Below are 72,089 nucleotides of genomic sequence, written 5' to 3' on the forward strand. Positions count from 1 at the left end.
CAGCAACTTCCGAAAACCATGCCCGTCGAAAAAGCCACCCCAAATTAAGAAAACTTCATCTTCTTCACAGTCTGAGAGCACATGTCGCAAATCCTCACGCACACAAACAAAGCAAAACACACAAGTACAGACCACAACAAATTACCCCAACAAAATAAACAAATTTTGATTACCATTTTGTTACCCACAGTGTAACACCAATACCATGGTTAAACTATCCCATGGGTAATTTGAGCATGGGTTACCCTGGTTTTTTTCAATATTAACCATTTTTTTTTTGTTTTTTTATTTACTTTTTTATATAATAAATGTATAAATATAATACATTTTTAAGGCTCTGGCTTAATTCTTTATAAGGCGAAATTGTTTTAAAAGTAAGTTTAGCCATCGTCAATAATGTTAAAACTAACTCTTCTCAGGCCTCAGAGCACACATTGACTTCAGCATGTCCCAAGCGCGCTGTTCATCCACTTGGCGTGTTCCCTCAAACATTTTCTGATGTCCTGTGCCTATTTGTAGCCTGTTTCTCTGTTTTTGACAGCAACGTTTTTTTATTGTTTGTGTTACACGTATGTGAGTATTCTGCATGCATGGTTGTGTTGTCAAAATTGGATGAAGCATGTTTTCTTAAGTTGCCGTCGTGTTTTTTCATTTTGCAGCGTGTTGTGCTCTCGCTCACCGTATGTAGTTAGAAGTGTACTTAATAGAGTTACATAACAGCAGACGATGAGCAAGTAATCTTTTCTTATTAAGTAATGAGATATTCATAACTTTTTTTTTTACTGATTCATTTGATCTCTTGCTTTACCAACAGGATTGTAAACTCATTGAGATTGGGTAAAGTCTAGGCTATGACAAGAGTGAGCCTGGCCGAAAAAAAATAAAACGCCAGAAACAAATAACCAGAAACTACTACTATTTACCTCCCAAAAACCACAAACAACACAATCAAAGATACACAACAATAATTTTATATGAGCAGCGGGAGGAGGACAAATAGCACTTGTTTGTTCACCCTTTATAGTGCTTGCAGTGCCTGTGGTTTCTGATTGTCAACAAATTTTTGTTTTGTATACTTTTTTTTTAAAGCAAAATAAACAAACCAATGTACAGCAAACCATAGGCCACTGAAACAAAAAACTATTAACAATTAACAATTCCTCCGAGGCAGACATAGTTGCAATTACAATATGTACAGTGAAGTTTTACATTAATTACCAATCTGAAGGGGAATGAAGAAAAAAAATAAAGAAATTAAACTTTCAAAAAGTTTGTTAGTTGTTAACACAAGTTGTTAACCAGTCTGTTGTGAACAATCTTTTCTAAGCACAAAAGCCAACTTACTATTGTTTGGTATTCAAGGGATTTACAGAACGAAATTACATGACTTGTACTGAGCGAATTAGGAGTCCAAACCACTTTGAGTAATTACCATAAAAAACTGTTGTATGTTGTATGTTATGATCCATTGTTTCAAATCACAGAAATGAGACGGTTTCTCTCCACTATCAAATTTTGATATGAGAAGTTCTTTAGATGGGTAAATATCAATTTATTATTTCTGATTGTCAGAAACACACGACATGAATACTTGCTCTAGTATTGCTCTAGTATTCTCACACATTAGGAAATCGTGCAATAAGAAAAGAAATTAGATAACATCACCTAAATTTTGATATCTGAAGTCTCACATACATTCTTACAATGCAGATGTCCTAAACCTGTAAATGGTTGTTTAATGTTGGTAATTTCTCCTGCTTATTAAAAAATGACATTCATATTCATTACAGTAGCGAATATTTGAATGTATCACAAATGTCAAAGTGTTCATTCTGAAATCTGAATAAATATATATGCTTTTTAATGTATGCACCCGTGTAGTTATTCACTGTACTTATATAATTATGTTGTTGTAATATTGTTTTTATTAGTACAGTGGTAGGGTAACTGCAAAACGTTTCAAAAATTATTTTGTTAACATTATGAAATTAGAAGCACTTAATGATTTAAACATTGCTTAAATTAATAATAACATACAAAACATTTTACTCCTGCTGAGTGAAGGTTCATCATGATGGTCAGTGAGGAACAGTGTGTGATGATGCAGCTCTATTATATAATCTACTATTATATATATATATATATATATATATATATATATATATATACCATACTGTTCCTTTAAGGGCTACTGTACAGATAAAAATGTCCCTTTATCAGTTTAATGTTACATTTCATTTCAGAACTTTCACAGAACTGCATTAAATATTCTTATTTTATGTGTATTAGTTTAACGGTATCTGTATCTCTCCCAAACGACCAGATGAAATAGAGACAAAGTTTCTCAGGAACTAAAAAACACTAGCATAAACATAAAACATCATAACATCAACACAAGACCAAAAACTAAAGAAATTGAGGGCTGATTTATACTTGCAGGAAGTAATCAAGAGAACAGAAATGGAAGCTAATCACGACAGACACTAAAGCAGGTATTTGTAAGTTTATATCCCTTCTACCCTTGAAGGTAGAAAGAAGTGTGCTTAATGTGCACTTATAATATACATCAAATTAAAGGCCACTTAAGTAGATCTAAACTGAGTACTCACTTTGTTTCTTAACGCACTCTAAGTGCACTTAAAAATGTGCTTGTAATATTGTGCATTTAAGTTGTACTTACATTTTAAATCACTGTTTTTGTCATTCTTTGAAGAGGTAGTTATGTTGATGTATTGATTAATATACTAAACTAAAGCACATGCAAAATAATTTACTTTCATTTCAACTGAAGTGTGCTGTCCAAAATTACATTTGTTAATGTATTTTAAAAATGTTTATAATATATACTGTGTATATATTATATCTGTCACACTACTGTACTGGAAGGAATAAGGAGTCGAGAGAAATCGAGAGAGTCTTTAATAATCCAACATGGAACACAGCGGAGAAGACACACGTTCCCTGACTTGTAGACTCAACAAAACTGAACTAAAAGGACAAGGTTTATAAAAGACAGGATAACGAGGAGCAGACAGGTGCATGGAATTACTAAATTAATGGGGACATGGAACACATGGGAAAGAAACTAGACCATACCTACAATTAAATTAACAAAACCACTGGAGACAGAAACTGGGTCCCAGGGGCCAAAAACACACACGTCCAGGGGTCGTTGTGACATTACTCCCCGTTCCGGAAGGTGCGACTTTCTTCGACCATATGAAACATGAGGGTTGGCGTTCGGGGTGGGAACTTGGGAGGAGGTTCCGGTGGAGGAGGAGAGGACTCCCGGAGGGGGCCAGCAGGCAGAGACCACGGAGAAGGAGCAGGGAGGGATGAGGAAACAGGAGGCGGACATCCAGCAGGAGGTGAAACCAGCAGGACCAGGCCCACAGCCATGACAGCCCCAAGGGGAGCCGACGGTGGGAGGGTCATGAAGGAGGAATGGCCGGCCGACTCCAGGGGGCTGGTAACAGCAGCGAACCAGGGGTGCCTGAGTGGGAGGACTGAGAGCCAGGGTGACGTGGGAGGCTCGGGGGCCTACGTGGAATCTCTGATGGCGCTCGGCAACCGACTTGGAGATGTGGATCCGGATAGAGGCCATGATGGAGCCAGGAAACAGAGCAAGGGCCGTGTGGTACTGTGGTGGCCAGGGGTGGTACCGGCCCCCCTGAAATTGTGTCTGGCCACCCCCCCCCACCCCCCCCAACACACCACCCACAGATGTCTGTCTGCGATAAGCTTGTTTTAAGTAAATTTTCTAACTGCATCTGGCAGTGACAGGATCCTGGCATGTTGTAGCTGCCTAGGGGCCCGCTTTCTTCTCTCCTTTTATACTTTGGGCACTCCTGTACAGGTGCTGGGAGCAACTGCTTTTGACCAAGGAAACACTCAGATGTTTACACCAAGAGATTCAGTGCAGAGGAAATGAATCTCATATTTCATTTCTGTTCAATATCATCACCAAACACAACTGTAACCCATGAGAATGAATGAATTGGACTGTTATGTTCTGGTAGGATTTTTCAAACATATTTCTTTTGCATATTTCATAGTGTTAAACCTAAAATCTCTGTTCTTTATCCAGGTTACACTGATCTCAGGCTGGTAAATGGTTCAGACTCTTGTTCTGGTCGAGTTGAACGTCAGTACTTCAGTAAATGGGGCACAGTTTGTGATGCATGCTGGGATATGAGAGCTGCCAGTGTCCTCTGTAGACAGCTGAATTGTGGGATTTAGCTGTGTCTGTTGTGTGGGATCAGACTGGTTTGGAGAGGGAAGTGGGTGAAGTCTGGGCTGATGTGTTTGATTGTGACGGGAATGAAACAAACCAAAAAAAAACTCTCAGAATGTTCCATCTCTTCATAGAGTCGAGCTGAATGTTCCTCACACAGACGAGATGTTGGAGTCATCTGCTCTGGTGAGGGATTTTATTGAAAAAGTCAAATGCATGAATTAGCTTGCAATCAGTTTTGCCCCTTTGCGGTTTTATTGCTAGTTTAAGCAACTTTTTTCTTCAACAAACACCTAACTATTAGCTATTTTTTAAATATATTTGGCAACTTTTGAAAAGTGACTCAGACTATTAAAAATGGCATGCATTTTTCCTCTAAAAAAAGGATAAAATAAAAGAGGAAACCCTTGAACAGCTAGCAATCCATGCAGCACATCAGTCTGGAGAGAGCTGTCTAGCAGTGCACACATCATATAGGAATTAAGTTGCTAGTTCCAACTGTTCAATAATAATTGTTTATTTATGATGTGCCTTGTTATTAGCTTGCTCCTATAATTGTTAATCAGTTTGGTCAACAACAACATCAAAATCTCTAGAGAAGTGAAAATGGTACTGGTCATTTTGTACCAGGACATTATCTTTAATGGTAACATGCGTAACCTGTAGCCCTAAAATTTAATAAAATTCTGCATTTCAATTAATCAGCCTGCTATAACAACTTCCCATAAAAATTAATTTGAAACACTGCTTCCTTAATAAAATTCAGCATTTTTCACTCAGATTCCTCTCTGGCTCTTCATGATGGTCTGGTGCGGTTGTCTGGAGAGAGACAGTGTGAGGGGGAGCTGGAAGTTTTCATCCATCAGGTCTGGAGGAGAGTTCTGCGGGGTTTGAGTGTCCTGGAGTCTCACTGAATCCTCTGTGGTCTGCAGACAGCTGGGGCTGTGGCTCTGTGTGCTGAACTTCTACGGCTCCTCTTCATCCAGTCCTGAACACAGTCCTGAGTGTGTGACGGGCTTCCAGTGCTCTGGGAGTGAAGCTCATCTGGGGAACTGCAGCTCTACCACAAACTCTCAACTGCAGCTCCACACACAACATCTGTACATCACCTGCCTTGGTGAGAACAACAACATCTGGACAGATTTTTTCAGTTTTTCTTTTCCGTGATCAATAATGTGTTTTTCTTTATCTGAATATCAGGTCGTGGGTCCATCAGGCTGGTGGGTTCTGGGGGAGACTGTGCAGGGAGGCTGGAGGTTTTTCACAGTGGCTCATGGGGGACAGTGTGTGATGACTCCTGGGATATTAAAGATGCCCATGTGGTGTGCAGACAGCTGCAGTGTGGAGTGGCCCTCAGTAACCACAGCAGGTACCAGCGCTGGTTTGGGCCTGGTTCTGGACCCATATGGCTGGATGAGGTGGAGTGTGAGGGGAATGAGACGTCCCTGTGGAGCTGCTCTTCTCCAGGCTGGGGAAAACATGACTGTAATCACAAGGAGGATGTAGGAGTCGTGTGCTCAGGTAAACATCCTGCTATATTTTTTCTTTAAAATTAAAGTTGATATAAAGATTCTATAAATATCCTTTCAACATATTTTAAAATGACTTTTCGATTCTATCTAGAGTTTAAAGAGATCAGGTTAACTGAGGGCTGTGAAGGGAATGTAGAGGTTTTCTACAATGGATCCTGGGGTAATGTGTGCTGGAACCAGATGGACAGAGACACAGCGAGTCTGATCTGTCAAGAGCTGAACTGTGGAAGATCTGGTGATTTGTCTGATTCTACATCAAGAGTGAAATCAGCTCCTAACTGGCTGGATAAAGTTACATGTCGACCACATGATTCCACTTTATGGCAGTGTCCATCTTCACTCTGGGGACAGAATAACTGTGATGAAGATGAGGTGGCCAAAATCATCTGCTTGAGTAAGATTTCAATGGTTTTTGGGTTTAATATGGTCAGGTTTATGTGGTAAGTAAACAATTTTTTCTGCAAAACTAAACAGAGCAGGTGAGAAGAGTCTTGATTGTATAATGTTTTATTTCAGTGGAGGAGAGTGATGAGTCTCCTCGGAGTCGTCTGACATGTTCAGCATCTCCTCACCAGAGATAGTGTTCAATTAATTTTCCAAATAAAACAACTGTTAATGTTTCTTAGTTTAAGCATGTATTTTTCTCATATATTATTATCTGTGCATTGTAATATTAGCATGTAAAATCAGCGCATTTAAATGTCTATCTTCAGGTTTAAAGTTAATTTTGTTGTCAGTGTTGTGCTGAAGCTGGTCAGTGCAGGTTGATGTGTGTGTTTTAGAGCATCTTTCTCTCAGACTGAGTGGAGGTAAGGGCCGGTGCTCTGGGAGGCTGGAGGTGTATCATAACGCTGTGTGGGGCTCAGTCTGTGATGATCAGTGGGATATCAGCGATGCTCAGGTGGTCTGCAGGCAGCTGGGTTGTGGAGCAGCGCTGAGGGCTGATGGGAATTCAGTCTTTGGTGCTGGTGAAGGTGTTGTGTGGATGAACAGAGTCGAGTGCAGAGGAAATGAGATTCACCTGTGGGACTGTCCTCTCTCCCTGAAAAACCGCACTGACTGCTCCCAAAAAGAGCATGCTGGACTCACCTGTGCAGGTCACAGCAACATACTGAGGAGTATTATTCATTTAAGCGTTTAGAGCTAATAATATTTAAATCAATGTTTTGCATGATTTTGAATATGTTTGTTTGACAGATTTGTCAGTGTCCACTACTCCTGCCACAACAACATCAGTTTCTCCTCCAGTTTCTCCTTCAGTGCGCTCAACATCAGTCTCTCCTCCACAAACTCCTCCAGCAGTGTCTCTCTCCGTCCCCCCAGTGCTTGTGATTGTTCTGGGAGTTGTGCTCTTACTGCTCTTAGTGCCACTGCTTTTACTGATTCAGCAGAACAGAGTGATGAGGAGAGGTAGGAGAGATCCAGAGACTGTCATATTGTGTCTTATTCAGTGTGTGATCAGTCATGTGTTGTGAACTGACAGCAGGTTTGTCTGTCTACACTCACAGCTCTCTCTAAGAGGAGACATAGGACGATGTCTGAGGCCGTTTATGAGGACATTCAGCACAGACACAATCACTTCACTCAGAGGGGTGAGACATGGGCCATCTATCTCATTTAATAGCATTAATAAGAGTCTGTCAGACAGTTGATGTTCATCTATTATTAGTCCTGTTAAACCTCCTGCTTCAAACCACAGAATTCCTGACAGAAAACCACAGAGCTGCAGGTGCATGTTTGTGTGTGTGTGTGTGTGTGTGTGTGTGTGTGTGTGTGTGTGTGTGTGTGTGTGTGTGTGTGTGTGTGTGTGTGTGTGTGTCAGTGAGTATCTCTTCCTGTGAGTATTTTTAGATTGTCATAAGGTGGTGCTCATATATTTGTAAATGTAGGTGCAGGTGTGTGTCTATTTCTGGAATCAGTGAGGAATGGGTTCATGTGAGGATACATTTGTGTGTTTGTTAATAGGCCTAAAAAAGGGATTTCTGCCTATAATACTTTTAAATTCTAATAAATAATATTTGTGCTGTTTTGTCTAATTTATGATGTGAAGGAAATGAGGATTCAGTCTGTTTGTAATGATGAACATGTTTCTGACTGCTCTGCTCTTCTTTCACAGGGAGTGTCATTTCTGAAGAACTGCATTCTGGGTATGAAGATGCTGATGAGCTTCTCTCAGGTTCGAGAGATGAAGCACATGTTCACTCCACATTCAACTCAAATCCTTTTTTAAAAATTTGCCTAAATAAATAAACAAGTGAAGTAAACAAATGTTATTACATATTTGATTAATGACCCAAAATTATCTAAATACTGCTGAGTACTTATATATTAACAGTCTGCTCTCCTTTTGTTTAGCAAAAGAGTTTAAGACTGCATATTATGATGATGTTACTAATGAAAGTGGCCTAAAAGGTCAGTGACCTTTTTAATTGTTCACAATTCATTACCAAATGTTTAATGAAGTCTTTTGATCTGCAGCAAGAACATATTTTGGTTTTGTATCCAAACATATTGTGTGTTGATGCAGAAGAGATGGTGAAGGAAATCACACCGGGATACTATGATGATGTCATCACTGATGGACTGAAACCAGATCATGAGACAGGTGTCACTCTCTTACTCTACAACAGCATATATACGCTTTAAAATTTAAATACTACAGTACATTTAAGACAGATATTTCAAATCTGTTTTCAATGTAATGAATATTTTTCTGTGATGAATGTGTGAATTTGTAGAAGACACACCTGAAAGCTATGATGATGTCATGAAGAGCGGACAGAACTCTGATATCAAAAAGGGTGTTTTACTTTTTATCAATTTAAAATAATAATAATGATAATAATAATAATCCTTTAAAATGAAGATCATTACAGGTAATATTTTAATTACTGCCTTAATGGGTTTTTTGGTTTACATTTAAATTTTTTATGTGTAGTGGACGCACCAGAGAATTATGATGATGTCATCGTTAATAGACTGAGCTCTCAAGGGGTAACAGGTGAGATGCACAGAACTACATTTTTCATGTTTACATGAGTATCAGACATGTGTTCTGTGTAATCAAGTCACTGAAGGGAAAAGGGATCCTTCAAATGTGATAGTGTTTTATAAACTGATATGAGATATTTTTATGTCATTCTTGATCAGAGAGAGTTCAGGAGGAGTATGATGATGTCATGAGTGTGAGTGAAGATGTGACAAACCTGTCGGGTAAGTTACTATAACCCTTTTGTTGTCATTATATTAACATCTTTATATATATTTTATTTTTTTCCCAGTTCTTAGACTTAAATCATGTCAAATACTGTCGTTGGATAAATATTTGCAAATTTTGTATTTCATAACAGATTATGATGATGTGGAGGAGGAGTCAGACAAAGAATGGGGCCATTTGGCTCAATGATCTCATCCACTGCTTCGGAACAAAGTTTGAGTTATCAATATTGTTATATATATATAAATATATATATATATATATATATATATATATATATAGATATCATATATATATATATATATATATATATATATAATATATATATTGGCCTTATTAATAGCAATAAAAATATTTCAGACAAGTTTTTGTGTCAATAAGAAATTACATGATGCCTGAAGTCAAATGTATGATCTTACATTATAAAGCACAAACACAGTGACAATCAAAACATCCTAAATATAAACCCAAATGAGCATCAGTGATGTAACAGTCCTCAGCTCACTGCAGAAAGTACTGAGTTTCTGAGTGGATAATGCTGCAAAAAATGCTTGCATTTATTTTGGATACAATAAGTAACTTTCACAATAGAAAGAAAAGAAACAACAATCAACTAAAATCAACTTTTTCAACAATTATTATCTTATGAGATCAGGCATGTTATAAACCAATAAATAAATTATGCATATTGCTTGTCTGCTGGGCTTTTATATTTTACTTATAAACTACTTTTATATTCTACATTTTACTGTAGTACTGTGTTATATATGTGTAATTCAATTACCTGTAAATATTTCTTCTCTATACACCATATCTACTAATATAATAATATAACAATATAATATATTTTATGACTTAACAATGCTTAAAAACAGAATATTAAAATCCCAGTGCAGCTCATGTCATATCTATCAACATAAAACAAGCACAGATGCCTGTTGTGTGACGTAATACAGCTTCATCAATACACAAGTTAATGTCCTTCTACTTTTGATATTCTTTTGTTTGTAAATTATCCTTACCTGCAGTACTGAGTTTAAGATATTTTCATTGATGACAAACAACATTATGGAGGTGCAGGTTTCTTTTTCCCATTTAATTATCTCTATGTTAATACAGTATACAGTCACTGGCCACTTAAATTGCTCGTTAACACAAATATCTAATCAGCCACTCATGCCTTAATGATTTTAGATAAGTAAGTCTACAGTGCGCAAGAAGTGCTATTAACAGATGCCCAGGCTTTGTTCTTCAAGGCTAAAGAAGCAGCGTGTAACCAAGTAATAAATGTAGCTTGCAGCTCACTCTCAGTGAAAATAATCACATGATTCCTCTAGTAACCAGCAGCAGTAGGATTTTTAACCATCATCCAAACCATACAAGTGTGTGGGGCCCCTGTGGGACCCCCCTCCCCTGGAACGTGATTTGTACAGAAGGAGCCTGGGGTCTTGACGTTGCTTGGGGCCCACAAAGTGGTAAAGCCACCCCTGACCAGTCAGCTCTGGTGGTCAGACTTTGCAGCTGTTTTGAATGTGCTGAAAAATCTGGAACATTGTACAGGAACAGCTCCATTTAGGGTCAGAACACCAAAAACCCAGACTGTTCCTGGAGAACGGGGAGGTCTGGTAATCCTACTTTAAATGCCATTATCATACAACTGAATAAAAATACCAGAAATATCACTCTCACTGCTACAATGTATTTACATTATTCTGTCTCTGAGTTGTAGAATATTTTATAGCAGCAGACAAAAATTTAAAAGAATGTGCTGTGAAATGAGCTCTACATGAATGAAATTAGATTTGTAGCAATCTCTAGAAAGGTTTTTTTTTTTTTCTGTCACAAAAAAAGTTTACCAGGTAAAAGTTCCCTCATGTTGGAGACACAAGGACTAGACTCTTGTCTGCTCCTCTTTACAATAACTTTTGCTGCCATCTGCTGGATGAATAAACACACATCTACAGCTACATATGTCTTTAATGCCAAATGAATATATCTTTGGAATAGAAACCAATATTTATTTGCAAATGTTGTCTGAATAGCCCTCTATTTGTTGTACACAAAGAGTCCTGTTCATTTTATAATGTATTAACATACTGTTTATAGAGCTCTTGGTTAGAAGATTATAGTGAAAATATAAATACAGAAGAACTGTAGTCCCAAAACATAACTTTAAAATGTTCAGATTATTATAATTTATATATCACAATTGTCAAACATTTTTTTGGGTGTGAAGTAAAGTGTTAAGTGTCTGAAGTGAGCAGTCAGTGATCAGAGCTTGTATCTGCTGTGTTCAGGTTCAGGTTTGATGCTGAATATAAGCTGCAGTGTTTCTGTATCAATCTGCTTTAAGTTTAGTGTGACTTTATCTCCACACTGACTTCTGACTGACACGAGTCTGTCCTCAATGAAATGTCTCTTTACGCTGGAGGAGGAGTCCTGCTCATCAGCACTCACACTTTACTGATATATATGGAGAAAATAAAATGCTGCTTTCTGATTTGTCACTGATTGTGTTTGGATGATTTCCTCTGTTGTGTCTAATAAGGTAACAGTGAGAGTCATTGGCAGCTGTGAGTCTCTCTCTCTCTCTTTAGGGGCTGACAGGAGCCAGTTTCTTCAGTGTGTTTGAGGAGCAGACGAGAAACTTGTGCTAACAGAATCAAAAACACAGTGTGATGAGCAGAAGAAGATGGAGGGATACCTGACACTCGTTTTACTCTCCTCCATAATCACTATAACCACATCTGGTAAGTACAAATTATAAAATAAGATGTGAAATTACATGTTTAAATGAGCCACTTTATCTATGATCGCCTCATATCACTATAAATTGAATAGATGCCACCTGTAATATCTAGAAACTGTATCTTATGACACAAGTTCATTAATTATCAATTACATTTTATTAAACAAAATTGGGCTTTTACAGTCTAACAATTTAATGATGACAGGATTATCCGTAGTATTATCTCATCCATCTTGAATTATCTATAAATGTTTGTTTACTAACTTTTTTTTATCTTATGTTTCTCAACTTTGCAATATTCTGCTTGTATGTGACTTAAATCCCTTTCTCGCTTCCTTTTACAGATTTAGAGATTGTGAGGTAAGTTGTTGGTAAAACAAAATTGGTGTTTGACAGATTTGACAAATTTGTCAGTGTCCACTACTCCTGCCACAACAATTCTCCTTCTCTCCTCCAGTGCACTCAACATCAGTCTCTCCTCCACACAAACTCCTCCAGCAGCGTCTCTCTCCATCCCTGCAGTGCTTGTGATTGTTCTGGGAGTTGTGCTCTTACTGCTCTTAGTGCCACTGCTTATACTGATTCAGCAGAACAGAGTGATGAGGAGAGGTAGGAGAGATCCAGAGACTGTCATATTGTGTCTTATTCAGTGTGTGATCAGTCATGGTGTTGTGAACTGACAGCAGGTTTGTCTGTCTACACTCACAGCTCTCTCTAAGGAGGAGACACAGGACGAAGACTGAGGCCGTTTATGAGGACATTCAGCACAGACACAATCACTTCACTCAGAGGGGTGAGACATGAGCCATCAATCTCATTTAATAGCATTAATAAGAGTCTGTCTGACAGTTGATGTTCATCTATTATTAGTCCTGGTTAAACCTCCTGCTTCAAACCACAGAATTCCTGAAAGAAAACCACAGAGCTGCAGATACATGTTTATGTGTGTGTGTGTGTGTGTGTGTGAGAGAGAGAGAGGAGAGAGAGAGAGAGAGAGAGAGAGAGTCTCTTCCTGTGAATATTTTTAGATTGTCATAAGGAGGTGTTCATATATTTTTAAGTGTAGGTGCAGGTGTGTGTGTGTGTGTTTCAGTGAGGAATGGGTTCATGTGAGGATACATTTGTGTGTTTGCTAATAGGCCCAGCAAACGAATAAATAATATTTGTGCTGTGTTGTCTTTTTTATGATGCAAAGGAAATGAGGATTCAGTTTGTTTATAATGATGAACATGTTTCTGACTGCTCTGCTCTTCTTTCACAGAGAGTCTCATCTCTGAAGAACTGCATTCTGGGTATGAAGATGCTGATGAGCTTCTCTCAGGTTAGAGAGATGAAACACACATTCACTCCACATTCAACTCAAATCCTTTTTTTAAGAATTTGCCTAAATAAATAAATAGATAAGTAGTGAAGTCAACAAATTCCATTAAATATTTGATTAATGACCCAATATTATCTAAATACTGCTGTTTACTTATATATTAACAGTCTGCTCTCCTTTTGTTTAGCAAAAGTGTTCAAGACTGCATATTATGATGATGTTACTAATGAAAGTGGCCTAAAAGGTCAGTGACCTTTTAATTGTTCATGATTCATTACCAGATGTTTAATGAAGTCTCTTGATCTGCAGCAACACAACATATTTTGGTTTTGTATCCAAAACTATTGGTGTGTTGATGCAGAAGAGATGGTGAAGGAAATCACACCCGGGATACTATGATGATGTCATCACTGATGGACTGAAACCGATCGCGTGAGACAGGTGTCACTCTCTCTTACTCTACAACAGCAATATATATACTTTTAAAAGTAAAATACTACAGTACATTTAAGACAGATATTTCAAATCTGTTTTCAATGTAATGAATTTTTTCTGTGATGAATGTGTGAATTTGTAGAAGACACACCTGAGAGCTATGATGATGTCATGACAAGCGGAGTGAACTCTGATATCAAAAAAGGTGATTTACTTTTTTATCAATTTAAAATAATAATAATAATAATAATAATAATAATAATAATAATAATATTCCTTTGAAATCAAGATCATTACAGGTAATATTTCAATTACTGCCTTAATGGGTTTTTTGGTTTACATTTAAATTGACTCATATTTTTATGTGTAGTGGACGCACCAGAGAATTATGATGATGTCATCATTAATAGACTGAGCTCTCAAGGGGTAACAGGTGAGATGCACAGAACTACATTTTTTATCGCCCTTTGCATGTTTACATGAGTATTATTCGCTCCGTGTAATCAAGTCACTGAAGGGAAAAGGGATCCTTCAAATGTAATAAAGTGTTTCATAAACTGAAATTATATTTTTATGTCATTCTTGATCAGAGGGAGTTCAGGAGGAGTATGATGATGTCAGGAGTGTCAGTGAAGATGTGAGAAACCTGTTGGGTAAGTTACTATAACCCTTTTGTTCTCATTATATTAACATCTTTATTTAGATTTGAATATTTGTAATATTTTTCCCAGTTCTTAGACTTAAATCATGTCAAATACTGTAATTGAATAAATATATTAAGATTTTGTTTTTAATAACAGATTATGATGATGTGGAGGAGGAGTCAAACAAAGAATGGGGCCATTTGGCTCAATGAGCTCATCTACTGCTTCGGTTCAACACATCTGAACAAAGTTTGAGTGATATAGTCATTGATATGTCAGATCTCCTGTTTTTATATATATATTTGGCCTTATTAATAGCAATAAATTTTTTTTTTTAAAAATTAAAAATTTTTGTATTTCAATAAGAGATTACATGATCCCTGAAATCAAATATATGATCTTACATTATAAAGCATAAAAACAGTGACAATCAAAACATCCTAAATATAAACCCAAATGACCATCAGTGATGTAACAGTCCTCAGCTTCGCTGCAGAAAGTACTGAGTTCATGAGTGGATAAATGCTCTGTCATAAAATAATGCTTGCGTTGAGTAACTTTCACAACAGAAAGAAAATAAATAACAATCAACTAAAATCAACTGTATCAACTATTATTATCTTATGTGATCAGGCGTGTTATAAACCAATAAATAAATTATGCATATTACTTGTCTGCTGAGCTTTTATATTTTACTTATATATTGCTTTTAAATTCTACATTTTACTGTAGAATTGTAGCAATATATGTGAAATTCAACAAACTGCAGGTTTAAAATATTTTTTTTTCTCTATACACCATATGTAATAATATAACAATATAAACGATATATTATGACTTGACAATGCTTAACAACAGAATATTAGAATCCCAGTGCAGCTCATGTCATATCTATCAATATAAAACAAGCACAGCTGCCTGTTGTGTGATGTCACAGCAATTTCGTCAATACACAAGTGCTGCAGTCATAAATAAAACCAAGGTAAGGTTCTTCTACATTCTGGTATTCTTTTGTTTGGAAATTATCCTTACCTGCAGTACTTAGTTATTCAAAGCTGCACACAAGTTTATGAGATCCTCTTCATTGATGACGAACAACATTATGGAGCAGCAGGTTTCTTTTTTCCATTTTGTTATCTCTAATGTTAATACAGTATACACTCACTGGCCACTTAAACTGCGTTAACACAAATAGCTTATCAGCCACTCATGCCTTACTGCATTTTGACATGTAAGCTAAATGATTAAGAAAATAATCATTACATGATTTCTCAGGTAACCAGCAGAAGTAGTGGTTTTAATTTTAACCACCTCACAAGTGTGTGGGATGGGACCCCCCAAGAACGTGATTTGTACTGAGGGGGGCTGGTTTTCACATTGCTTAGAGCCCCTAAAATGTCAAATCCACATCTGGCCAGCAGGTTATATTGGTCAGGCTTTTTGTATTTGCAGCTGTTTTGAACATGTTGAAAATCAGGGACAGTTTCATCTGGAGACAGAACATGGAGAACGGGAAGGTCTGGTAACACTGCGTTAAAGGCTATTATTATAAAACTGAATGAAAATATCAGAAATATCACTCTCACTGCTACAGTGTATTTACAACATTTTGTATTAGAATACATTATAGCAGAAGACATAAAGTAAAATGAATGTGCTGTGAAATGAACTCTACATTAAATAAATTAGATTCGTAGTTGTAATGTAGCTTTGAACAAATAAATGAACATTTTCTAGAAATGTCTTTATTATTATTATGTTTTTTTTCTGTCACAAAAAGTTCATCAATATGAAGCTCCCTCATGTGGAGACATAAGGACTAGACTCTTGTCTGCTGTTCTTTATAATAAAAAGTGTTTTGCTGCCATCTGCTGGATGCATTACATATTACAGTGTTAAACAAACATCTACAGTTGCAAATGTCTTTGATATAGTGCCAAATTATTATCTTTGGAACAAATGCCATTGCATATTTACAAATCTTATCTGAATAGCCCTGAATAGTTGAACACATTCGGTCCAGTTCATTTTATAATGTATTAACATAATGTTCATTGTGTTCTTGTTAGAACATCAGAGCAGTGTTATTAAAATGCACTTACAATTATGTTCAGTTGTCCAAAAAAATAACACTAAAATGTTCAGTTTGTAATTTATATATTTATAGCAAATATCAACAATTTGTGAGTGCAATGAGATTTCAGTAAGTGAGCAGTCAGTGATCAGAGCTTGTATCTGCTGTGTTCAGGTTCAGGCTTTGATGCTGAATATATCAATCTGCTTTAAGTCTGAATCAAACACACGGTTTGACAAGCAGAAGAAGATTGAGGGATGTCTGACACTCGTTTTACTCTCCTCTATAATCACTATAACCACATCTGTGCAGACAACCAGTGTAATGACAAGATGATTTATCTTTGACACTCAGCTTGTGCTCCAGCTTTAGTTTTCCAGATAAGAATAATATATTTATATTTGTGTGTAATGTGTTCTCTGTATCATATGAATATATGAAGGCTTCAGATGCAAATAAATAAATAAATAAATAAAAAATAAAAACTCAATCTGAGATTTTTCTGACATTTTTTCTTTTAAATGAGCAATTTTTTTAGGCTCCCATATGTTAAGGTTCAGTAATTTCACTTTAATAGTAAATAAAAGGTTGTTAGTCAGCTATACGAAACCCAAATAATAAAAAATGACAAATATCAACTAAATAGAACAATGAAATTTATGCTTGTTTAAAAAACAAAAAATCTCAGACAGATATTGAGGTTTTTGCATAAGACTGCAAAAATTACTTAAGTCTTTCATATGTGTTCTTCAACTTTGCAATATAATTCTACAGAAGATTATAGTCTGTTTCTACTGGCTAAATCTCTCTCCTTCACGTAATAACAGTCGCAGGTTGGTCAGTGATAACAGTCGCCCTCAGTGCTGGTCGAGTGGAGGGTCTTCTCATGATGGACAGTGAGGAACGGTGTGTGATGATGACTGGGATACTGATGATGCTGGCAGTGGTGTGTAGAGAGCTTGAATGTGGAGAAGCTGTACAAAGCTCTGGGTGATGCTCATTTTGGAAAAAGAGATCAGGACCAATCTGGACCAGATGATTGGGGCCGTGTTGTTAGCAGATCAGAGTCAACACTGAAGCAACTGTAGTTCAGGAGGATGGGGTGATAGTGACTGTGATCATGAGGAAGATGCTCAGGTGAGTTGCCGCATACATCACCCTGTTAATGCATCACCTATCAGACTTTCATCCATTCAGACATCAGATATGAAATGTAAAATTATTTGATGTAATTTCTTTTCAGAGCAACTCATCAACAACGAATCATTATTATCAGACGTGGATGTCAGTGTGTGACACTGTCTTTGACCAGCAGGATGCAGAGGTTGTGTGTAGAGAGCTGGACTGTGGGGCTCCGTATAGGTGCTGGGAGCAGCTGCTTTTGACAAAGGAGACACTCAGATGTGGACACAAGAGATTCAGTGCAGAGGAAATGAATCTCAGATTCAACTGTGTCCAACATAACATACAGTGCTCTCATGAAAACAGTGTGGGACTGATATGTTCTGGTAAAATGTCAATATTTAACCCTTTAATAGTGGTGCTTGCCAAAGGCCAGAGCACTTATTATTATTTTTCCACACAAAAAATTTTGGTGGCATGAACTCAGGCCTTCTCTGTTTGTAGGCTTACACCCATGAATGACAGTGTCAAATCACCCGGCTCACTGAGGCAGAGCTGTGCTTGTATCTTTCTAAGCAATAGGAACCTAATGTCTCTCTCTCGCGCCTCTCTCCATCCTGTGCATGCAGTTAGTTTAGATAATCTCCTCTTACTACTGATAAGAGTATTTTTTTTGATAATACTCCTCACTAACTATGTTTTGTTTTTCTTTCTAAATGCTTATGTAGGCTATAGTTATAGGGTTAAATTTAAATATTTTAGAATTTTTTTGAGGAGTAATAGTCGCCTGGTAGGAGTTTTTTTTTTTTTTTTTTTGGCCTCGTGGCGGAGGACTGGGATGGAGGTTTCCTCTCTGTCACTCCGCCACGGAGTCAGGTGCGTGCCTGACGCCGGGGCGATTTGGTCGAGGACATGCTCGTGGCGATTGGAGAACAAATAGGATTTGAAAATATTGTATCCGCATCCAAAATTAACAAGGCCGTGGTGGTTTTTCTGAAGGATCAAAGTTTTGTTAGTAAACTCATCGTGAACGGAGTTTGGTAAGTGGAGCATTTGTTTTTGTTTCTCCGTTGGTATCGCAGTCGACAAGGGTGAACATTTCTAATTGTCCCCCATATGTACCTAAAGCATGCATTGAAAATGAACTGCAGATGTTTGGGAAAATAGTACGTTAAGTGGAATGACAGTAATTCCACTCGGGTGTAAAAATGAAGCCCTAAAACACGTGTTGTCTTTTTAGGCGGCAGTTGTTTATTGTTTTAGAATCACGCTAGATATCTCGTTCCGGGTTAAACATGAAGATAAATCAAATATGATCTACGCGACTACCAATCATTTGAAATGGTTTGAGTGCAGTAATTTTAGACATAAAACATGGAATGCCCGCATAAAACACAAACAGAAGGAATTACCAACAAAACAAATGAAGGTGAACATGAACATGCGGTCGTTGATGAAGCAGAGAATGCAGATATAAAAGTAAACAAATAGAGTTAGAAAATGGAACTGACAAGGAGCAGAGTGCAAATAATAAAAGGAGTAACGTTACTCACGAACAAAGTGAATCTACTGAAGATGTAGGTCAAAAGGAAGCGAGTGAAAAGAAATTAGGGAAAAAAGGGAAAAGAAATAAGCAGAGATGGGACCAAGTCACACATGTGCAAGTCTCAAGTAAGTCTCAAGTCTTAACCTTCAAGTCTCAAGTAAGTCCCAAGTATTTTTTTCTTGGGCAAGTCAAGTCAAGTCACAAGCTATGTCAAGTCTTGTCAAGTCAAGTCCTGTAGTAGGTCAAGTCAAGTCCAAGTCAAGTCACCTTATTATTGTAATTTTACCTGCAGAATCTGATCTTAATAAAGTGAAAAGACAAGATATAAGTAACTATCAGTAAATTAAAATAATTTGGATTTGCATTGTAAATACTCATGTTCAGTAAAATACATCATGGGAATCAAACAAAATTGTAACTTCATAAAATTATTTATTTTTCACTTCTGCCAACAGTGTTTGAAATGTTTTTAAATTAAATTTAAATTAAATTTTCAACATTGAGCCCATAAAACAAATAACAGCTTAACATCCAACAGACTCCTCTCTGAACACCTCCCTCTCTCTCTCAAACACAGTTTACATACAACATTAAATTTTGTTACATTTCTCCTCTCACACACACTCAGAGTATATCCATAAGTCATTTCTCTCTCTCACTCTCTCTCACACACACACACTCTCACACACACACACACTCTCTCTCTCTCACACACACTCACTCTCTCTCTCACACACACACACACACTCACTCTCTCACTCTCACTTGCACACTCCTCTCACTCCACTCTCTCACACACACTCACTCTCTCTCCCTCTCTCACACACACACTCTCTCTCTCTCTCTCACACACACACACACACACTCAGAGTATATCCATAAGTCATTACCTCTTTTACAAGGTATTGAAACTTAAAAATATAAGATTTGAGATAGTTTATTTTATTTTTAAAGGATAATTATTAATTATAAAAAGCATTTAATGGAATAAAGACATTATCGCAAGAAAGGCGAATTAGTATTAGTGAAATAATTTTAACTATTAGCAGCTAATATTTTATTTTTAATTATGCATGCATTGTCTCTAAATGAATAAAGGACATTATCGCATATTTTCAATTCAATAAGGCAAAATGTAATAAATAAATAAAAATGTTAAATGTTTATATACTTACATTTTACCAGGCATTCGTTCACTTCTTTAATCATTTTGACAATGATGAGCTAGACCGCTGAACTTTTAGTCTTCCTAACAACAAACAGAGCGGTGCATAGTCCTAATGGAGTTCATCAGAGCAGCATCAAGAATGTCAAATATTTGCAGTGAATCTCTTATTTGTGCATCTTAAGTTTATTGCCAATAATAATGACAGGTTTGTGAAAGTTTAGAACTCGGTGAGCTCGCAGCAAAACACATCTTTCAGCATAGCGACTTATTTGCACGTCCTCTGATTACATTGCGCCTCAACAGACATGTCTGTGATTATTACAATGCTCAACGCTGCAAAAGCATCAAGCGTGAGTAACTTAAATGCAAAGGGAAAATATATATATAAAAAACTGTAATATGCACTTTTCATGATTAGGTAATCGTGGTAGCTGTAGTCTTATTCACATTTGTTTTTTCTGACTGAATTGTTTTGCTCTATGAGAAAGACAAGGTAACAAAATATTTGGGGCTTTACTATAAAAACATTCGGGCTTTAGCCCGCCTCTATGCGCTCCCCTGCAAGAAACGCCGCTTTTTGACGGTACCAAGAAGCGGATCGTGCTGATTGATTAGAATTAGATGAATGTGGATCATTTATGTTTTGAGCCTTTTTTAATGGGCCTGAAATCGCTTGATACAACCTTTTAATGGCTACTTTAGCTTCAATTACCATTTAGCTAACTACCAACCTTGGAACTATAACATTAACAAATTGACAAGCACTTACTGCGGGCAGAATGGTTCTTCAGATGGCCGGGCCGAAATTGGAGGTTGTCTCTGACGTAACCGAGAGATTTGTATGTTGCGCTAATCTTGTAAAAGCGCTTTGTTCTTCTTTTGCCATCTTGCAAAAAAAATTCTTGAAAAGCCAAAGCTGATGACCCCTCGGTACCCCTCCGGCTGACATGTTGATGTGGATGTGGATATCTGATCTAAGTGGGCGCAGGTATGGCGTAAAGTACGAGAGGGCATGACTGATGATAGTGTAGCCGGATCCAGGACATGATAACCGCTGGCAGCTCATTTCTCTCGGCTATAAACCAGTTCAGTTATCAACCTTATTTTTAAAATAAATTTATATATTTTATATTCAAACTAAGAAAACATGATGTGATTAACACTCAAGTCAATTCAAGTCAATGCGTGTCTCCAAGTCAAGTCAAGTCCGAACTTTAACTTCCAGAGTCAGAAATAAGTCTCAAGTATTTTTTATTTTGGTCAAAGTCAAGTCACAAGTCATAAAAAATAGTGACTTGAGATGACATTTAATCAAATCGATAACACCAAGTAACAAGTCCCCATGTCTGGAAATAAGTGATGGAGAAAACAAAAGGATGGATTGTGAAGAGGCAGGAACAAGTGATCTCATTTTGAGAGTCCTGATAATATTCTCACTTTTGAGAATCAAATCGATAATATATCTTTGTCTCAGCTCTCTGAAAGCACTGATGTGACTGAAGTCTGAAGATGCCTCAGACCTTTCCCCTCCATTATGATGAAGATCAGTTACTGTAATGTGATTAACGATTTCCTTGATGAAACCTTTGGAAGAAAAGTTAAAGTTAAAGAATTTTTTCTTGATGTGAAAAAGTTTTTGGCTTCAGTTACGAAGAGTTAAGTAGAAGGAAAAGATTCCGTTTGAAAAAAATGGTAACAAACTTGAGAAAATAAAAAGTTCTTGAAAACTCCTTGTAGTTTATTCAAATGTAGAAATCACTTTTACTATTTTGTTCCTTTTTTGGCTCCTTGTCCTCTTTAGTTTTTCTTTTTCTGACTTCTTTCATGGAGAGCTTTAGAATAGGTTCCATTAACATTAATGGGGTAGAGAAGCTGGAAAAGAGCATAAGTTTAAAATGAATACATACAAAGAAAGAGTATTGAGGTAACATTTGTACAGGAGATGCATACTAGTGATGTAAAGAATGAAGTGGAATGGAAAATGGGGTGGAGAAGTGATTTATTTGTGAGTCATGGTACACATGTTAGTGGAGGAGTTGCTATTTTATTTTCAAAGATGATTAATATAACCACTGTGTCTGTGAATAGAAATAGAAAGAGGTAGAATTTTGGCCTGTTCAAACCGTTATAAATGGCTCTACTTTTGTTTTTTATTAATATTTATGCACCAAATACTGGCGCAGAGAGGATACAAACTTTTAAAAAGTTAAACAAGTCTTTTCAAACAAAATTTTAGAAAAAAAATGTATGGCTGATTTTGGGGGGTGACTGGAATTGTACAGTCAGTTTTACTTTAGATAGAAATGGAGAAGAACCTCATCCCTCTTCTGCCAAATTTTTAGATAATGTTATTAATTATTCTAATTTAATTGATGTACTGTATGGAGACTACAATTCCCAGCAGTTAAACAGTATACATGGGTAAAGGTTTCTCATGATCATATTAGTACTGCTAGGTTAGACAGGTTTTATATTAATAAGGATAAAAGTAATAGAATTTTAAAATCTACTATTTGTCCAAATGGGTTCTCTGATCATCATGTATAATTGAAATAAATGTAAGAAAGTCACCAAAGTCATAGCTATTATTGGCATTTTTAGCATGGAAATCGTTACAAGATTAGGTTATTTTGTGAAAAAGTTTATGTATTTTTGGTGTGAGTGGAAAAAAAACAAAAAATAATTATGATGATATTGTTCAGTGGTGGGATGTAGGAAAAGCACAAATTAGAATATTTTGTCAAAATTATATATATAATACAAAATGGTAGGATCAAAAAATGTTTTTTGAACTAGAAAAGAGATAAAGCAGATTGAAGGAGAGTTAAGTGTTGAGATGTTGTGACCGTTGGGAAGCTGCAAAAGAAAAAAAAAAAGCTTTTACTAGCCTCATTATTTCACGCGAAAAAAAGCTAAGAGTGCTTTTAATTAGAGCTCAGCTTTGCATTTTGAGAGAAATGGATGCACCAAGTTTCTTCTTTTTTTTTAATTAAAAAACTGATGTTGCATTTGAAAGATGTAAATGGGAATGTGATAAAACCCTGTTTTTGAATATGATTTACATTTGTTTTTAATTAATTTAATAGAAATGGATTTAAAAGAAACATCTGCTTTTTATAAAACTATGCTGAGAACATGGATTTTAATTTTTCAAGTGAACAGAGACCTGCTTGTATCTGAGTCCTGGATAAACAATGAGCCTCTTTTTAATAATCCCTTACTTTAAGTAAAGGTGCTTAATTCAAGAAGCCTTCAGAAAGTAATGGCAATAGCTGGATGCACAAAAAAAATTATGATGAGTGGAAAAGCCCTGAGGAAATGTGTAATCTGACAGGAATTAAGTCCGTCAGATTCATGAAACCACGTAATGGAACAAATTAATAAATTATATTCCTAACACTCATTCCTCTAAAATCAACGTCGAAAATTAAGAGATGAGGATTTGAACGAGGAAGAGGAGATGATAAAGGAGGAGTTTTTTCCTGCACTTAATGTTTCGGCTTTGGTGGAAGAAGAACCCCAAGAGGAATCAATCCTCTCAGTTATTCCTCTTTAACAGGAGTGCACAAATGAACCGAAACTAGGGCTGTGCGATATGGACAAAAAAAACCTATCACGATTTTGCGATTTTGATTTTAATCACGATTTTCAGTATAAATTTGAAACCTATTTCCAAAAGAAAACCAATGAGAGCTTTATCAAAAAGTTGTAACATGCCTCTAGAACAGACATAAGTCAAAATAATCACTAAGTAAAGATGTCAAACAAAATGTCTAGACATATGGCAAAAAAAAACGTGTCCAGGGCTTCTTTTTTTTTTTTTTTTTTTTTTTTTTTTTTTTGCCATGCATTGGTCATAGAGCTCATTGTAGCGGTGCCTCAGGTGCTGATGCTGAAATATATTTATTGCCCAAGGTTCACATGTACTCCGTTTGCAGTGCGTATACAGTATGTGTGTTCGGTTCAGAAGCAGCGAGAGCACGTTATTGTAACGCGAAAGCACATTAAAATAATTTGCGACCGGGGAATCTCTCCGCTCACACGCAGATTTCCTTTTGCTTTGTCACAAAACCAGACACGCCGTGCTCAGATACACGCTGCTTTCTCATCCGGAGAGAGTGCGGCGCCAATATTAAATCATATCTCCTCTCACTCTTCTTTTCGCACCTTTCGATTTTTTAACCTTTACTCTCATGCGCTAGATATTCATTCTTTTCGCACCTTTCGATTTTTTAACGTTTTCTGTTCACATCTTTTACCGCGAGCACGTTCTGATCCATTAACATGGGCTTGGAAAAAATATCCATCACAGACAGAGTGTAAACCTGGAGTTAGGCATATGCCCAGTCTGTTCTGTTCTCGCCGGCTCCACTTAGGTGCGCTGCATTCTGATTGGATTGGATTAATCGCTTTTAGCCCTAACGCACAGCCCTAACGAAACTCAGTGAAAACATGCCTCACAGACATGATAAATATTTCTATAGAAAACTTTAAATGATTACTTAAACGAAATAAAACAAATTGAAAACAAAAAACTCTTTCATTATAACCTTAATCCGTAAAGGCGCACTTCTCTATAAAGTGGCGTCTAAAGAGGGAGATAGTGAGTCAGGATCAGCAACTTCATCCTTGCGACACAGACTCAGAAAACACTAGTTTATTAGTAAATAATTCAAATATCTCCTTACTATCATGTTAATTACTTGAGCCTATTGTGTTTGCAGGTGCTTTGCGGCAAGCTTGGTACCTATTGTGTGTATTTGAATGCAAAACTGTTCAGCTGCGCTGGTGCCTCGAGCTGCTCTTGACAGTGCGGTAGCACGGTCTCGTGTTGTTTCCACCAGAGCTGGCAGAAGCGGCATGTTTCATTACTAATTGATGGATGTCTAAAACAAAATTAAGGAGAGGTCTAAAGTATAAATGTATAGAGAAGTCTAAAAACAGGCGGGGAGGCCCGGCCTGCGTCTGAACTATGTTGTGAAAATTATCCCGAAGCCCGGCTCGAGGGGCGTAAAAAGTCGGAGGTCTGTCGGGGCTCGGGCTGAAATTCAGGGCTCTAGTGTTTGTTGTTGAACCACAGGGGAGACTTTCAGAGTCGCTGAGACTTTTTTTTTTCTCCTAGAGCGGCTAGAGTAAGCACCAGTGCGACCTCGGTTTTTTTTTTAGTCACACCACTAAGAAATTAGGTCGCATGTGTGAGCAAATTGGTCGCACTCTAGAGCTCTGTGTCATATCAGTTGCACACTTGACTCTCTCTGGTCACAAAGTGAAGAACGTGATCACCATTGAATGGCAATTATGATATTTGTGGGCCATCTGAAAAAAAAAGCATTTTATGGAATTAAATTTTACATTAGTTACAGGAATTATTTTGACAGATGTTAAGGTTTCACTAAATTTCCCTCATAGTCTATTAAGCCTTATACAAAGATAAGCATTTATTCACTCAAATGTCATTTTATGTCATTTTACAATTTTATAGAGTTGAGTATGATATATGTACACTAATTTTGGACATTTTCAGTTAGTTATCAGTGCTTTTATGTCATCTCTGCAGGTGTTTGGCTTTGATGCTGTAAATAAACTGGAGAGTTTCCTGTCTTCTGTAAATCAGAAACGTGTGTGTGTGTGCCTCCCCTCACTGAGGTCTTGATATGCGTGGAGGAGGAGTTCATCAGCACTGACAGTTTTGATATATATGGAGAAAATCATAAAAGCGTCCTCTGATTTGTCACTGAAGTTGTTTGATGATTTCCTCTGTTGTGTCTAATAAGGTAATAGCGAGTGTGATTGGAGGATGTTGGGCCTCTTTCTCTCTCATTAAGAGGATGCCTGTGCTTCTGTATCATCAGAGCGGAGAAGCTTGTTCTGGATGTTGAGTTAATCATGCTGAGGATGATGGGAAGATGCCTGACACTCATTTTACTGTCTTCAGTTAAAATACTCATCACAGCTGGTAAGTACACAAATTTAAAACAACAACAACAATAGAGAGAGGGATGACGAAATGTTACTTTCTGGAATTGGTCAGAATATTGTGGGATTTAAAAAAAAAAAAAATCTTCAATATGTTTGATTAAAATGTAGCGTTTCAGATGACAATATTATTATTAATTCACAATATGCCTCTCTTTCTCTCTCTCATTTGTTTAAAATATTAGACCGTGTGAATGTGAGGCTGGTTGGTGGTCACAGTCGCTGTGCTGGGAGAGTGGAGGTTCATCATAGAGGTCAGTGGGGAACAGTGTGTGATGTTGCCTGGGATTTGGCTGATGCTGCAGTGGTGTGTAGAGAGCTGGACTGTGGAGAACCTGTAGATGTTTTGGGTAATGCATACTTTGGACAAGGATCAGGACCAATCTGGATGAATTTTGTCAGATGTTTTGGTCCAGAATCCGCACTGAAGGACTGTGTATCAGGAGGATGGGACCAAAGTTACTGTGATCATGCTAAAGATGCTGGAGTCATCTGCTCAGGTAACATTTGCACACTTGTGGCTACTTTCTGAGTTTTGCTGTTTATATTGTATCTAAAGTATGAACAGCCAAAGTACTCAATGCCTTAGTTTACAACATTTTAGACTGATGTGCACAATGTGCTCAAAGACGAAACATTTGGAAAAAAAAAAACTTCCATTACCCTCAAGGCAAAACTCTGTCACAAATTCTAAATGTGTGATATAGTGTATATTGAACACTAATTAATGTTATTATTTATTAATTTTTTTTTTTGCATTTCATAATTTCATCTTTAAAACAATAATATCATATTCCTGTGTAAACACATTTATGCTACATTTGTGCAGCATTATCAGTTATGCACATATTCAAGGTATATGCTGGTTGAGATGTATAGCTTCTGTCTTGCCTTGAGAAATAGTTACATTTTTACAAAGCAATCTTCAAATTTTAACACTCCTGGTTAAATGTGCATACCCATGTTTGATAAGTTAATTTAGTAAGACTTCAGTGGGTTTGCTGTCTTTATCAGTTTGTCTAAATATATGTTCACATGTGTAATGTTTAATACAACTACAGTTGAGGTCAAAAGTTTACATTCCTCATTCAGAATCTGCAAAATGTTAATTATTTTACCAAAATAAGAGGAATCATACAAAATGCATGTTATTGTTTATTTAGTAATGACCTGAATAAGATATTTCACATAAAATGTTTACATATAGTCCACAAGAGAAAATAATGGTTGAATTTATAAAAATGGCCCCGTTCAAAAGTTTACATCCACTTGATTCTTAATACTGTGTTGTTCCCTGAATGATCCACAGGTGTGTTTTTTCGTAAAGTGATAGTTCTTCATGTGTTCCTTGTTTGTCCTGAACAGTTAAACTGCCTGCCGTTCTACAGAAAAATCCTTCAGGTCCCACAAATTCTTTGGTTTTCCAGTATTTTGTGAATTTGAATCCTTTCCAACAATGACTGTACTTTTGAACAGAATGGAGGCGGTACATTTTTCTTATTTTGCCTAAATATCATATATTTTTTCATTTAGTACTGCCCTTTGGAGTCTACAGAAGATAGTTACATGTTTCCCAGAAGAAAATAAGTTACATTTACACTACTTTTCAAATTCAAAATGTTTTCACACCCCGCTCTTAATGCATTTTTTTTTCTTCTGGAGCATCAATGAGTGTTTGAATCTTCTGTATTAGTTGCATCTGAGTCCCTCAGGTGAACTAATTTAAAACAAATAATTTAATAAAAATCATACAGTCATTTTTGGAAAGGGTTCAAATACACAAAAATGCTGGAAAACAAAATAACTAATTTAAAACAAATAATTTAATATAACCGAAAACAATCATTACATAAACCCATTATAATAAATGTTATATTTAGCTAGCTGTTCCTTCAAATTTTAAAATAAACATAGATGAATCCTTAAAGCTACAAAAGGTATTGATTTCTTCTTGTTTCCCTTTTTTATTTTTTATTTTTTTAACAGACATCACAGCAGCTGGGTTAATAGGTTATAGAGTGGGGGAACTATGATGTCACTTTGTAGGCTGATCGGCTGTTAGCATCACACTGGTTCCCTCGACAAAAAGCCAATAGTATTTTTCCATAGGCTTTTGGATTATCACACAAAAAAAAATAAAAAAAAAAAAAACAAAGCTGTGTTCAACCATAGTTCATGAAGCTTACGCTGCGTTTGTCCATCAAGATAATCTTCACAAAATAATATAATTTTAAAGCCTACATGAAAGCGCCAGAACTTAAAAGCTAAACTTTTAAGTTATAAACGAACTACACCACCATGGTCACTGCCTTCAACGACACCACCACCACGCTTCTCCATCGCAAAATGAAAATTTAGTCATTATTCATTAAAGAAATAATCCACCACAAAAATAAAATTTAATCAACACTAACTTAACTGTTTCATATAAACTGGAATAAATACAAAACTAGAGCCAAACTAAAACTGAAATGAGACATTAGTAATAAATTGTATAGTAAATAAATGAAACAATCATAACTAAAGGACATATGAAAGCATGTATTTCTGTACATTTCAAAATAAGGCGAACAGTCAATAAATCCTTGATTGATATGAATATTTTGATTAAAAACGTGTCTCACACTGCTTCAGTAAAATTCTACTGCATCTAATCTATTAAATAACAGCATAGTGAGCAAGTTTTTGGATATGGTAAGATTAAACTTATTTTTGTGAATAAAGTACCACATTTCAGCTAGCCTATCATTTTCTTAGGGTGGGTACACAATGTTATTTTATCCTTGCTTCTAGAACAGCTTCATGTGGCCGTGAACATTTAATTTTTAACGTGGCTTGTTTAACAACACGTCTGTAGGAAACAAGAGATTAAGCAAGCATCTTCCATCCAAACACTTGTGGTTGCATTTCAGGCAAAGCAAAAAAACAAAAAAAATTGTTTAACAACAACATCAGTAAGAAAGCCATACAATGAGCATCTTCCCTCCTCAGACTTGTATCTCTGACAGCGCCTATAGTCCCATTTAGCAACTTTTTAGCAACCGTCTTTTTTTAAGAAATGTAACAGTTTAAAAAAAATCGCGAATGGGGTATAACTGGTATGTTTTATGTCGTAGAATAAAACGCGGAAAGTATCTTGAGCTTGTGTGAACCACGGACCTTATTTTGCAGGATTTAATCAAACTCTCATTCAAAAATCCTATGGAACCATGGACTATGGAACCGGAAGTGCTAACCCGCTTTCGGGTTTTTTCCTAAAAAGTGACGTCATAGTTCCACCACTCTATTTTGGCTGCTTTAAGAGCTGCTGCCGCTGCTGAATGTGACATAAATCTGACACACACCACATTTTCTCACAACTCTTTACCTATTCTGACCCACTTCAGGTCTTAAAGTCTCTACTAATAATGAGCTGACGAGTTGAATCCATATATGTCAACCCTCCCGTTTTTCCTGGGATTCTCCCTTATTTTGCCATTCTATCCTGCTGTCATCCCGTTTAATATTTTCCCATATTTCTCCTGTATTTAAAAAAAAAAAAAAAAAAAAAAAAATCCAACTGGGCTTATTTTATTTGTTTGCTATATCCGCTTCCGGTAAAACTCCTGTAATTCGTATGGGCCAAACCACATTATATGAATAATCACGACAACAAATTCTAGGTTTTCCAGTTGCCAGCAATTTAATTGATTAAATGAGCGCTGCAAGTTTTAGAGTCCGGTGCTGCGCTGCTTTGTTTTCTGCAGTTACGGGGATCTGGCGCCACCTGCTGACAGAGAATGAATTTGCATTTTTCAATAAGCCTTTCTGCTCTTTTGTTTAGACCAGGGGTCGGCAACCTTTTGGCATGACGGCGGGCATTTTTTAATTTTTCTGGTTAACCACTGTGCCAAATACCCCCCCCCCCGCCCCCCCCCCCCCAATGCATTCTGATGCATTAACTGATGCGCATGCACACACACACACCACTCGCATTACAGAGATCTGAAATCGCTAGCTGTTCAAAAAAAGAAATATTCAGAAGCTCATAAACTTATCAGCACTTCCATGCAACTTTTATTAATCGATACTGAATCCCTACATTATATTTCTCAGCAACAAGGGGGTTAAAATCACTGTTTTTTAAGTAACTAAACTCAGCTTCATTGTTTGTAGAGAGAGACACAGACAGAGACAATTTACACATATCTCTCTTTCTCTCTCTCTCTCTCTCTAAAAGTGGCCATATTTGAGAAAAAAAAAGTAGGAGAAGAAATAGCAGAAGGCTAGTGTCACGACTCGCACTCCTCCCCCACCTGCGGGCAGGGGTAAGAGGATTCGTGGGTAACAAGGAGGTAAGCAGAACCTAAGGAATGTGATCCAGACGAGGCAGCGTTCTCGTCTGAATCAAGAGCGATACCGAGGTATCTACTCGTTCCCTTTAGGGATATTTAACTTCTGCTTTTATCCTTCCCCTCCTAATTCCCCTGTAACCACCAGCTCTCCACCTGACCGATGTTAGGTGGAAACCTCTCACATAACAGTCTCCTATGCTGGACCTATAATGTTTTTGGCTGGTTCTATGTTCTTAGCAGCCACCTAACTGATGGTCAGGACTAAAAGGAGGCACCCCTTGAGCAGGGCTCCAGCAGGAGGGTGAGAGTATAAAAATAACCCTTTCTGTATATATACTTGTGTGTAAATTGCTGGTGGTTATGTGTCTACTAATAAACTCTGTCAGTTTCCTTTGCAGTGCTCAGTTACAGTGTTTACTAAACACTGTCAGCACCAGCCATCCGGCTTCATGTTCCGGTATTAGGGGCGGCTGAGATCACAGGTTTCTCGCGGGGAGCCTCCTTGATCATTAGGCCTGGCACAGCACTGCAGGGAATTTCATGGATGTCCGACCAGGTCACCCTGAGGGGTCTCCTGGCGGCTTAGCTGTGCTGTCGCATCCAGCGGGGAAGTGAAGATGGCAGTTACAGAAGTCTTCTTGTATATGCTGCCTCATGTGATGCTCCCCCTCGTTAGAGGTTTGCAAAATTTGAGCTTGCCTCTCCCGCGGCGGTTCACAGCCGCCTCTGCGATGCTTGGGAACCTTTAGGTACACACGCTAAGCTCTGTGTACTTTCTGAAAAACCACATGGTGGTCAGTGTGCACGTGAACACTTTCGCATGACTTTCTAAAAAATCCATGTAGTGGTAAGTGTGCACACAAGACTCTGCACACTTTCTGAAATCCTGTATGGTAAGGGTTTCTGGCGCCCTCACTGCTTCCCTTCTTGAGATGATTAGACCTTGGTTCCTTGGGCTCCATTCAGCCAGTGTGTATTTGTTTATACACTTCAAGCATCGCTTCCCTCAACATGAGGGGCTATTTGGGCGATTCTCGTGGTAGTTTAGCAGTCGCTCCCCTTTCCCAGAAGGGTCACCTATGAGCCGCTACTCTGGAATTCGAGTTCTCCTCTCATATGAGACTGAGTTAAGCTGTTTTTCCCCAGAGCACTCCAGCATTATTTCCACAGATCGAGTTGATGACTCTCAAACATACTGTTTTGAGATGCACCATTACCATCTATGAGCTGCTCTATCAGAGTGCCACGAGAGCCCCTCCCTTAGAACAGTATTTGAAAATCCATGTTATGGTAAGTGTGCACGTGCTTCCTTTGCACACTTTCTGAAATCCACACTGTGGTAAGTTCGCACGCTAGTATTCTGCGTTCTTTCTAAAATCCTATATGGTGAGGGCTTTCTTGGTTGCTTCGCGTGCCCTTTCTTGAGTTGGTAAAAGCCCGTTCATCTTGGGCCACTCCACCCATGTATCCTCGGATACCTATCTGAACAGGGTGTTGCTACTGGAGATCTGTTGTGACAGCTCCTTCAGCAAGCTTTTGGCAAGCAAGCGGTAGCCCCTGTGTGACAGGCAAGACTTAGTATAAAAATGCTAGGTTCTTAGCAGATCCCTTTTAAAGGAATCTTTCCTGATTCCAAGCCTTCAGTTCTACCCGGGCCGAGGCCCTAACAATTAAGTTGGGTATGTAGCTTAGGCCTTTGGCCATAAGGGGTACTGTCACAGACAGCCGCCTAAACATCCCAGGGGCAACTCCATGGAAATGGTAGAGTTGGTACTTAGTGTTTGCCATGATTCTGGCCTGCACTCCCCTCAGCATGGCGGCGTGGGTATTCTGTTTGAAATTCCCTTGAAAGGGGCGTCTCAGGTTACGAATGTAACCATGGTTCTCTGAGTAGGGAATCGAGACACTGCGTCCTCTAGCTCCCCTGCCATGCTTCGACGCAAGCTTCAGACGAAAGAAGTGAATGATGTGTTCTCCCGGTGCCTGTTTATAGTCGTGCGGTAGTGACGCCAGAGGCTGTCGCCCGCCAACTCGTTGGTGTTTTTTTCAATGTATGCTTCAGACACGGGTCATGACGAGGTGTTCCCCATAGCGACCCCCTAGAGGACACAGTGTCTTGTTCCCTACTAGGGAACCATGGTTACATTCAGAATCCGAGACGTTTTCTTTATTTTATAAATGCACAAAGTTTTGATGTTATTATGTGTGTATACAAATAAAAGTAGACCCTTTACAGATTTGATTGATGTATTGCTCTTATCTGTACAATCAAAACTGAAAGAAACTAATTTATAAGTCTAATAAGTTCTTTTTGGTGTTATCAGGAGAAGATGCCTCAAAACCATAGACTGTATAAAAACATGGACGTAGTGTCTGTGACGTCACCCATAGAGTCCTGAAGAGTGGTTTTGAAGCTCAAAGTGTGCAGAGCGGGCCGTAGCTATCTTGGCAGCGCCGCGTCACAAGCGACTCTCCCAGATAATCGAAAATGGACAAAAAGGTGGAGCTCGTAGCTCAAGCCACGCCCACCTAGCACGACGGGCAGTGTCAGCAGCGGCAATCCACCTGTCATTTCAGTGGCCACGCCCTTAATTATGCAGAATTTTAAGTCTTAATATAATTTAAACGGATAAGTAATAAAAATAAAATTCACCCCTCACAGTTGTCATGAAGGGCAAAATTAGCTATATAGACCAAAACCACTTTTTGAACCAGGCTGTAAAGTTGGGCATTTTAACATGGGGAGTCTATGGGATTGACTCCCTTTTGCAGCCAGCCTCAAGCGGCCAGTCGATGAATTGCAGTTTAAGTCACTTCCTTGTTGGCTTCCACGAGAAAGAGCGGAGGTTGCCACCTGCTCAGAACACATATTTGCGTTAGTCGGCCCCCAGAGGGTTAATAGAACAAAATCTAATTGGTAGAAAAAATTATTTATTGTTGATTTCCTGTAACTGTAACCCTTCTAGCTACAACTGTGATTATAACACATAATTACTGTATTTGCATTACGGGTTGTGGTAGGTGTAGGCGTTAATAAACCATAATTTTACAGGTAGCATTTTTGGATTTGTCGAATTGTATTACCCACTATTTTAATGGGAGGTAGCAAAATCTTACAGGGTGGTAGGACAAATCGACAGAACACCAGAAGTCATTCATTTCAATTGAAGAGTAGTGCGGGAGCTGTGTGGAGTTCCGATCATATGCGTGTATGTGGAAAATTCGGATCCGGTTTGAGCTTGAGGATGCGTTAAGATATTTGAACCTCTCTTGGGGCTAGACCATATCACGACCGCTCCACCGGATGTGATGTATTCTATAAAAATTATGAGTGTAAGGTTAGAATTACCAATATTTTGTTCACTTTAACATTATTCTTTAAACACTATTTCTGTAAAATGGTGCTTTAGAATAATTATAGCAAAAAAATGTTTATTTTATAATTATTAAATCATTATTGCATGATTAGCCCAATAAAACCTACAATGTTTTTTATTTTGGGGTCATTTGTTTTGTGACAATACATTCATACGTGAATTATATTCATTCAAATCATTAATTTTACCATAGTGAATAAGCCAAGGTTATGGTTGCTGCACAACCAGTTTTAAGTACTCTGCGAATGCCACTAGTGGGAGAAATGTGACAGTCGTGTCCGAATGTAGGTGTGCAGTGGAAAGAAGCGGCTAAAGACATTTCACTCATATAGTTTTGAATGGGGAAAAATGCAGTATGCTCAATATGGCTGCTCTATCGAGCGAAGCCACACCCTCTGAGCAAAAAGAGCCAAGCGCTAGTTGGTAAAGTCAGGCGCATCACTGCAGCTGCCATTAGAAGTCCCGGTTGCTATAGAAACAGTCAACAGCTGATCAACAGCTTTTTAACGCTTTTTGAGCAAAATAAACAACATTTATGAGACAGTTGTTATCAGATTTTCAATTGTGATTTTCAAATCTGAAATTTAATCGTAAGCTTATTGAACAATTTTGGAGAATTTGATGTTTCCCCATTCAAAGAGATTAGGAGCTGCACTTGCATGCCTGAGAGGCATTTCAAAGATGGGTGCCGAGTGACATGACTTTAAGTTAAGCAGTCAGTTAAGTTAACATTATTTAGTAAAAGTGATTTCCGCTTTGATTAAAAAGTATATAACAAATGTGATTAATGTAAGCATTTTAAAGAAAAAAATAATGTGTTTGTTATAGCTTTTTTTTGGAGCAAGCTGCCATCTTGCAGTACCACCACGTGTGACGTCACGGGTTGGTTTGCTTCGATGGCCAGTGCAGTTATATAAGCATTTCTTTACATTTTGAAATCACAGATGTTATTTTAACACACACATAATTTGGTCACCATAATTTGGATAAATATTTAACATCGAACTGTCTAAATGCTTAGTTTTGATCGTGGTGTCCCAAACATTGTTTTATGGAGGGACTTGCGCTTGAATATATTTTAATGTCACAGAAATGAAACAAAGCAAAGAACAAGTGTCTTATCATTTATTATAAAATGTTGCATTGCATCACTTTGTTGTCACGACAAACAGTTGTTCTGCCATGGTACAAATCCTTGAGGAGATTAAAAGAATGCCATCTTTTGCTGTTCCGTTGTCGTCTCTTTTTTGTAGTTTTAAATAAATGATCTGTTCTTTGATATTTATTTGCCACCGTCATGCCTGATGCTTCTCCGACAAGCGGCTTCTTCAGCTTTTGCCGTGGTATGCGGGTTACACAAGCAACATGCCCGTGGACACTACAGACTAGCAGTTTGCATGTGTACTGCACGTCGATGTGGACAACGATGCAGAAGTATAAATGAAAACCTCATGTTTCATTTTGTTTTCTAAGTTTATTTAGAAGTATTTTTGGAACATTTTATGTTTGGTAAATTCAAGTTTTAGTTTTTTAAAGGAACGAGCAAGCGGCAGCAGCAGACAGTGAGTTGAACATTATCTTTGATCAATTTAGCCTTCTCAAACCAACACGACTTACCTAAAATAAACAGACATATAACACTACATGCATTTCACAGTATTAATTTAGACATTAAACCTAGATAAATGAGTGCTGTTAGGCGATATCCAATCAAGTTTGTGAGGAGAATGGAAGCTAAAGTGTGCTTTGTAGGTCATGGAGGCTACTTGCAGCGATCACTTGCACTTTTTTTTTTAATAACAGTGGAAAACTTTAAAAAATAAGCTGTCTTTTTTGCTCATAAAGGTAAGAGTATATATCATTCAGAACTGCAAAGGGTCTGCTTGTATTTGTGTGCATTCATAATATCAACAAAACCTTATGCTTTTGTAAAATAAGGAAAACAAACAGAATGCGCTTTCTGTCCTCTTGGTCTTGAGCAGGAGTGCTTCACCGACATGATCTATATAATGCTTTAAATTACTATTTTGAAACAAAATAATTCAAATCGAAAACAAAAACTCTTTCATTATGCAATCCGTAAAGATGAATTTCTCTCTAAAGGCACGTCCAATGAGGAAATGGCAAGTCAGGTTCATCAAATTCATTTTTGCAACTCAGAAAACATTAGTTTATTAACAAATAATTCAAATATCCCCTCACTTTTTTTTTCACTTTTTTTTTTTATTTATTATAAATGTAACATAACACAGTATACTGTTGATTACATACATAAATTGGACAAATTTCACTACAGTAGTATATAGTACAAAAATAAATTTCTTGGTCTTCTGACAAAACACTTTCTCTGCTTCACTTAGGCAGTTGTATTTCAGACTCAGTTCTGCAAAAACATGGGTAAAAAAAAAAAAAAAAACGGCTAAATTTGACAGTCACAAGTTTGAATGTGTACAATATGTCATACTGTTTACTGGAGACCGAATAGTGAAATGTCCAATACTGTATAGTTACTACACTGTGTAAAACCCTATCGGTGATTCTTTCCGCTCTCTCTCTAGTGCCAGGATGCATTTTTAAAGCAGTCACCTGTGCTCTTGTTTATACTATCCTGAGATTCTGACTGTTGTGTCATCAGTTTTGCTACTGAATGCTTGCTTATGGATAATTGTGTGTTATTTGAGTTCACATTGTGACACCAGAGCAGTGGTTCTCACCATTTACAGGCCTGATGCCCCCCTGCTCTGCACATTTTGTATGTTTCTCTTACTGCTTCAGACGTTTGTTCTATTCGAATGTAAGTGCCCTGCGAAGTGGACATCACAGGATATTCTGCCATGATTCCAGTTCGAAGCTTAACGTGATATGTTCCATTCAAAGTGCATTGAGAGTGAATGCACAATTGTCCGTGGTGGTGGAAGGCGCACAGAATTTAAATTCTGAAGTGAGGTTTCATTTACAAATATGATGTCGCAGGACTGAATTGAGAAACTTCTGCACCAGAGTTAATTATTTGATGTGTTTGAAGACATTGCACAAAATGCGCCAACTTTAGAGAAATCCATGAATTAATGTTCTGAAGTGAGGTAAACTACAAAAATTCATTAGTTAAACATTACATGGCTGGAGATTTCCCTGGATTTAACTGGTTATCGCGAATAAAGGGTTAGTTCAAAAAATATGCAGAGCTGGGGGCAAAACTCCCGCTTCATTTTCGAACATCTTGAAGAGTTTTGTAAGAGAGCTTTTTTCGTCCTCCATTGACGATGACGGCTGAATTCACGAAGCGCTAGAAGACGGCAAAAATAATATTTTGTCACCAGGAGACTGCTGACGCACGACGCCAAGCTGATTCTCTGATGTGTTTGTGTTTTATGAATGAGTCGCGTCTGGCAACAAAATATCTGTAAAAATGAGGCCAAGTCTTTTTTTGAGAAATCATTTTCATTTAAAAAATTGAATGTGTGTACTTTGATTTATGCCTTTCCAGACGTATAATATATTATCATTTCTAAACTACAAAATTAACTAGTTAAACATCTTACATGTGTTTGAAGTGTTTACTCATGGTCCATCATTAATGACATAATTTGGTCTTTGGATTTAACTGTGCTAATGCATTAAGCCATTTTTTGATTAATGGGTGTTCTTGGGACAAAACTCAAAAAAAAAAAATGTTGTCTTTCCATTTGAATTTACACTGCCATTATCTTACCATATATGGTGCTTACAAAAGAGATGAGAATTGGTTGTTCCTGGTTGTTGTTTTTACAAGTTATAAACACTTCTAAATAATATTGTGGTTCATTGGATTAGCTAATATTTGCAGTGTAATTTTAATTTTACTCATCATATTTTCATCAACATTCTGAAGATTATGAAATATTCAGGGATTTGGAGGTGCTAAAATGTTATAACATACAAGTTTTTTCTTTCTTTTTGCTCAAAACAAAACAAAAAACACTAATCTATAGCACTTAAGACATTTGACAACTGGCAAAAGTTACTGCAGACTACACGGCGCAGACGTCATGTAGCTTCTCACATATCTTCTCACGCAAGAAGGGGGACAACCGAAAAGTGCTAGCGCCTTCTTATCATCACGTCATTGGTCACGGCTTCTGCTCACGACAAGGTACGCAACCATCGACACGACTGATTGCTTAGTTAGCAAAGTAAATGCATAAATCACACCTCATATAAATCACACCTCATAATCGGAATGCCAAAGAGTTTGTCCATTTGCATCAGACGTTCAGCCAATGGTCCATGGGCGTGACGTCTGAGGCTGAGACTATGAGTGGGGTGGCTCCGCGTCTGTGTTAACTGCATTAAATATTTTTAACGCCGTTAAACTGGAAAAATTAATAGCACGCGCACGCGCTTAATTTTGACAGCACTGGATGTTACATTAAATGTTATCAAGAGCATTAATGTCTGCTATATATGGTTCTGTTCCTGGTGTACTCTAAAGGGGTTATTGCAGCTCTCCCTGCTTATTCATGACAGGCTGCATGGATGGTTTTTACCCAGAACAGAACCTTACCGCCAACCCAAACTGTATGCTAAGTGTCATTTTGACAAAAGTGGACCTGGCAGAACTATAATTATTTATGTTCTTTCAGGCGTCAGGCTGGTTGGAGGTTCTCGCTGCTCTGGGAGATTAGAGATACTTCATGATCAGACGTGGATGTCAGTGTGTGACGCTGCTGTCTTGACCAGCAGGATGCAGAGTGATTTGTGTGTAGAGAGCTGGACTGTGGGGCTCCTGTACAGGTGTGCTGGGAGCAGCTGCTTTGGACAAAGGAGACACTCAGGATGGACACAAGAGAGATTCAGTGCAGAGGAAATGAGTCTCAGATTCACTCTCTGTCCAACATCACAATCACATGAAAACAACTGTTCCCTCATGACAGTAATGTTGGACTGGTGGCTGAGGTATGTGTTGACTGTTTCAACTTACTAAAAGATTTATTTAATTTTGATAGATCTCTTCCAATTTTTCCCCTTACTGTGCGCAGAAATAATACATGTGCGGCTGGACGTTAATGGGAAACAGTCCCTGCAGTGGACAGTGGAGGGTTCTTCAGAGGTCAGTGGGGAACAGTGTGTGATGTTGGTTGGGATTTGGCTGATGCTGCAGTGGTGTGCAGAGAGCTGGACTGTGGAGAACCTGTAGATGCTCTGAGTGATGCTCAGGTTGGACTTGGATCAGGACCAATCTGGATGAATAATGCGATGTGTGCTGGATCTGAGTCCACACTGAAAAAGTGGATCCATGTCATGGGGGTTTTCTTACAGGTGTGTGTCAGAGCAAGAGTGCAGGACTCATCTGCTCAGGTAAAACTCAAAACTTTATTGTGAAAAGAAAAAAAGAAAGTAGCTTATGTTTTGTTCTGAAAGGTTAATTCATATTCATGTTTTTTCAGGCATCAGGGCTGGTTGGAGGGGTTCTCAGCTGCTCTCTGGAGGTTTAGAGGATACTCTCATGGATCAGATTATGGATGTCAGTGTGCGGGACACTGTCTTTGGACCAGCAGGATGCAGAGGTTGTGTGTGAGAGAGCTGGACTGTGGGGGAATCCTGTACAGGTGCTGAGCAGCTGCTTTTTGGTAAAGGAGACACTCAGATGTGGAGACAAGAGATTCAGTGCAGAGGAAATGAGTCCTGTGATTCACCTCTGTTCACATCGATCTCTCTGCTACACAAATACAACCTGTTCACATGATAATGATGTTGATTTGGTGTGTGTCAGGTTTGAGCAAATTTAATTCAATTCACTTGAAATTCCATGTAAAAATCTTCTGACTCTCTGAATGAATGATTGATTTTTCTCTCTTTATGAGATTCTTTCTTATTGGTTTGTTTGCTCTGTCTATAAGTATTACTTCTCTTTTCTCTGCATACAATAAAACAGACCGCGGTGAATGTGAGGTTGGCTGGTGGTCAGCAGTCACAAAGCTGGTAGAGTGGAGGTTCTTCATAGAGGCCAGTGGGGAATAGTGTGTGACGCTGCTTGGGATATGACTGAAGCTGCAGTAGTGCAGAGAGCTGAATCAGTGGAGAACCTTGTAGATGCTGTGGGTGATGCATATTTTGGACCAGACTCAGGACCTCACAAATCTGGACTTAATCAGATGATGTGTACTCGGATCAGAGACTACCTAAACACAACCTGCAGGGATCATTTCTGTTGTAAGGATTATGACTGTAATCATGATACAGATGCCTGAGTCATCTGCTCAGGTGAGCTACTTTAAAGTAAGGGCTTTACAATCTATCGACCAGCGTCAACCATAATAAGCGTGATCACCACATGAACGCCTGCCGCATTTTTCTAGTTCCAATCCGTCTTTACATTGATTTCATTTTTAACGGTAAAGGGCCATTAACTGAAAACAAATGTGCTGAACAGTTAACGACACACCTTCCAACATGGTCACTGAGCACGCCGACTGCTATGGAGTCATTTTCTAGGCCGATTCAGTCTCATTAATTAGGTGTGAGAAAGCGTAGCTTCCCTTCTACACTACAGGCTCTGTTTCTCTGCACTGGAGCTTTTTTGGTGCCTCGCATCTCTGTAGTATTTGATTACCACTAATCGTTTAACCCGCCTTAATGTGACGAGTTATTGCGTGATCTCATTTCAGATTATACTCTCCAGCCATAGGTTTTGTATCTGAAGGGAAATTACTTCATGCAAATGCAAATTCTTATAAGGTTCGTTGCAAAGATTTATATAAAATTTTAACACCAAGTGTTGGCAGCACCCAGTTGTCACTCGCGTCTGTACAGAAATCTGACAGTACTACAATTCACGACCAAAAAAGTTGGGACACTCACAAATTGTGAATAATAATGTCAGAATCTCTAAATGATGGGAAGATTCCCAGAATGTTCAATATTGGGATTCAGGAATCTCACTCATAGTGAAATGCTAAAATGTTTTAAACTGAGAAAATGGCGGGCCCCCCCAACCCACCATAGCATAAGGGCCCTGTTCCTGTGAAATATTCCGACGCTCACCCAACGCCGGGCCCAAACCCTTCATTGGCTGTAGGTGAAGCAAAAAAACAAATTTCTTTATAGCAAGCTCTCAGTGATGTGTCGGGCCCCGCGATATAATAGCAGCAACATCACGAAATGTTTACTTTAGAGTAAGCAGGAACCCAGTGTGCCTGTAGTAGCTTTCTCTATTTCAGTTTTTATCACGTGATAGAAAGTCTAAGGCCTTTTCAAGCTCAAGGGCAAACTCATCTATCTGCGGCCTATAATGCATCAAACTAAGATTGATGTAAAGACACAAAGCACTTGGCCATCAAGTTAAACATTTTTTAAACATTCGCTCCAATCACATTCTGTTTATCATTATTTACAGGCCTCCAAAATACTCTCCAGCCTTTGTTGAAGAGGTCACAGAAATGCTATCAATGATTTCCTCATAGTTTGACTGTTTTTGCTATTGCAGGGGATTTTAATCTTCACATAGATAATGCAGAAAACAAAACTACAAAAGAATGATAAGGTTTTTCAAAACACTTTTGCCCCTGATTTCAGCATGTGCATGGACCCACACACAAAGGTGGACACATTTCTAGATTTAATCATCAGTAGGAGTCTAAACATTTCATCCATTGTTATTAAGGCTGTAGCACGTTCTGATTCACTTCTGTATTTTCTTTGATATATTGATCTCTGCTACCACTGAATCTAGAATCTGTCTCTGTCAGAAGGAGATGCATTAACGAGAACACTAGTGTGCGGTTCTATGGAGGCTATATCTTTAACACCAAGCATTGTCTGCAGACTCTGTGGATATTCTTCTGATTCCTTTAACCAAAAGTTAAGAATGTTATTGATGATATTGACTCCAATAAATAGTCAGTAAGAAAACAACAGAAATCATTTTGGAGAAGATCCAACAGCGTTCAAACGATGAAAAAGACAATGCAGAAAAGCAGAGCGGATGTAGCGGAAGAAGAAACTTAAAATTCACTATTAGCATCTATAAAGACCTGCCTTCATGCTTTTAATGTGAAACTAGCCACAGCTAGACATAATTTCTTTTCAAACCTTTATAAACAGTAACTTAAACAACACTCGTACTCTTTTTGGCCACTGTTGAGAGACTGACAAACCCCCCCCCCCCAATCAGATTCCCAGTGAATGCTGCTCTCAGTTAGCAAATGCAATGAGTTGGCTTCTGCTTCTTGTTCTGAGAAGATCATTAATTCAGGAAGGCGATTAGCACATCCTCAAGCAATGCAGAGGTCAGACAGATCTGGACGCAATAATCAAAAAGATACTATTGTCTATTTTTGAAGCAATTGTGAAAGCAAAATTTTGGAAGAAATAGTGGCAGCACCTAAAAATCGTCAACCTGCTATCTTGACACACTTCCCTACAACTTTTTTCAAAAGTGTGCTTAACTGTTAAGAAGCAGATCTCTTAGAAGTGGTGAATGCCTCACTTCTTTCTGGGACATTTCCAAACTCCCTGAAAAAACTGCAGTTGTTTCCCTTGTAAAGCCCCTTCTGAAAAAGAGCAATCTTGATAACACCATTGTGAGCAATGATAGACCAATATCTAATCTTCCTTTTATAGGCAAAAATTATAGAAAAGGTTAGTTTTTAATCAGCTGAACAAATACTTAAACTCAAATGGATACCTGGACATTTTCAATCTGGTTTCCGACTGCATCACAGCACAGAGAGACAGCGCTCATTAAGATAAATAATGATATTCGCCTAAATTCTGACTCTGGCAAAAATATCAGTGCTGGTATTGCTAGATCTCAGTGCTGCGTTTGACACAGTCCGATCATAACATAACTACTACGAGAGACTGGAAAACTGGGTCGGGCTTTCTTGGGATGGTACTCAAATGGTTCAGGTCGATACTTAGAAGGGAGAGGTTATTATGTGAGTCTAGGAGAGCATGAAGTCTAAGTAGACGTCCATGACATGCGGAGTCCCACAAGGCTCAATTCTTGCACCGCTCTTGTTTAGCCTGTATATGCTCCCACTAAGTCCAGATCTATGAGAAAGAACCAAAATGGCCTATCACAGCTATGCTGATGATACACAGATTTACCTAGCCTTATCACCAATGACTACAGCCCCATTGACTCCCTATGCCAATGTAGTTGATGAAATTAATAGTTGGATGTGCCAGAACTTTTCTTTCAGTTAAACAAGGAAAAAACTGAAGTTATTGCATTTGGAAACAAAGATGAAGTTTTCAAGGTGAATGCATACCTTGACTCTAGGGGACAAACAACCTAAAAATCAAGTCAGGAATCTTGGTTGTGATTCTGGAGACAGACCTTAGTTTCAGTAGTCATGTCAAAGCAGTAACTAAATCCCCGCATACTATCATCTAAAAAACATTGCAAGAATTAGATGTTTTGTTTCCAGTCAAGACTTAGAGAAACTTGTTCATGCCTTTATCACCAGCAGCACTACTGTAATGGTCTCCACACCGGCCTTCCCAAAAAGACCATTAGACAGCTCTACCCGGCTGACTAGAACCAGAAAATCTTGAGCATATCACACCAGTCCTCAGGTCCTTACATTGGCTTCCAGTTACAATTAGGATTGATTTTAAAGTACTTTTACTCGTTTATAAATCACGTCAATGACCTAGGACCAAAATATATGGCAGATATGTTCACTGAATATAAACCTAACAGACCACTCCAGATCATTAGGATCGAGTCAGTTAGAAATACCAAGGGTTCACACAAAACAAGGGGAGTCCGCCTTTAGTTACTATGCCTCCTGCAGTTGGAATTAGCTTCCAGAAGAGATCAGATGTGCTAAAACATTAGTCACCTTTTTAAATCTAGACTCAAAACTCATCTGTTTAGCTGTGCATTTTATTGAATGAGCACTGTGCGATGTCCGAACTGATTGCACTGTATTTTACGTATTCACTGTATTTCTATGTAAATCATTTTTCTATTTTTTAACTGTTTTAAATTCATTTTAAATAAGTCAAATTTTTAAATCAATTCCAATGTTTTAAAATTGCTTGTTTTTATGTTTTAAAATTGCTTGTTTGTTTATTTTTGTTATTATTTTTTTCTTCATGATTATTTTTACTTTTCTTTTATGTAAAGCACTTTGAATTCCATTGTGGTACGAAATGTGCTATATAAATAACCTTGCCTTGCCTTTTATTTTAGATAAATGTGGTTGTTTATAACTCTATGATAACAATGGTTAGATGGAACTTTTATTTTATTTTCTTTCACTACTTCAGGTAGTCAGACTGGTTGGAGGTCTCCTTCGCTGCTCTGGGAGGTTAGAGAGATACTTCATGATCAGACATGGAAGTCAGTGTGTGACGCTCTCTTTGACCAGCAGGATGCAGAGGTTGTGTGTAGAGAGCTGGACTGTGGGGCCCCCTGTACAGGGGCTTTGGGAGCAGGCTGCTTTGTGACAAAGGAGACATCAGTTGTGGACACAAGAGATTCAGTGCAGAGGAAATGAATCTCAGATTCAATGTGTCCAGCATCAAGAAACCAGTCTGCTCTCATGATGATTACCAGGCACTTCAGTGTGCTGGTAAGAGATTAAATATGAGAGAAATTAGTAGCATAACTAGGATCATATGTGTCCCATTGCAACTTGTTTGTGGCCCTCACCACACCCACAGCTCAAAGAATTAACTAAAATGCATAAAAATATGACACTGTAATTCTGTGGTTTTTTTTTTTTTTTCTGTATATTTGATATTTTTCAGTTTTTCTATTATTTTTATATATTTAGTAGTTATGCTTATTTTAACACAATGACATCTCTTTAGAATGATTGATTGATTTTAGTCTCTGTCTTTCTCTCTTAGATGTAAGGCATGTGAGACTGGTAAATGGTAACAGTCCCTTTTGGCGCTGGTAGAGTGGAGGTTCTTCACAGTAGGTCAGTGGGGAACAGTGTGTCATGATAGCTGGGATAATGCCTGCTGCTGCAGTGTTGTGTTCGTAGAGCTGGACTGTGGAGAACCTGTAGATGTTTTTTTATTAATTCTCATTTTGGGTCGTAAGGCTCCGGACCAATCTGGATGATGTGTTTTAACAATGTTTAGGAACAGAGTCCTTACACTGAGAACTGTGGTTTCAGCAGGATGGAATAACCTGTCTGCACTCATAATCATGATGCTGGTGTCATAAATGCTCAGGTGAATAAAATTTAACCTCAAAGCATTCCTCACTTTCTGATAATTTTTGTCTTAATTATGTAAGGAAATAAAGATATACAGTTGCTTCTCACTAAATTAGAATGTCATGGAAAAGTTTATTTCAGTAATTCCCCTCAAATTGTGAAACGCGTTGTGTATTAAAATAAGCATTCAGTGCACACAGACTGAAGTAGTTTAAGAGTCTTTGGTTCTTTTGGTTGTGATGATTTTGGTTCACATTTAACAAAAAACCACCAATTCACTATCTCAACAATAAACAATTAGAAAGTATGGTGACATGGGCAAATCAGCTGAGTCAACTCAAAAACACACTCCAAAGCAGGTTTCCTGAGCCTTCAAAATGGTCCTCGTCATTTTGTGTTCACTAGGCTACACAATCATGTGTAAGACTGCTGATCTGACCAGTTGTCAGAAGACAATCATTGACACCCTTCACAAGGAGGGAAAGCCACAAACATCCATTGCCCAAAGAAGCTGGCTGTTCACAGACTTCACTAGTGCTGTATCCAAGCCATGTTAACAGAAAGTTGAGTGGGAAGGAAAAAGTGTGGAAGAAAAAGATGCACAACAACCCCAAGCGAGAGAACCGCAGCGCTTATGAGGATTGTCAAGCAAAATCGATTCAAAAATTTGAGTGAACTTCACAAGGAAGGGACTGAGGCTGGGGTCAAGGCATCAAGATCCAACACACACAGGATGTTGTCAAGGAATTTTGGCTACAGTCGTATTCCTCTTGTTTGAAGCCACTACTGTGGTGTCCCTTACTTGGGTCCTAAGAAAAAGAAGAACTGGACTGTTGCCTCAGTGGTCCAAAGTCCTCTTTTTCAGATGAGAGCAAGTTTTTGTTTGTATTTCATTTGGAAAACAGGGTCCTAGAGTCTGGAGGAAGGTGTAGAGAAGCTCATAGCCCAAGTTGCTTTGAAGTCCAGTGTATAAGTTTCCACAGTCTGTGAATGATTTGGGGTGCAATGTCATCTGCTGGTGTTTGGTCCATTGTGAAATTTTTGAAAACCAAAGTCACTGCACTCGTTTTACCAAGGACATTTTGGAGCACTTCATGCTTCCTTCTGCTGACCAGCTTTTTGAAAGATGCCTGATTTCATTTTTCCAGCAGGATTTTTGGCACCTGCCCACACTGCCCAAAAAGCAACAAAACTTGGTTAAATGACCATGGTGTGTTTTTTTGGTGTGTTTTGGGGACTGGCCAGCAAACTCCACCAGACCAGAACCCCATAGAGAATCTATGGGGTATTGTCAAGAGGAAAATGAAAAACAAGAGGACCAAACAATGCAGATGAGCCTAAAGGCCTACTGTCAAAGAAAAACCCGGGCTTCCATATCACCTCAGCATTGCCACAAAACTGATCACCTCCATGCCAGCCGATGAGCCGAATTGAGGCAGTAATTAAAGCAAAATGGAGCCCCTACCAAGTACTGAGTACATGTACAGTAAATGAACACAAATACTTTTTTTCCAAGAAGGCCAACAGTTCACTAAAAATGTTTTTTTTTTTTTTTGTGTTGTGTGTTGTCTGTGTTTTTTTTGAGATAGTGAATTGGTGGGTTTTTGTTAACTGTGAGCCCAAAATCATCAACAATTAAAAAGAACAGAAGACTTAAACTACTTCAGTCTGTGTGCATTTGAATTTAATACACGAGTTTTTCACAGTTTGAATTACTGAAAAAAAAAATGAACTTTTTTTTTTTTTTCTTTCCACGACATTTCTAATTTATTGAGAAAGCACCTGTATATTTTTGGATGTGGTTTTTAGCTGCATATCCAATTTAAACATGTCTGTTTTTAAATTCTTAGAATTAATTACCACTTAAGAATTAGGCAATCTTGAAATGATAAAATGTAAATTTTTCTTGCCATGATTTAGTTTACTGCATTTTTTTCACAATGATTTAAAGAAATATATTACAGCATACCCATCCATCCATAGTTTAAAGGCATTGGTGACCCTCAACTGTCCAGCTTCAAGAAAAAGCATTTTCAGTAAATACTACTACAATGAGATTACAATTTTCATTTTTGGGAAAATTCAATTTAAAAAAACATGATGTACTACAGTAAAACAATTAAAAATGTATATATGTAGAAAACACTTTGAGTTGTTCAAAACTCCAGCACCACCGGTGTTAAAAAACAAAAACCTGTTTAAACAAAACCCTGCTCACCTTATGCTCACTTTTATGCAATATAAACAGGTCACAAACGCGCCAGAGCACTCTTGTGATGGTTCTAATCTTTGCTCTGGGAGGTTAGAGATACTTCATGATCAGACGTGGATGTCCAGTGTGTTGACGCTGTCTTTTGACCAGCAGGATGCAGAGGTTTGTTGTGTAGAGAGCTGGACTGTGGGCGCTCCTGTACAGGTGCTGGGAGCAGCTGATTTTGACAAAGGAGACGCTCAGATGTGACACAAGAGATTCAGTGCAGAGAAAATGAGTCTCATATTTTTCATTCTGTTCAGTATCATCACTCAAACACAACTGCACCTTTGACAACATTGTGGGACTGATCTGCTCTGGTTAAGTATAAATATTCAGCATCTCTTTATTTTTGATACTACTGTAGGTCATGTCTTAGGTTTGAGTTTATAATGTGATCAATCTAATGACAGCTTAGTTTGTTTTATGCATTGTTTTCGAACTCTTTACTTCATATTCAGGTTACACTGATTCTCAGACTGGTAAAAGGCTCAGACTCTTGTTCTGGAAGAGTGGAGCTTCAGTTCCTCAAAAGAGTGGGGACAGTGTGTGATGCATGCTGGGATATGAGACCTGCCAGTGTCCTCTGTAGACAGCTGAATTGTGTGGGGATTGCTGTGTCCTGTTTGTGGGATCAGACCTGGTTTGGAGAGGGAAGTGGTGAAATCTGGGCTGATGTTGTGTTTGATTGTGACGGGAATGAAACAAAACTCTCAGAATGTTCCATCTCTTCATGGAGTCGAGCTGAATGTTCTCACAGACGAGATGTTGGAGTCATCTGCTCTGGTAAACATTTTAGGGCCCGAGCACCGGTGGTGCGAGGACCCTCTTGGAATTGCTCCGTTTATTATTATTCTTCCGCTTCTTCTTCTTCTTCTCCGAAATGAATCCCATTTTTTTTTTGAGGGCCTAAACATGCTCCAAAACTCATGAAACTTTGCACACGCATCAGCAACTGGTGAAAATTTACATCTGATATAGGTTTCAGAAGTGGGTGGTGGCAAAATGGCTCGATAGCACCACCTGTTAAATTTTCAACGGAGTGCACCTCAAGCTAAGTTTTTTTTGCACATACATGCATGAAAAATTGGGTATATACGTGTAAAACACCATTTCCCTACAAAAAAAGTATCTTGGGACAAAATCCAAAACCCGACAGGAAGTAAGTTATTTTGAATTTCCTGTACAACTTTTGTGCAGTTTTTGCCATTTCTGGCAACAGGAAGTGTCATGGTTAACACTGTTATGGACTCCTAAGAACATATTAAAAAGTGTCAGGAAGTGCTAAATACACTGGCAACTTGTTAGAAACATACTAAAACATGCTAGTAGCACTTAGCTAAGTGCTAAAGCATGCTACTAATGCAGTGAAAAGGAAGTTGCTGTAACTCAGGCTAGCAATGTCTGATCTGCCCCAAACTTCACACATTTGACAAGAGTCCTGTCCTGAACATATCAACATGCCTGTATTCGAATTATAGTCATATCGCGCCACCTGCTGGCAACAGGAAGTGTCCATGTGTAACACTGTTATGGACTCCTAGCAAACATATTAAAAAGGTGTCAGCAAGTGCTAAATTACAACTGGTAACATGCTAGAACACATACTAAAACATGCTAGCAAACACTTAGCTAAATGCTAAAGCATCCTATTATGCAGTGAAGCAGTGAAGTGCAGAACATTACTGTTACTTCGTGCATACAATGTCCAATCTGCCTCAAACTTCACAAAGTTTGATTAGAGTTCTGGCCTGAAGATATCTACATCCTCATATTTGGTTATAGTTATAGTTGCCACCTACTGACAACAGGAAGTGACATGTTTTTAACACTTATACACTATTTAGCAAGACAGTAAAAATATGCCATTAGTGTGCTAAATCATGCTAGAAATAATTCTCAAACATGCTAGCAACACTTTCCTGAAAACACTTACACTCCAATATTAATAAAAGTCAAATAATAAAAACACCCACAAAACAATAACAAGCCAAAATCGCCCCAAACTTCACACGTTTTTTTATAAGAGTCCTGGCCTGAAAACACACAACTAAAAGGCCAATATTCAAATTACTTAATAATTATATAGCGCCACCTGCTGGCAACAGGAAATGACTTATTTTAAACTAACTTAAACATGAAATGTTTGATCTGCCCTAAACTTCACGTTTTGATAAGATTCCTGGTTTCAACAGATCTTAAGGCCAATGTTTCAGTTATAATCATACCGCCACCTGTTGGCGGACAGGAAATTACTTGTTTTAAAACTAACTTAAACATGCAATATCTGGTCTGCCCCAAAGTTCATTAAGCGTGTGTTTGATATGAATCCTAGCCTGAACTCATCTTTAGCGGCCAATATTTATTTTAATAGCTCTTAGCCCCACCTGCTGGCAACAGGAAATTACTTCTTTAACACTAACTTAAAAATGCGATCTCTGATCTGTCCGAAACTTTGCTTGTTTGGTAAGAGTAATGGCCTGAAGACATTTACATGCCGATATTCATATTATAATGACAGCGCCACCTGTTGGCTGCAGGAAATGTGGCACAAATATTTACCATTTTATAAGCATATGGTCCAACATTCACTGTTCTCCTATGACCACCGGGTGGTGGTGAGCCCGGGTGCGAGGGCCCTTTCATCGCTGCTTGCAGCTTTAATTTGACTTTGAGAGCATTATGCTGCAGAAAAACTTTTTAATTTTTTTATTTTTTTATAAACACTATGTCATTGCATTCTAACACAATTCAGGTTCCTCTCTGGCTCTTCGTGATGGTCTGGTGCGGTTGTCTGGAGAGAGACAGTGTGAGGGGGAGCTGGAAGTTTTCATCCATCAGGTCCTGGAGGAGAGTTCTGCTGGACTCCTGGAGTCTCACTGAATCCTCTGTGGTTTGCAGACAGCTGGGCTGTGGCCTCTGTGCTGAACTTCTACGGCTCCTCTTCATCCAGTCCTGAACACAGTCATGAGTGTGTGACGGGCTTCCAGTGCTCTGGGAGGGAAGCTCATCTGGGGAACTGCAGCTCTCCACAAACTCTCAACTGCAGCTCCACACAACAGCTGCACATCACCTGCCTTGGTGAGAACAACAACATCTGGACAGATTCTTCAGTTGTTAGTGATCAATAATGTGTTTTTCTTTCTCTGAATATCAGGTCGTGGGTCCATCAGGCTGGTGGGTTCTGGGGGAGACTGTGCAGGGAGGCTGGAGGTTTTTCACAGCGGCTCATGGGGGACAGTGTGTGATGACTCCTGGGATATTAAAGATGCCCATGTGGTGTGCAGAGAGCTGCAGTGTGGAGTGGCCCTCAGTAACCAGCAGGTACCAGCCTGGTTTGGTCCTGGTTCTGGCCCATATGGCTGGATGAGATGGAGTGTGAGGGGAATGAGACGTCCCTGTGGAGCTGCTCTTCTCCAGGCTGGGGAAAACATGACTGTAATCACAAGGAGGATGTAGGAGTCGTGTGCTCAGGTGATAAGTATAAGGCTTTACACATTTCAAAATTCAAGTGTCCATAATGTTCACATTTTTCAAATTTGTGATTTTAAAATTATTTTTTTTATGTAGAGTTTAAAGAAATCAGGTTAACTGAGGGCTGTGAAGGGAATGTGGAGGTTTTCTACAATGGATCCTGGGGAAATGTGTGTTACAACAAGATGGACAGAGACACAGTGAGTCTGATCTGTCAAGAGCTGAACTGTGGAAGATCTGGTGTTTTGTCTGATTCTACATCAAGAGTGAAATCAGCTCCTAACTGGCTGGATAAAGTTACATGTCGACCACATGATTCCTCTTTATGGCAGTGTCCATCTTCATTTTGGGGACAAAATAACTGTGGTGATGATGATGTGGCCAAAATCATTTGTTCAGGTGAAACAGATGTTTTTTTTTTTCCATCAGTAAACAATACAAGAGTTATCCTTCATTATTAGTGCTTTGAGAGTATGTGTGGAATACATTTAATAATAATTTAATTGTTGTTACAGAACAGGAGAGTCATGAGTCTCCTCGAAGCTCTCTGACATGCTCCACATCTCCCCATCAGAGACACTGTTCAGGTAAGTTCAAAACAACCATGAAAATTATGAATGTTGAATGCAACCCCTGTTGAAAAAACCAGCACATGCTGGTTATGTATGTTTTGAAGCGTGGCAGCTGGTTTGAGCTGGTCCTTAGTTTGTCATGAGCTGGTTAAAAGCTGGTTATGAGCTGGTCCTGAGCATGAGCTAGTTGCTTAGGGCCAGCTCAAACCAGCTGCCATGCTTCAAAACATATCTAACCAGCATATGCTGTTTTTTTCGATAGGGACATAGATAATGGTGTTGTAATATGAGAGAGCAGCAGGATTTCATCTTGGAATATACAAATGATCACACACATACTCCTGTGCAGACGCTGCTTTTCTGTCAGTACTCTGCTGGTAATTAATGTATCTACTCTTTTGTGATGTGTGTGTTTTAGATCATGTTCCTCTCAGACTGAGTGAAGGGGACAGCCGGTGCTCTGGGAGGCTGGAGGTGTATCATAACGCTGTGTGGGGCTCAGTCTGTGATGATCAGTGGGACATCAGCGATGCTCAGGTGGTCTGCAGGCAGCTGGGTTGTGGAGCAGCACTGAGGGCTGATGGGAATTCAGACTTTGGTGCTGGTGAAGGTGTTGTGTGGATGAACAGAGTCGAGTGCAGAGGGAATGAGATTCACCTGTGGGACTGTCCTCTCTCCCTGAAAAACCACACTGACTGCTCCCACAAAGAGCACGCTGGACTCACCTGTGCAGGTCACAGCAATCACTGAGAAATAGTATTTATTTTCAAACCATTTTAAAGTGTGTAATATTGGTATATTCAGAACATCCCTAGCCAGTTTCTCCTCCTGTGTCTTTTTTGACAGATTTGACAGATTTGTCAGTGTCCACTACTTCTGCCACAACAGCATCAGTTTCTCCTCCAGTTTCTCCTCCAGTGCGCTCAACATCAGTCTCTCCTCCACAAACTCCTCCAGCAGCGTCTCTCTCCCCCCCAGTGCTTGTGATTGTTCTGGGGGTTGTGCTCTTACTGCTCTTAGTGCCACTGCTTATACTGATTCAGCAGAACAGAGTGATGAGGAGAGGTAGGAGAGATTCAGAGACTGTCATATTGTGTCTTATTCAGTGTGTGATCAGTCATGTGTAGTGAACTGACAGCAGGTTTGTCTGTCTACACTCACAGCTCTCTCTAAGAGGAGACACAGGACGAAGACTGAGGCCGTTTATGAGGAGATTCAGCACAGACCCACTAACAGACAAAGTCTCTCTTCACTCAGAGCTATGGAATGCCACGTCTGCCAAAACGAAACAAAAAAAAACACATAATGCAACCCAACGCAAACCAAAACGAAACATAAACAAATACATAAGCGTCGGACCGAAAAGCTGCGCTGGAACACACCACACAGACTGCAGCCGAGGGCAAACTAACACGTTTGTTCTGCGCATGCGTGAGAGGAACGAGCTGTTCATATCAGCAGCTATTAATATTATATATTCATCATTCAAAAGGAGAAAACTGAAACAAAGATATACGAGATAAACGCAGATATACGAAATGTAAACAAATTAAGCAGCGCTTGCTTACCATTTTGAATATCAGTAACGCAGCTCATGTTGTTATGAAAACATTCACATATTAGAATGATTGGGAAAGATCACATAACATTTAAACAGCCTTCTGTCTGTACTGCCTTCATTTACATGCTTGTTTTTATCACTTTTGCTTTAATTCTCGGGCACTGACTTGTTCGCTAAACTGAACATCCAATCAGAGCTTTCACTCTCACCAATGCTCCCGACGTCGATTTGACATGTTAAATCGGGCAAACTGCCGCTGATGTGAGCCCAATAAGTAGAACACACCAAACAAACTAGCCCGACCGTCACAGCCAGCTAAAACCAGCTTGACCAAGCTGGGAGACCAGCTAAAACCAGCAACTTCCAGCTTAAACCAGCTAAGTTTAGGCTGGTTTTAGCAGTTTTTTTTTTTTTTTTTAGCAGGATAGAAAAATCTTTATTAATAATCGTGATTATAATTTTAATCAAAATAATCTTGATTATCAGTTTAACCATTATCATGCAGCCCTATAGTATTGGATTTGTATTTATCAACAGGATAATCACTTTATACAGAGGGATGAGTGAATAAATCACACTGATTTGTTTGTGGGACCTTGAGTGTTATTTGAAATTATAGAATTAGTGTTAAGTGTTCCAAAGGAAGTGGGGGGTTTTGGCAGATTTGTGATTGTGAACATCTGTCTGATGGTTCTACTCCATAACAGGAAGTGTCCTTTCTGAAGAACAGCATTCTGGGTATGAAGATGCTGATGAGCTTCTTTCAGGTTGGAGGACGTAATGTCACCCGCTACTAAACCCTATGTACTGTATGTTGTGTAATGCATATTTAATTAATTAAAACATTTCTAAAAATATTCCCATAGTAAGTTATCTTAACAGAAATTATATACACCATTCAAATCATAATTTAGATATGTTTTTTATTTATTTATTCATTCATTCATTTTTATATTTTTTATTAAAGCAATATCTGCAGAAGGAGTCACACCTGAATACCATAATGATTTCTCCAGCACTAAAGGCCCAACAGGTGAGTGACTTCAGCTGATGGGTTTCACTTCTTTAAACTTTTGTGCCTGTGAACAGTAAACCTGTTTCTGTTTATAGAGCTTAGTCAAGGTAGATAGCACATTGTATGCGGATAAAAATGAGGATGTGAGGGACAGACTTACAGTATTAACAGTGGCATGCACTGTACAAAGGTCCTAGATCACATCATTTTCAAAAAGTTTTTGATTACTGAAAGTTTTTTTGGAAAGATGTGTTGACATTTGAACAATTAGTATGTTGATCAACAATAGTACAATCCATTGAACACCCTGTACTTCTATCCCATCTTTCCCTTCTGCTCTGACTAATGTCTGTTCTCTCTTTGTTTTTAACTCATTTAGAAGAGCAACAAATCACACCAGAGAACTATGATGATATAATCACTGTTGGACTGAGACATTATGCTACAGGTTTAGTTCTTATAATTATTTCTATAATTAGTTTTAACACTGTGTGTGTGTGGGTGTGTGTGTATATATATATATATATATATATACAGTCGTGGCCAAAAATATTGGCACCCTTGGTAAATATGATTAAAAAAAAAGGCTGTGAAAATTCATCTGCATTGTTAATCCTTTTGGTCTTTTATTTAAAAGATTCACAAAAATGTATAATTTCATTGGATAATAAGAATTTAAAACGGAGGGGAAATATCATTGTTATGAATGTTTTTCTCAAATACTCGTTGGTCTCAATTATTGGCACCCCTATAAATTCTTATGAGTAAAATATCTCTGAAGTATATTCCCATTCATATTCACAATTTTGAGCACTCCAGCATGATTATAAACATGAAATCAATCCAGCTCTGGCTTCCTGTTTCACAGAAGTATAAAGAGGAGGGAAAACAAAGCCCAAATTCCCTTAATCATCCATCACAATGTGAAAAACCAAAGAATATATTTCTGATGTGCAGCAAAATATAATTTAGCTTCACAAATTAGTGAAGTGGCTTTAAGAAAAGAGCTAGAGCAGTGAAAATTCCCATTTCCACAATCAGGGCAATAATTAAGAATTTCCAACCAACAGAAAACGTTACAAAACTGCCTGGAAGAGGACGTGTGTCTATATCGTCCTAATGTGCGGTGAGAAGGAGAGTTTGAGTAGCTAAAGACTCTCCAAGGGTCACAGCTGGAGAATTACAGAAAATAGTTGAGTCTCTGGTTCAGAAAACCTTTAAAAAAAAATGTCAAACAGAACCTACATCAACACGTTGTTTGGGAGGGTTACAAGAAAAATTCTCCTAGCTCATCCAAAAACAAACTAAAGCATATTCAGTTATCAGCCAAGACTGGAACTTTAAATGGGAATGGCTTCTATGATCAGATGAAACCAAAAAAAGGAGCTTTTTAGCAGTAAACACTCAAGATGGATTTGGTGAACACAGAGAAAAAAAAGTACCCCATGTGTACAATGAAGTATACTGCTGTATTTTTGATGTTGTGGGCCTATATTTCTGCTGGAGGTCCTGGACATCTTGTTTAGATACATGGCATCATGGATTCTATCAAATACCAACTGATAAAAAAATCAGTAAGTGACTTACTTTTAGGAGAAAATGTAGACCTGTTAAACTGGCAAATGGAGGTTTCAATAAGTATTGAATAAAAGGGTGCCATTAATTGTGGCCAATGTGTATTAGAGAAAAACATTTATTTCATAATGATATTTCCCCCCATTTTAAATTCTTATTATCCAATGAAAGGACACATTTTTGTGAATTTTTTTAAATAAAAGACTAAAAGGATTAACAATGCAGATGAATTTGCACAGCCTTTTTTGATCATATTTACCAAGGGTGCCAATATTTTTGACCACGACTATATATAGTGTATATACATATACTATATAGTAGTTTATATTTATTGTTTTATTTTATTTTTTTAATTATTTTTAATTATATATATGCATAGTTTCAATATCCAAAATTTTGTTAATTTGATGGATGAATTTCATTTTTCATTATTTTGTTGTAGATGACTTACCAGGAAACTATGATGATGTTGTCATCATACGACAGTTCTCCAATAAAAAAACAGGTGTGGGATTCAATTTACATCCTTCTAGATTGGAACAGGGTTTTTTATTTATTTTTCTTCAAATTATTGTGCCAAATAAAGTATGTAGTCCAGTGGTTTCCAAACCTGCTCTTGGAGGGTCAGTGTCCTGCAGAGTTTAGCTCCATCTCGTCCCAACACCCCTGTCTGGAAGTCTCTAGTGACTCTGAAGACCTTGATCAGCTGGTTCAGGTGTGTTTAATTGGGGTCAGAACTAAACTCTGCAGGACTCTGGTCCTCCAGGAGCAGGATTGGTCACCCCTGATATATGTCTATTTGTTCATGTAATTAATAATAGCCACATTTATATCAGAGGCTGTTCAGGAGGAGTATGATGATGTGAAGAATGTCAGAGAATATATCTATAGAGTGACTTGTTTGGTACGATATTTACAACTTCATTTAGTCTTTATAATCACTTTATATGATCAATTTCTGTTGTTATAAAAGCTCATTTAAATTTACTGCTAGTTTTAGTGTTGTAATGTTTTTTTATTATGCATTTTAATGTATGTATTGATTAATGAATCGTTCTCTTGTTTTCCAATAACAGACTATGATGATGTGGAGGAGGATCCAGGAAAACAGGCAGGAGCTGTATAACTCAAACCTCACACACTGCCTCAGAAACTTTTAAAGCTTTTTAAAGTTTCAGCAATCTTACTGTATAAGTTTCAGTTGCAATCTAACAGTGTTTTGTTACATTCTGTACTGAAATATACAATTGCAATTTTTGACTGAAAAAATGCTTTGCTTTCATGACCTTTTCAAAAGGTGCTTCACTTTTTCCAGACGCTTTTACAAATCTTTTCTATTGTGTAGCCTTAGAAATTTGAGAGAATAAAAACCTGTCATTTTCTGATATTCAGTTACTTTGTATAAACATAATTGTGTTTAGTTCAGATCGTTCACCATTCAGCTACCACCCATCATTAATGGATTACAGTATCTTCAACTTAATAATATCATAATATTAAATATCAAAATATCATTCACTGATGGTTCACTGTTAATATTTTGCTAAAGGGCATTAGAATGTTACGGTGAATTATATCACATCGAGCTGCAACTTCAGAAAACACATGCAAATAGAAAAAGCACCAGCAAATAAAGAAAACATCTTCATCAGTCTGAGAGCACATGTGCTGCAAATACTCCCAACACAACCAAATAAAAAACACACTGCAAATCCTCACAACACAAACAATTAAAGAAGCACACAAGTAGCACAGACCACAACAAAATTACCCCAACAAAACAATTATTTATTTATTTTTTGGCATTTTAATTACCATTTGTTACCACAGTTGTACTAATACCATGGTCATACTATGGTATGTAGTAAATCCATGGTTAATTTGTGCATGGTTACCATGGCTTAACTATAGTAACCAATTTTTGTTTTTATTTACTTTTTATATAATAAATGCATTAATTAATTTTAAGGCTATGGTTAATTTTTATAAGGGAAATTGTAAAAGTTACAAAAAAAAGTAAGCCACATAATGTTATAATAAATCTCACCTTTCAGAGCAAACACTGATCAGCATGTCCCAGCCGTGTTCATCACTTTGCGGTTCCCTCAAACATTTCTGATGTCTGTGCCTATTTGCAGCAAGTTTCTTTATTGTTTGTGTTGTGAGTATTTGCAGCACGTTTTTTTTTTGTTTTGTGTTGTGAGTATTTGCAGCATGTTTTGTTGTCAAATTGATGAAGATGTTTTTCTTGAGTTGAATGTGTTTTTTCATTTGCAGTATGTTGATCTCTCGCCGTAATGACTTAATAAGTTCACAAACAGCAGACTTTCCTTTTAAATTAATATAACCTTTTTTTTTTTTTTTTACTGATTCATTCGTTCTTTATTTAACCAGGATAAAAACTCATTGAGATTAAAATCTCTTACAAGAGTGTCCTGGCCGAAAAGCAGAAACAAATAACAGAAATATACTATTTACCTCAAAAACACAAATCAAAGATCACAACAACAATTTACTGAGCAGAAAAGCATGTTGTTCACTTTATGTGCTGCAGTGCTGGTTTCTGATTGTCAGAAACACATGACATGAATACTTGCTCACGACACCACAAAAAGTGAAACCACTACGCCACCATAATGTTTTGCCCAAGGTTTTTTTTTATGATTTCAGTTTCTTTATTGCATTTTTTTTTTTTTTTTTTTTTTTTTTTTTTTTTTTTTACAATATCAGAAAGAAACAGATAAACATTAGAACAAAAACAAACATATGGGGGGTACAATAACAATTAAAAGGTAATATACAATTATTTTACAATCATAAACGCTACAATTTATTTATGAATTTATTTATAATATTGGATGTTTTAAGGCTTTTTTTTTTATTAGAGGAGATTCTTTGAAGTGATGTGTAAAGCAAAAGTAAATCAGAAGTGAATATTTTACAATTAGGTTTAATGTAAAGGCAGTGCGCTTTGTGAATGTGAATTTTTTTCCCATCATACAAATAAAGTCCAGGACATCCTCTAGCTCCCTATTATCAGAAACCACAGAATGAAAGACAACCTTAACTGCTGAAATGTTACATCGACAGAAGAATACAAGAAGTAAAGATGCTGAGATCTGAAGCCAGAATTGTTTAGTATAAGGAGAGAAATAGAATAAATGTGAAAGAGATTCTTTCTCTTCTTGACAAAAAGAGCAGAGTGGAGAACGATTTTGTATAAATTTACCTTAATGTTGCAGGGGTAATAATGATGAATAATTTTAAAAAGAACTTATTTTATTTTATTATTAAACAAAAATTAGTTTGGGACTGTCCATACTTTCTGAAAATTAACATTTGGATAAAGTGCCAACCACTTTCCATAAGCTTTAAAGGATGAACCATTATTAGCAGTAACAAAGGTTCTCAAATAAATAAATAATTGAGTGATAATTAAACTAAAATTACAATATATTTTATAAGACTTCGTTAAAAATAACAACTTAGGAGGAATGGAATTTGTGAGAATAGTATAGTCCCGTTTTGAAGTATTTATCACATATTTATTAATAAAATCAACATAAGCATGCTTTGTTCTAGTATTCTCACACATTAGGAAATCGTGCAATGAGAAAAGAAATGAGAAAACATCACCTAACAAGTCTGAATATTTATATCTGTAGTCAGTACTGCTGCTCCCTATACGCAGAGTACGCAGTTTTCGTAGGGCACCAACTAACAGTTGCTCAGAAAAGAAAAAAAAAAACCGTGACGCGCCATTCTCACATCCGCACCCGCTCGCAACTCATGTTTGCAGCTGAATGCAAATGATCATAACTGATGAACAACTGTACCCGTTAAAACAAATCAAAAATCAAACTAACAAAAAATTTGATAAAAAAAAAAAAAAATTACAAATAAGTAATAGTAATATATATATAAATTAACCATGGTTTTGATATTTCAAATAATAATTTACAAACAAGTAATAGTATGATATATATATATATATACTTTTTTTTTTTTTTTTTTTGTGGTTATAAAAACAGACCTAAGCCAACAATAGCCTTTAAAATGACTTAAAATGCATTATATAAAAATAATGAGGCAATAATGATTGGTTAATTAATAGTTATATGGTTTCATCGAATAACACTGTTAAAATAGCCTACATAGGCTAGTACAAAATAAAGAATTGATGTACATTAGGCTACATGTTATAACAAATGCCTGTAAATAGAGCCAAAGGCCATGTAATTGCTGCTGGACAATCAAATCCTTGTTTAATAGGCTATTGACCAAACATTTAATCCAAAGATACACTTCTTTATTAATTCAATCTTTAATTTATGACCACCTTTTTGCTATAGATGATACAGCCTCTATAATTTCTTCAAAAAAAAAAAAAGAAAGAAAGAAAATAAAAACGTGGACATCACAACCCTTAAAAAATAAACCATGGTTTTATCATTGTAAAACTACTTAATTTTCTTCTGGCATGATTTCTGAATGCTTGAGACTATAAAATCAATCAGACAACTTTATTAATAAAGTCATAGCCATACAGTAGGTAACTGAAATTATTTATTTATTTGCTTTAAAATTTTATTAAAGTTTTAAATAAAAACTACTGTGGATCTAACAAACCTTTTAAAAAAAAATAAACCATCAAGTTTTTTTGATCGTTGTAAAACTGACTTATTTTAATTTATGAATTTTATGAGTATTCATCAGACCAATTTATTAATAAAGTCTTTGCTTTAATGTGTATCATATTATTTATTAAAAAAGTTTATTAAGTTTTTTTTTTTTTTTTTTTTTAAATAATACACTTTTGTTGTAGCTTTTTTTTTAAATATAAATAAAAAAAAAAAACAAAAAAACTGTTTAAACAAAATACCAAAAAACAAATAAAAAATGCTCTGAGATATGAATGTAACCCGAACTGAGGCTCTTTCTGAGTCAGTGAGCGCTCCTCTGAGGAGAACAGCATCCTTTGTGTCCTGTACGTAAACCCTTTTAATCAATGTTTCTGATTATTTTTTATTAATCTGTGGTTCTCTGGAGTCTAAACAAATATGCAGCCAGGTCATGTTATTCTCTCTTTCTTTTTGTGCTGATGAAAAAAAGTTGGTTTGCAGACTGTTTTTAAAACCTGATAAAATGAAAGCTAATTTAAATTCAGATCATGAAAAGAATACACTCTTGATTTCTGTATGAATGAGTGTTTCTGATGGTAAATATTATGTAGGCTAATTTCCAATAAAAGTAAAGTGGTGATAAAACTTTATATGGCATTTATTGTATATACAGTACCATGGTACACACAGTAAATGTTTTCCAGAGCTGGGTAGTGATGTAATCAGATTCCAAAAATCAAGTACTCATAATTAGAGTATATTACATTTTAGAAATGCTCATAATCAGATTACAGTTACTTTTTTATGGATTACATTATTACATATTATTCACACAATGGCAGTTAATCCTTCATAATTAATTGATGCTCTCAAATTCATATTTTTTTCTCTCTCTCTCTCTTTTAAAATTTACTTTGTGTCATACATTTAGTTCTAACTATATTCACAATATTGAATGTTCATGTGAATGTCATGTTAATCAGTTTTCAAACCATGCTTCTGAATTTGGGTGATAAAAGTACCTCTCAAGCAATGAGATCATGTATGACACAAATAATAATGCAAGTTAATAAATACTGGTGATGTCTAGCTGTGAAACACTATACAGTCCTCATCACTTCCAGAAGGACCTTAACTGTTGAAGTGAGAAATCTGACCTGAAAGACTTTGGCTGTGGACAAAACAAATAAAATATTTCTGTTTTTAGTGTTCAACTGTTCAAATAATCTATTTTACATTTTTATGATTTAAGTAATTATTAGCTTTTTAATCACAAACTCACTGCAGTTCTTACATTAAGCCCGGTTTGGGAAACCCTGAATTAATGTAATTTTTAATGCATTGTATGATGATGATGATATCAAAATTGTTTAATATATTTTCTTTCTATTTGCTTTTTATATCAATACGGTACATTTAATAGTCAATTTAAAACAAATTAGATAAAAAAAAAAGTTATCTAAAAATTAGTCAGAATACATTACCTAAAATGAATTACGCTACTAACTACAGTTTTCATCATGTAATATGTAATCAGTAATGGACTACAAGTAATAACTGATGATGGACCATTGAATTATTCTAAAATAATGCACACCTGAGATGGTGATGCGGCCACAACGTGAAGTGCTTTTTTGTATTGTTAGTGTTTAAACAAAAAAATAAAACTGACCCCAAAAAACACTAACCCAAAAATAATTTTTATACAAAGAAAAATCACGTAAAACATTCTGAATAATTAAAGTATTAATATTACTCCAAAAGGATTGAAAGGACAATCCCAAAAAAAATGACTTATAGTTTTAGGCAAAGATTGACAAAAAAAGCAGGATGTGTCAATGGTATTTTTTTTTTTTTACATTTTTGTAAGTAATGTAATGTGAGTAATCTGTGAATAATCTTGTAAGATATTTCTTTAACTTTATTCATTAGGGGAAAAAAATTGAGGGAGTGACCACACACGTGGCCAGTTAATATCATCATAAATATTATTTCAGTAGCAAATTGCAGAAGGAATTGAGGTAATATTGTCCAAATAAGAATCTGACTTTGTAATTACACTTCTGCATTGAGAAACAAATATCAACCAGTGAATTCAACAGAAATCATTGAGCCATTATTATTGTTTCTAAAGAGCAGACAAATTTCCAAAGAGACTGAAAGCTAGAGTAAAATATTCCCTGGATACTGTAAATTAGTATTTTAAAACAAAATCTGAGTGACTGAATAAATTATTGTTATCAGATAACTGGGTTCAGTTAAAGTGCTTCCTCGTTTCCTCGCTCCTCTGTTCTCCAGCCCTGACCTGAAACTAATCAAATAAATAAATACATCTACAAAAAATGTAAAACAACAAATATTAAGTCTTTCTATATTTCCTTAAATATATATAATTGCATTTTTCCCACATAAAATTTTCACATTTATTAAAATGTGACATAAATACATATATTTTCACTTTTATTTATGTATGTATTTGTCAACATTTATATATTTTCACATTTATTAAAATGTGACATAAATACATATATAAATAATACATAAATATGAAAATTAATAAATGTATAAATTTAAAAAAAAAAAAAATAAAAAAATAAAAAATAAAAAAAAAAATAATAAAAAATAAAAAAAAAATAGAAAATGTCCTTTAATACTTTCACATTTTATTTATTATCTTAGTGTATTTATATACAGTAGTCATTTATTATTTTGGAAACTTTGGCATTTCACATAATAGAAGCTGTCCTGTAATACTTTCACTGGTGAGAAGTTCCTCATGCAGCAACACAGAGACAAGACCCTCGTCTGCTCCTCTTTACAATAAGAAGTGTTTTGCTGTCATCTGCTGGACAAATGCAGCAGCGCAGTATTAAACACATGATTACTGCTGTTATTTTATTCTCAAAGTTATACCTAATGAAAGTAGATATTTAATTTAATAAAAACTCATCAAAATAGCTTTAGCAACAATATAGTTTATACTATGGTGTAATAATATTTTTATGTCACTAAAACAAATTCCTTGTATGCCCAAGCATACTTGGCAATAAAGCTCTTTCTGATTCTGATTATTGTTTTCTTGGTTAGAATAAAGAACAACTGAGTAAAATCCATTAATTCATTCAAATTAGTCATGAGAAATTGGTTCTAGTTAGTTTGTGTAAGTGTTTGAAGTGTTCAGACTTAAAGAAGTCAGTGATCAGAGCTTGTATCTGCTGTGTTCAGGTTCAGGTTTGATGCTGAATATAAGCTGCAGTGTTTCTGTATCATTCTGCTTTAAGTTTAGTGTGACTTTATCTCCACACTGACTTCTGACTGACACGAGTCTGTCCTCAATGAAATGTCTCTTTACGCTGGAAGAGGAGTCCCGCTCATCAGCGCTCACACTTTATTGATATATATGGAGAAAATCAAAATGCTGCTTTTTGATTTGTCACTGATTGTGTTTGATGATTTCCTCTGTTGTGTCTAATAAGGTAACAGTGAGTGTCATTGGCAGCTGTGAGTCTCTCTCTCTCTTTAGGGGGCTGACAGGAGCCAGTTTCTTCAGTGTGTTTGAAGAGCAGACGAGAAACACAGAATAAACAGAATCAAAAACACAGTGTGATGAGCAGAAGAAGATGGAGGGATATCTGACACTCATTTTACTCTCCTCTATAATCACTATAACCACATCTGGTAAGTACAAAATTGACAGTAAAGAGGTGAAATAATACATGTTTAAAAAAGCAGTTTATCTGTGATGGCCTTACATCACTAGAAGCTGAACAGATGTCTATGTAATATAGAAACATAGATTTTGAGACATTAGGCTTCTAATTATCAGTAATATTTTATGAGTTATTAATGGATGTACAGACAGCAGTGTAATAACACAATTATTTGTCAAATTGTCTTGGTCAGAAGAGCGCTCAGCTTGTGCTCCAGCTTTAGTTTTCCAGTATAATATATTTATATTTGTGTGTAATATTCTCTGTATAACATAACAATATAAAAACTCCCCATCCATGCAAAGAAAAAAAAAACTCAATCTGAGGTTTTTAAGGCATTTCTTCTTTTAAATTAGCATTTTTTTTATCAGGCTCCTAGGTTCAGTAATTTCACTTTAATAGCAAATAAAAGGTTGTTAGTCAGTTATTCAGTGCCTTATTTTCAAAAATGTACAATGTTATTTTCATAGGAGTCTAACAAAAATGCTCTTTTAAAGGAAAAATCAAAGACGGACTTTGAGGTTTTTGCATTTTAAGTCTTCATATGTTCTTTGAAATATTCTAAAGATAATTGTAGGCTGTTTTACTTCTACTGGCTAAATCTCTCTTACACGAACAGACTTCAAAACTGTTAGGTTGGTCAGTGATAACAGTCGCTGTGCTGGTAGAGTGGAGGTTCTTCATAGAGGTCAGTGGGGAACAGTGTGTCATCATTACTGGGATTTGACTGATGCTGCAGTGGTGTGTAGAGAGCTGGACTGTGGAGAGGCTTTACAGGCTCTGGGTAGTGCTCATTTTGGACAAGGATCAGGACCAGTCTGGATGGATGATGTGCACTGTACCGGATCAGAGTCCACACTGAAGAACTGTAGATCAAATGGATGGGGTGTTCATAACTGTGGTGGTCATAGTGAAGATGCTGGAGTCAGATGCTCAGGTGAGCTGATCCATACATCACCCTGTTAATGCAACACTCATCAGACTTTCATCCATTCGAACATCATATATGATATGTAAAATAATTTGATGTTATTTCTTTTCAGAGCAACTACCCTTACGGAACAAAAAAATATGGGAATATACTGCAAAATATAATGCAATTTATTTCTTAATACATTTCTATATATTGGAAACTAGTGCTTATATTTTTCGATATATAGCAATATATGCATTGACAATATATGGCTCTATATTGATACATACAAATATATTTAGAAATGAAGAAAAAAAAATCGAATATTCACAATGTTTGATCATTTGAGTATATATCGCATATAGATGTTCCCATATAAATGTGAATGTATGTACACTAGGGATGTGCATCTCAGGACGCCGATACGATATGCATCTCGATGTATACCCAACGATATGATACATTAAAGATACATATTGAGCAGTTATTTATGCGATACGATTCACCCCATTACGATGCATTATGATCCGATTTCGATTCGATTCTACACAATGCGATTCAATGCAATATGATGCAATGGAGAAAATATAATTACTTTTAATGCCTCGAGGCCTGTTTCATAAAACAAGTTAACCAGATAAGCCAGGCTTATTTCAATTAATCTAGCCATGCTGTGACTCTCTGGTCATTTATTACTACTGCTGTCCTTTTAGTTTGTGAACAGATAGCACAACCTTAAACATTACAATCTAAAATTGCTCATTAAAGCCTTAAAATAAGTAAATTTAGCACTGAATGAATTTTTTTAAAGCATGGCTATAGAGACACGCATTTCATTTGAGCTCCTTATAGCTCGAGTTAACTTTACAAGAGTTCCACTTACAGCTATTTGCCAATCATAATAATACACTTTATGTTAGGCTTAAAATAAAAAGACATCTTTTTCCCACAAAAAGAACGCAAAATGGTATATTTTTACTCTGTTAGTGCGCACAGCGCGCTCTGTTCACAATGGCTGCACCTCTACCACTCGAACAATGGATGGTTTTACACTTTCTAACATCCGAGGAAAAATATACCTGTGAATGTCGTTATTCTCTGAAAAACACAACATGGCACAGATATCGCTGTTTGTCATGGGGATCCGAAGCGACATTAAGGGTTTAGTTTCACCCAAAAAATAAAATTATGTCATTAACATAATGTCCTCCGTTCACAACGTTAATGTAACAGATCTTCTTAACCTGTTCACAACACATCGACCTGAATCTTTTGAAATGGTTCGCGTCTCCAAGAATCCACAAAACGCGTTAACTAATGGTGCTGACAGTCCCTCTAGTCAGAATTACCCAGTGTATCAGTTTACTCAAACAGTACACTGAATGTAATTGCTGTGATAGGAGAACTGCAGATGAACACCGAGCAGAGCCAGATATGAACAAAAGATTGACTCGTTCTCTAGTCAAGAACCGGTTGCCTCTTGTTTCCGATCAACAGTAACATTGAAACCGAGAAACCATTTCTGTCGGAGGGCGTCCGGTTCAGAAACTCGAGGAGCGATTATCCTGCGCATGGTGAAGCATACTGACAAACAGCGCGTCTGAACCGAACTGGTTCTTTTGGTGATTGATTCTGAAGCTGATTCTGTTCTCATGTTATGAGCGAGGGGTAAACTGAAGGCTTTGAGTCAGGGGCAATCAGCGCCAATAACGTCCAGTAAACGTCCGAGCGCAAAAAAAAAAACAAGAACTGGTGCACCGTTTTCCTTCACACGGTTTAATTGAATCGAACTGTCCAAGAGAAAACGGTCGCGGCAAAGAAACAGAACTTCCCATCACTACGGTGAATCCGAAAACTGAGGCAACCGGTTTCTTGACTAGAGATTGATGTCAATCTTTCGTTCGTTATCTTGCTCGGCTCGGTTTCATCTTCCAGTTCTCTATTCACGCAGTTTCAGTCATTGTACTTGTTTGAGGTAAATGAATTACTTACTCCGGATTTGGTTTAGTTTGAGAGGGATGGTGAAGCCACATTAAAAAAAAAGTAACAGCTTACTTCATTTGTGGATTAATGCTCATTGGAGACGCGAACCGTTACACAAGAATCATTCGATTTGTTGAACAGGTTCAAGAGGATCCGGTTACATCGAGTGATTCGTTCTGCGAAACAGAATATCACTAAACTGCATTGTTGTGAACACGCGCACATACAACCCGGTAGAGAAGACAATGCTGAATAAAAGTCTTAGTTTTGACTATTTTTTTGGACCAAAAATGTATTTTGAATGATTCAAAAAATTCTCACAGTCCCCCTCTGTGTCTCACATGGAGCTACTTTGAAGATATTTTATTACCTTTCTGCGCGTGGACAGTATAACTGTACATACATTTTCAATGGATGGTCAGGAAAAGCTCTCCGGACTACAATCTAACAATATCTTACACTGTGTTCCGAAGATAGAATTGAGGTCTTCACGGGTTTGGGACGACATGATGAGGTGAGGTCAGTAATGACCGATAATTTTAATTTTGAGGTGAAACTACCCTTTAAGGTTGACTTAAGAATTAAGTGTGCAACAATTAGTGAATTTTTGTGAAATTTAATTTGTCGTTTTATGCAACCGCTTTAGCCCCTGATTGATTTGTTAGTTTATTTCAAGTCAGGTTTGGCACTTTAATCCCATGTGTTCTCCTCGGATGTCTCAGACAGTGGTGCTGTAATGCGTCATATTCACCAGTAGCAGCAGCGGTGATAAGACGGCGCTCTTTAGAAACAGTTTAGAGAGAAGAAATCAATCTACATACAAAAAATATTGGTCACGGGATGATTGTTCACTTTCTAAATAATAAAAGTATAGCGCATCCACTAGTAATTATCATTAACTTTATGCCGATGCACCGAGCTAATTCGATATAAATTCCAACTTGTAGCCGATGCACACTTAAACCGCTGCATCACATCATTAACTTTATGCCGATGCACCGAGCTAATTGTTATCCGATGCGGGCACGGGTGATGCACCTGAGTGAATCTGGAATATAGGGGGAGACCCTGATGTACACACATATATACACATTCATGGAATAAGTTAAAGCAGATTTCTAGTACCCAACATGCTTTGCTTCTAAATAAATTTTAAAATTAAGTGTTATTTCATATGTTTTTGCTATTAATATAGGGGGAGATCTGTTGTTGTTTAATGTTGTATTATTTTGAAATTTAAAAGAGTTTCTGGTATGTGGCTAAGCGCGTGGGGTTACCATCTGTGTGAGTAGATGCCTGTGGTCACGGATGTCGATTCAGGCCGGTACCATCACGGATCGCTATATAGATCAGGGACTCCTCCGGATTATATGTTATTTTATTTAGGAAGTAATGTCTGTGCACATTTCAGCACATTGATAGTCTGTTCTCTAAGTGCTTTAGTATGAGCAGGTGTGCTTATGCTATTGTAAACTAGCTGTGTTTTAAAAGATGAAACATGTATATCATTTCCTTTTTTTTGCAAGGGGAAATTTCCCCTTTTTTTTTTTTTTGCAAGGGGAAACGTTCGCGAACCATTTCAAGGGGAAAAAAGTCCTGAGTGATTTGTACTGTCGACATTGCTATATAACTAGACGGTGGCATATGTACTCTGGGGAAAACAAGCTTTCATGGGCCGTTCGTAGAATATCATGCTACTTTCACAACAAAAATATATATTTTGATGCTTTATTGAATAATGTAGTAATAATAATACCCTAATAATGTCACATGGACTACTTTGAAGATATCTTATTACCTTTCTGGATCATGTTTCGTATACTGTACATTTTTTTCAACTAACTTTTTAAGCTACTCCGACTACACATCCAATAAACATTATCTTACAACTGTTGTTCCGAAGATGAAATGGAGGTCTACGGGTTTGGAACGACATGAGAAGGTGAGTGCTTAATGCTAATTTTCATTTTTTGGGTAACTAACCCTTTAAGGTCTGCTTAAGATAAGTGTGCACAAATTAGTGAGATTGTGGTGAATTTATTTTCGTGTTATGCAACCGCTTTAGCCCTGATTGATTTTTTTAGGTATTTCAAGTCAGGTGGTGGGACTTTAATCCCATTGTTCCTCTTGTCTCAGACAAAGTGGAATTTTAACAGGGTGGGTAATGCGTCAATGCATGTCATCGCAGCATCCGATTTCTTTCTATCCTGCGGCCTGTAATAGACGTAGACGACCAAATGGTGAGAAACAGTTTAGAGAAGAAGACCATGCTCCTAATTCTGCATACACCCAATCCAGCGGGGGCACCCTTCCCGTCCTTCTTCTTGTGGGGAAAAAAAATTGAACTTGGGGGAGAGGGCTAAAGGCATAAAAGCTGCTAGCCGGGTTTGATCCAGCTCAGGTAGGGCCATGGAGTTGTAAGAGAATTGAGTTTTAATAGATAAATAAATACTGCTTGTTTACGATAGGGCGCGCAGATCCAGAGAGACCAAATGTAGTCGAGAGCACCCTAGTGACTCACCATATAGCGCCAGCCATAGATTATTATGATTGGCCCCTGCCTTCAAAGCACCGCGTGTGCTTTCCGAGTGTTAGTCGTAGTAAAGAGATGTAACAGCACATATAAGTACAATTAGCGAAGGGGGGGGGGGGGAACAGCTGTACAAAAAGTAAAGAAAAAAGGGGCGAACAAGTCAATGAATCAAGTTACTTGCCCGGGTGGGTCCCTTGCTCAGTGGAGTTGCGCGAAGTAGCTTCAATGCTCTCTACACTAAATCGGTCTTAAAATAAAGTGTTCCAGGACCACTACGCGTGTAAATAAATCAAATAATATAGGGGGAGATCTGTCATTGTTTAAGTTCAGTTGGCACGCCCTTACTACTTAAGCAAATTGTAAACTGGAGTTTCATGGATATGCCACGAGTACAGATTGTGGGGTGACCATTTGTGTACCCACAGTAGAGCCTGTGGTTAATTACTGACGATGGTTCCAAACCCATGACCACTGATTCTATATATAGAGTTCAGTGAACACCATTAAGATTATATGTTATTTTGGTAGGCCGTGATAGCGTGCTAATTTTCGCACTGCTTGTTGTCAGCCCCTTCATCTGATGATAGCTTGTCTCTGTATGAATTCAGCACGCCTTGCATTCATCAAACATATTCAATTCTACAAAAGAATTAAGCACCTCCATGAATTCAGCTATTATTCTGCATTCAGCTAATAAAAGGGGGGGAATTTCCTGGAGTTATTTTATGATTGTTTGGTCAAAATACAGACTGCTTCAGATTAGTTTTAATCTCTGCACAAAAAATTTAGTAATCTCATTCTGATTGGGTGGTCTCAGCCCACCCCTGCCCAGTGCCCATGCCTGGAACCGGCCCTGATGTATATTGTAAATAATTGTTAAACACAAGAAATATATATTTCCATATATGTGTGTATATACTGCATGAGTAAATATATGTTCAATATATTTTTACACATGCAGTGCCATATCTTATCACATGTATATCTATATATAATAAAGTGTATTACTGAATATAAAATTACATATATTGTGATATATACAGTAAGTAAATATATTGTTACATATTTTTCACTATATGAAAGCAGCAATTCCTTATGTATTATTCAATATATTGTAATATACAGGTGCATCTCAATGAATTAGAATGTCGTGGAAAAGTTCATGTATTTCAGTAATTCAACTCAAATTGTGAAACTCGTGTATTAAATAAATTCAATGCACACAGACTGGAAGTAGTTTAAGTCTTTGGTTCTTTTAATTGTGATGATTTTGGCTCACATTTAACAAAAAACCACTAATTCACTATCTCAACAAATTAGAATACTTCATAAGACCAATAATAAAAAAAAAAGTGATTTGTTGGCCTTCTGGAAAGTATGTTAATTTACTGTACAAGTACTCAATACTTGGTACGGGCTCCTTTTGCTTTAATTACTGCCTCAATTCGGAGTGGTATGGAGGTGATCAGTTTGTGGCACTGCTGAGGTGGTATGGAAGCCCAGGTTTCTTTGACAGTGGCCTTCAGCTCATGTGCAATTTTTGGTCTCTTGTTTCTCATTTTTTCTCTTTACAATACTCTATAGATTCTCTATGGGGTTCAGGTCTGTGAGTTTTCTAGCCAGTCAAGCACACCAACACCATGGTCATTTAACCAAGTTTTGAGTGCTTTTTTGCAGTGTGGGCAGGTGCCAAATCCTGCTGGAAAATGAAATCAACATCTTCAAAAAGCTGGTCAGCAGAAGGAAGCATGAAATGCTCCAAAATGTCTTGGTAAACGAGTGCAGTGACTTTGGTTTTCAAAAAACACAATGGACCAACACCAGCAGATTACATTGCACCCCAAATCATCACACAGACTGTGTAAACTTAACACTGGACTTCAAGCAACTTGGGCTATGAGCTTCTCCACCCTTCCTCCAGAATCTAGGACCTTGGTTTCCAAATGAAATACAAAACTTGCTCTCATCTGAAAAGAGGATCTTTGGACCACTGGGCAACAGTCCAGTTCTTCTTCTGTCTCCTTAGCCCAGGTAAGATGCCTGGGAATGAGCGAGGCCGTGGAGTACTTTGAAATGAGCGACCCCTGCACCCCTCACCGTCTCGAGTCCACGGAGGAGCTCTCCAGAAGTATAGAGGAGGAGTAACAACAGTGAAGGACGAGATAGGACCAGGCCTGGATTTTATTTGTGGTTTGTTCTGTTGTGCGCGCAGTCACCGCAGGGGCTGTACCGCTATTTATATAACATATATATTTATTTTGCGTAAGGTATAACACAAACCTTAACCTTCTGAAATCACTGACTTGCTGTTAGTTTTATGTCTATATTATAATCATAGTGACAGATGGTCTTCTGTGTTGTGTAAATATCACCACAAACCTTACCCTTCTGATATGACCAAAACCTTACCTTCTGTAAGGTCTAGTCCTTGTTGCTGGTTCTCACCTGGATTACAAATGTTCCTTTTTCTCTCTTTTCTCCGAATCAGTGGCTGGTTGGAGGTTCTCCGCTGCTCTGGGTAGGTTAGAGATACTTCATGATCAGACGTGGATGTCAGTGTGTGACGCTGTCTTTGACCAGCAGGATGCAGAGGTTGTGTGTAGAGAGCTGGACTGTGGGGCTCCTGTACAGGTGCTGGGAGCAGCTGCTTTTGACAAAGGAGATGCTCAGATGTGGAAACAAGAGATTCAGTGTAGAGGAAATGAATCATTCATTCGACTGTGTCCAACTTCACAGTACATACAGTGCTCTCAAGAAAACAACGTGGGACTGATATGTTCTGGTAAAATGCCAATATCTAACCTTTATTAGTGGTGCTTGCATAGGCGGAGCGTGTGTAAGGCTGGGGCTTAGCCTTCCCCTGGCCACGGGTTGAAAATTAACGGCCGCTTCACAGTCAGTTAAACTAAATTCATTAATGGCTGTCGCAAATAAAATGAAAATGAAATGAAAACTGTTTATTGCATCATTTAATTTAAAATCTGTTCAT

The 72,089-nt window shown here is 37.3% G+C and overlaps 1 protein-coding gene and 4 long non-coding RNA genes across 6 annotated transcripts; all 5 read left to right on the plus strand.

The window, feature by feature from the left end:
- Positions 1–11,574: 11,574 nt before the first annotated feature.
- On the plus strand, positions 11,575–12,217 carry LOC109106076. Its single transcript, XR_006154440.1, has 3 exons — positions 11,575–11,733; positions 12,077–12,092; positions 12,190–12,217. It is a non-coding gene; the product is annotated as an uncharacterized LOC109106076 (long non-coding RNA).
- A 118-nt stretch (positions 12,218–12,335) lies between these two features.
- On the plus strand, positions 12,336–13,443 carry LOC122136958. Its single transcript, XR_006154438.1, has 4 exons — positions 12,336–12,525; positions 12,994–13,053; positions 13,241–13,297; positions 13,415–13,443. It is a non-coding gene; the product is annotated as an uncharacterized LOC122136958 (long non-coding RNA).
- A 4,670-nt stretch (positions 13,444–18,113) lies between these two features.
- On the plus strand, positions 18,114–26,533 carry LOC122136954. The gene is made up of 3 exons (XR_006154434.1): positions 18,114–18,368; positions 25,817–25,998; positions 26,204–26,533. It is a non-coding gene; the product is annotated as an uncharacterized LOC122136954 (long non-coding RNA).
- Positions 26,534–50,560: 24,027 nt separating this feature from the next.
- On the plus strand, positions 50,561–52,159 carry LOC122136951 (scavenger receptor cysteine-rich type 1 protein M130-like; the record flags this gene model as incomplete). The annotated part of the gene is made up of 5 exons (XM_042721496.1): positions 50,561–50,616; positions 50,713–51,015; positions 51,132–51,203; positions 51,607–51,921; positions 52,044–52,159. Coding segments are annotated over exons 2-5 (717 nt in total), but the record flags the coding sequence as incomplete, so codon positions are not given.
- Positions 52,160–53,198: 1,039 nt separating this feature from the next.
- LOC109074843 lies at positions 53,199–56,595 on the plus strand. Of its 2 annotated transcripts, none has more exons than XR_006154433.1 (5): positions 53,199–53,516; positions 53,717–53,782; positions 54,144–54,212; positions 55,782–55,844; positions 56,416–56,595. It is a non-coding gene; the product is annotated as an uncharacterized LOC109074843 (long non-coding RNA). The 2 variants fall into 2 exon arrangements; XR_006154432.1 differs by lacking the exon at positions 56,416–56,595 and adding an exon at positions 56,176–56,240 and having other exon boundaries at positions 53,203–53,516.
- The last annotated feature ends 15,494 nt before the right edge of the window (positions 56,596–72,089 follow it).

This window comes from Cyprinus carpio, chromosome B4 (assembly GCF_018340385.1).
Source record: "Cyprinus carpio isolate SPL01 chromosome B4, ASM1834038v1, whole genome shotgun sequence".
In the NCBI taxonomy this organism is placed as follows: Eukaryota; Metazoa; Chordata; class Actinopteri; order Cypriniformes; family Cyprinidae; genus Cyprinus; species Cyprinus carpio.